Source organism: Actinia tenebrosa, unplaced genomic scaffold, assembly GCF_029948245.1.
Source record: "Actinia tenebrosa isolate PJP-AT-01 unplaced genomic scaffold, QUT_ActTen_1.0 PGA_scaffold15__27_contigs__length_11533743, whole genome shotgun sequence".
NCBI classification, from domain to species: domain Eukaryota; kingdom Metazoa; phylum Cnidaria; class Anthozoa; order Actiniaria; family Actiniidae; genus Actinia; species Actinia tenebrosa.
Genome location: NW_028292575.1, coordinates 9250785 through 9306910, shown reverse-complemented (window position 1 = coordinate 9306910; position 56126 = coordinate 9250785). Strand labels below are relative to the sequence as shown.

At 37.9% G+C, this 56126-nt stretch overlaps 8 protein-coding genes and 1 pseudogene across 13 annotated transcripts in view; 6 read left to right on the top strand and 3 right to left on the bottom strand.

The window, feature by feature from the left end:
* LOC148911045 (uncharacterized) overlaps window positions 1-1692 on the top strand; it is a 2303-nt gene extending 611 nt beyond the window's left edge. The window contains exon 2 of the mRNA XM_089030128.1: window positions 26-1692. Coding sequence (XP_088886254.1) covers window positions 26-443 — 418 coding nt within the window. The 3' untranslated portion in view covers window positions 444-1692. The remainder of the gene's footprint in view (window positions 1-25) is intronic.
* On the bottom strand, window positions 1470-4627 carry LOC148911044 (uncharacterized). Its single transcript, XM_089030167.1, has 2 exons — window positions 4017-4627; window positions 1470-3606 (listed from the first exon to the last, which is right to left on the bottom strand). The coding sequence occupies exons 1-2, from the start codon at window positions 4344-4346 to the stop codon at window positions 1675-1677; spliced, it is 2262 nt and encodes a 753-aa protein (XP_088886293.1). The 5' UTR covers window positions 4347-4627; the 3' UTR covers window positions 1470-1674.
* A 710-nt stretch (window positions 4628-5337) lies between these two features.
* On the bottom strand, window positions 5338-6241 carry LOC148911043 (uncharacterized). Its single transcript, XM_089030131.1, has 2 exons — window positions 5857-6241; window positions 5338-5716 (listed from the first exon to the last, which is right to left on the bottom strand). The coding sequence occupies exons 1-2, from the start codon at window positions 5910-5912 to the stop codon at window positions 5371-5373; spliced, it is 402 nt and encodes a 133-aa protein (XP_088886257.1). The 5' UTR covers window positions 5913-6241; the 3' UTR covers window positions 5338-5370.
* A 3944-nt stretch (window positions 6242-10185) lies between these two features.
* LOC116289332 (uncharacterized) lies at window positions 10186-24203 on the top strand. Of its 4 annotated transcripts, none has more exons than XM_089030121.1 (21): window positions 10186-10309; window positions 12721-12777; window positions 13965-14024; window positions 14126-14296; window positions 14497-15148; window positions 15306-15444; window positions 15980-16145; window positions 16410-16769; window positions 17010-17214; window positions 17438-17627; window positions 17765-17965; window positions 18041-18200; window positions 18296-18363; window positions 18819-18926; window positions 19033-19161; window positions 19929-20105; window positions 20403-20488; window positions 21044-21200; window positions 21356-21501; window positions 21798-22138; window positions 22531-24203. In XM_089030121.1, the coding sequence occupies exons 1-21, from the start codon at window positions 10288-10290 to the stop codon at window positions 23172-23174; spliced, it is 4239 nt and encodes a 1412-aa protein (XP_088886247.1). In that variant the 5' UTR covers window positions 10186-10287; the 3' UTR covers window positions 23175-24203. The 4 variants fall into 4 exon arrangements, with proteins under 4 accessions (XP_088886247.1, XP_088886249.1, XP_088886251.1 ...); XM_089030122.1 differs by lacking the exon at window positions 10186-10309 and adding an exon at window positions 11225-11639; XM_089030123.1 differs by lacking the exon at window positions 13965-14024.
* Window positions 24204-26544: 2341 nt separating this feature from the next.
* LOC148911042 (uncharacterized) lies at window positions 26545-33078 on the top strand. The gene is made up of 6 exons (XM_089030166.1): window positions 26545-26640; window positions 26893-27052; window positions 28714-29013; window positions 31508-31702; window positions 32142-32321; window positions 32753-33078. Exons 1-6 carry the CDS (start codon window positions 26545-26547, stop codon window positions 33076-33078), a joined length of 1257 nt encoding a protein of 418 aa, XP_088886292.1.
* A 1357-nt stretch (window positions 33079-34435) lies between these two features.
* LOC148911041 (uncharacterized) lies at window positions 34436-41450 on the top strand. 2 transcript variants are annotated; one of them, XM_089030709.1, is made up of 14 exons: window positions 34436-34588; window positions 34846-34871; window positions 34984-35031; window positions 35120-35167; window positions 35406-35433; window positions 35855-35889; window positions 35974-36042; window positions 36196-36261; window positions 36402-36501; window positions 36967-37026; window positions 37321-38308; window positions 38657-39006; window positions 39185-39349; window positions 39815-41450. In XM_089030709.1, exons 1-14 carry the CDS (start codon window positions 34566-34568, stop codon window positions 41094-41096), a joined length of 3288 nt encoding a protein of 1095 aa, XP_088886835.1. In that variant the 5' UTR covers window positions 34436-34565; the 3' UTR covers window positions 41097-41450. The 2 variants fall into 2 exon arrangements, with proteins under 2 accessions (XP_088886835.1, XP_088886834.1); XM_089030708.1 differs by having other exon boundaries at window positions 36193-36261.
* Window positions 41451-43220: 1770 nt separating this feature from the next.
* On the top strand, window positions 43221-44870 carry LOC116292505 (kappa-actitoxin-Avd4j-like). Its single transcript, XM_089030453.1, has 3 exons — window positions 43221-43316; window positions 43574-43669; window positions 44571-44870. The coding sequence occupies exons 2-3, from the start codon at window positions 43603-43605 to the stop codon at window positions 44735-44737; spliced, it is 234 nt and encodes a 77-aa protein (XP_088886579.1). The 5' UTR covers window positions 43221-43316; window positions 43574-43602; the 3' UTR covers window positions 44738-44870.
* A 312-nt stretch (window positions 44871-45182) lies between these two features.
* LOC116292504 (uncharacterized) lies at window positions 45183-52179 on the bottom strand. Of its 2 annotated transcripts, none has more exons than XR_016119862.1 (2): window positions 45324-52179; window positions 45183-45258 (listed from the first exon to the last, which is right to left on the bottom strand). XR_016119862.1 is itself a non-coding variant. In XM_089030452.1 (2 exons), exon 2 carries the CDS (start codon window positions 51784-51786, stop codon window positions 45685-45687), a length of 6102 nt encoding a protein of 2033 aa, XP_088886578.1. In that variant the 5' UTR covers window positions 51787-51938; window positions 52004-52179; the 3' UTR covers window positions 45183-45684. The 2 variants fall into 2 exon arrangements, 1 of the variants encoding a protein (XP_088886578.1); XM_089030452.1 differs by having other exon boundaries at window positions 45183-51938; window positions 52004-52179.
* Window positions 52010-54992, top strand: LOC148911040 (uncharacterized; annotated as a pseudogene).
* The last annotated feature ends 1134 nt before the right edge of the window (window positions 54993-56126 follow it).

Genomic DNA, 56126 nt, shown 5'->3' with positions numbered 1-56126 from the left:
GAATTGTTTTATTTCTATTAAATAGGTGTACCTGTGGTAGCTGCCAAATTATGGATTCAATATCTGAATGCATTTGTTGCCAAGAAATCGAAAAAGTGGTTGCAACATGCCAGTCTGTTGTTGAAGATGGAGATGCTGATGAACCACCACCATGCATTACTCAACATCCTGGATTCTTACCTGTCTGTGCCAATAAGTATGTTCTTCGAACCGCATGGGCTCAGTACAAACAGCAGTACAGTAATGCGTATGAAGGCCCAGAGCACAAGCAGTACAGACACATTGCATATAGGCAACTAGCAAGATGGTGCTGGGGAGTTCTTGGAAAGGAAGTTCGGGTTGTTCTGCCCTCTTGTGCTGTCATGTGCATCAGAGCACACTTCCCTCCCCCTGGACTAGAGGAGGACTTTGAATTTGAAGGTTTTCACTATGCAGATGATTAGCTTGGCCTAAAGTTACATGGAGTTATTATATACATTTTATTTATTCCTTACTTCATTTCATATACACAGAGTGGATTTTTTTCTATCAGGATTTCTGAATTGATAAATTGAAAAGGAAAACATGGAAAGGCTGAGACCAAAATGTATAAGAGTAGTCATGAATTTATTTTTAGATGAAGTACATATAGAAAGTTGTTTATATAAATGTTTTGTAGGTTTTGCATATTTTATTATTTAAAAACAACTACACCTAGACAAAATATCCAGCTGAATAGAGAACCTAGTGTACAAAGCACTAGTGGACAAAATCATGAGCTAACCAAGCAAATTTTGCAGTTATACTAGACATGGATAACCAATATTTCCTGGGCACCAATTTGTCTGAAAACAAGGCTAGTCAGTATTGTTTATAAAGAATTTGCCTTGAAGTAGCATGCTATAATGGATTCAAAAATTGTGCTAAATGAAAATAATATTCTCTTGGTGATAGAATCCCACCCCATCTTAGAATCTCAGTACTGACTAGTCTCATTGTCAGACAAATTGGCACTAGGAAATCTTGGCATCCAGGCTTGTCAGCCATTTATGGCTCATTTTTTCTTTTTTCCAGACAAATAGGCCCTTTGCAGCTCAGTAATCATGTGCTGATTAATTCACTGAGAGCAAATGAATGAACATCTTGATTCCCATGAGTGAAAGCGAAAGTCACTATTCAGCTGGAATTTTTTCTATACTACATTCATACTGGGAGAGACCCCATATATAATGGAGCGTAGATAGTTAAAGAAAAGACCTCTTTTAAGATTTCATTTAAAAGTCAATCGTTTCCTAAGTGGTAATGATATTTTAATAAAATTTCCATTTGAACATCTAAAAACTGCAAACTTATCTACCACTTTAATCAGGTCCCCTTCACATTAACTACATATTTTGTTTATAGCAGTTTTACTTGGGTCTGTCATGTGCCTTCCCATTTGTAGAAGCATTGTAATTATTACCAGTAATGAACACAACTGTTCAAAGATGAGGGGGATTGGGACGACAGGCTTACTTGACAGTTCTTTCAAAACAGCTATTCACTAGAGTACAATCACTAAAAGAGTGCCAATGATGCTTTGCATTATTTTCTACTAAATAGTGTTAATTAAAAATAGGAAATGGTTAGAATTAGCATCACTTAACACTACACATTTTAGTGTTTGTAGTCTCTACTACATTCCATTTAAATTAATTACCTAGAAAATCTTGACCGGTGTCGTTCAATCAATTCCTGTTTGTCTGGGGCAGGAACACTAGCAATGTTTCTTGGTAATTCAACCTCTTCAATTGGGTCAACCCCTGCAGCCTCCATGCCACCCTCACAAATTTCAAGTACTTTCAGTTGTAGCTCAGGGAGGAAAGCATAGCTTTTTCTTTGTAAGACTGGCTTAACAACCCAGCGCTTGTGCATCTTAGGGAAGCACTTGCGATAACGAGCTTCTCCACTCCTTGGGCCTTTTTGAACAATTGCTTGAATTCTAGCTGTATTGAAATTGTTGTCAATGGCATTAAGTTGAGTACGAGCAACCATTCCCTTGTAAGAGAAGTGCTCTCTTTTTGAGCAATACTTCAGCATCATCGAATGATAAACTTCAAGCCCTCCTGTGTGACAAAAGTCGGTCAATCTTGCCAAGTCATTAAGTAACTTTGGTTGAAGGACAACCTCTTCTAGGGCAACATGAGCTGGTGACCCCGGCTTGATCCAGTGTGTGGTGTGCACTTGTCTGCGGGTTAGGGGAGGATGGGCACACTTTTTGAATACCTCTGCATCCTTCCAGGAATGCTTGTTCACGCAATGGTGAACAACAGATTTCCACTTCTCTCTCAAAAGTTGTACATCTCCATTACATGTAGCAGCACACCACCAAAGATGGTTTGAAATGGATTGTATCCAGGGTGCCAGCTCTTGGTTTTTCTTCAATTTTGCTTTCTTGTTCAGCTTTTTAACAATTGACTTGGAAAGATGCCACACATCATACTGGTGTTTGATGTGGCTAAAATCTTTTGCCATAGTGCTGGTGATGGATGTGTGTCTGTCAGTTGTGATACATTTTATACTGACCGTGTCTTCTAAAGTGTTCAAAAACCTTAGAAACCCCTCTTTCTCCATAGCATTGGAGCTGGTTACTTCAGAGACTTGAACAATGCTGAAGGTGGCAATTTTCCCTGTGCTTGTCTCCATCATAGTATATGTGCCATATTTAGCACTATGGCCAGGACTGTCATTTCGGCCATCACCATTGAGATTTACTATGTCCTTATTTGACAGCTCTTCAATTACAGCAGCCTCCTCTCTCTTCCAAGCATCATTAACAACAGGAAATAGGTAACGTTCCTGATGTCTGTAAAAGACCCTCACACTCAGAAATTTTAGGCCAAGACAGGATGCAAAGTTTTGAAGTCTGGTAAAAGTATTACCAGTAAATAATATTGATGAGGAAATCAACAAGTTCCCAATATCTAAGCGATTTAACATTGCCTGTGAGTACCATGTCAAAGCATGATGTTTCATACATGTAGTTGTCACAATAAGTAGGCTGCCTTGACATACAAAGTTGACATCAGCGACAGGTGCTCCACAGCTTCTACAAAACGTGAATAACTGCTGCAAACAAGAGTTAAATACCAAATATTTAGGTTCTTTGATATGGTTTTCAAGAGTTTTATTGCAGTCTTTGTTTTCTGGCTCTAATTCACTGTCCGTTGTTGAAACTGTCTCTTGCGATGAAACAATGAAACCATCATCATCGTCACTTAGTGGGAGTCCCTCTTCCTCTGAAAACAAAGACTTTTCTGACTTTTGTGGAGACACTGTTGGCATTGACTTTACTGGTGAGGGGTGATAGCTAGTACTGTAGCTGTGGTCATGGAAGCTCACACTGAGTATTTCATCTCTACTGATGTTTGGTGAAGGGGAGGGATTGTAAACTGTTGTTGTGTCGGCATCTTTATAGTATCCAGGCTCTGTCTGAGTTGATGCAGTGAATGTTACAACATATCTACAACCAAGGCAACACTGAACACCAATCTCCTTACAAAGTGGTTCAGGAGAGAACTCTGGTGTTTCCATACTTGGTGGATCTTCACACGAGGGATTTATTGTGGCACATAGCTGCTCCACATTCTTTGAAAATACAAAAATAAACAATGTTTTCAACAATACTATAAACCATTCTTCGAGGCCTACTTTACCTTAAATAATACAAAATAAAGATATTAACCAACAATGCTATAAATTATTCTTCCGGGGTCATTTATCCAAGCAAATTTGGAATATTACGGCAACATTGTTATGGTTTACGAATAAATATCAAATGTAAACTAAACACGTGCAAATAACCATTTTGAAAATTTCAAGTATCGATCAAATATTACTAGCTATACTTATGATTTTAAGCAACATTTCATCTATGAAAGCATAAATAGCTAATGATTGATGACTCGCTTCGGTATGCATTAATAAGTCTTTTTCATGAGTGATTATTTCGAAAAACAATGTAAACTATGTTATGTATAAATGACATGTTATCTCACCTCTTCGTTTTGTTTGCGTTTGAGCCGGTTCTCTGATGTAGCTCTTCTTTTAGCTGGCTTGCAAAAATTGAATACTGACGGAACAGCATCGCTCTTTAATCTCCTCTTCCTTTTTATCCCGGTTAACTGCTCCATCAGATCCACTTCAAAGCATGAATCCTCGAAGTGATCGCTGCAAACGTAGCAGTTCTTCAAAGGCGGCAGGTTCTCTCTCTTTATCCGCGCTATCCATGCCTTCTGAAGAGCTATTTTGTTAGGAATTTTGTGGTAGCTAACAGACTCAGTTTTGGAAGAATGGTTGGTGCATTCTGGCACACAACAATGGACCATCTGGATTAAGAAACTTACTCTAACTTAGACTATTAAAAGTTCGACTAGCACTCGAAATATACAAACTCAACAAGTTTGGAATGCAAGCTTCACGTTGTGACGTCACGGCATTAATGCGGTAATTTATTGCGGGCTCAAATATGGCGCTCTTCTATTGCTATTTTTCGCGAATTGATTATTTCTTTTCGGCGACATAGAAGCTGTATCAGAGTTCAAAGTTGAATTTATGTGATCTATGTACGTTGTAGTTTTATATGAAAAACGGCAATTTTTGGGGTCAGTTGTCCTTTAAATAAAAGTGATTTATATATTTTATTATTCTTCATATAGAGCTTTCCTCCAAAGAGGATTGCAAATTTGAGTGCCTTTCTTGATAAGGTCATTCGCTTTGTCTGTAGTGTTCAAAGCGTTCGACGTCGGTTCAAGGAAATAACCCTCATTATTAAGGCGAGAGAATCACGCATTGTGACGTTCTGTTACTTCAAGTCTGCTGACATGTTTCAAAAATACGTACCTTGGCGATCAAGACATTAAGTTCGCCTACTCTGAAATAGACATTTCCGATTTAGCGGCATAGGGAAAGTATATTCCGCATTCTATAATCCGACCGGAAAAGCATAAATTAAAAAGAGCTATCATTATTTTATTCCAGATTTAACCAATAGAATTTTCAAAACTCCTTATCTTACTGTTTTCTCAGCTAGTACAATGTATTATTAGGTAAATAACAACTGAGAAAGAAAGTTTGTAACTATTGTTACTGACGTTACTCCTTCGTCTTACTACTATGGTCCTTAATAGTCAATCATCTTACTACGAAGAACTAATGTCCCAAACGTCATATACTTATGAACTTTATTATACACCTGTTGTATTCAACGCACCAAAACAGTCACAACTGACTAGTAAGCGCTAGTAGTATCAACATATCTTGAGATTTGTTTACAGTATTAAGCTAGGAATTTTTCTGCTCTCACTAATATAAACTTTTCCGAAAAGTATATCAAAAAGAACATATATAACATTACAGTGTTTTTAGAATTCTTTTCCTTCTATTAGCAAGAGCACCACAAGTTGCTATTACAAAGGGTTGAAATGGCCTCATGTGTCGAAAAATATCCGAGGTCGCTGAGTAAATTTTCAGGAATCCAATGGCGTGCTCTACGCGGATACGAAGCGACCTTAGCGCTCTGTTGGCATTCTGTTGTCGTCTGTTGTAAGCAATACGCCTTGGAGTGATAAGAGGTGGGACGTTAGCGTATCCCCCATCAGCTAGCAGCCTTGCTCGTCGTGGTAGATTCCTTCTTCTTCCATGGCCTATAGCAGGAAGTCGTCTGTATGACTCCGCATCGTTCATATGCCCCGGAAATCTGCAAGACGTTTGTTTACTATGAATACGTGTAGTACTAAATTTTGCTTATGTTTGTGTTTGTTTATATATGCAGTAAAATAGCAGCTAGATCGAAATGCTTAAGCACAACATGACAACGCTACTATATAGCAAACTTACCCAGCTACAAGGAGTACTACCAAACCATCTGCGTCAACAATTAGTTGTGTACTCATAAAATGGTACTTTTTGTCACCTCTATAAGTCAAGATTACAAGCTCTTCTTCTACCTGTAGTTGGCACCCGAGCGTGTGTGTCTTGGACTGGTAACTTCTATACCAATTCTTCGTACAACAGCATCAAAGGATTCTAGTGTTTCCCCGGTCATGTACCAAAAGATGTGTGGATGTCTTCGTGCTAAACAATAAAGAACTCTGCCACTGTTACGATGGTTAAGCAGCTGATTGCCAAAAAGTCGGGCTAGGAGATTAGCTCCCGTTGGTGCCGTAGAGACAAGCGCAACGAGTGTGATGAGCAGGTTCCCTATTACATGCATAGGAAATAAAGGGACCAAACCTTGTGGTCTTTGAAGACTCAATTTTATAGCTGCAAAGATAGACAGCAGGGTTACTACAATAAACATTGGGAAAGGTGGGACATCTATTGTTGACTGACGCAAACAGGTAGTGTATTAAACATATATGCAACTTTTTCGTTCGCAATCACGAAACCAAACAAAAATATTTAAAAAAAACATTACGACCAGTGCACGTGTGCACGTGCCTATGTATGCAAATTTTTAGGGCACTTTTCACTTTTCTTAATCCTGTGAGAAAGGCGCGATGGACAACAACAAGCAAAGAAAACCAAGGAAAAAATACACTTAAGTCGAAGATACTCTTCTTCTTCAAGCTGTGCAAGCATGCGGAAGAGAGTGGAAAAGTGTTTTGAGTTTTATGAGAAGGCATTTTGAGGTTTTGGGAGAAGTAGGTGATCAGTATTTGGCTGAAGGAAATTTCAACAAAGTGTTGCACGAGCGATTAAGGAAGAGAGCTACTAAACTGCTTAACAACGCTCTTCCTTCAAGGTAAGAATGCTGTTGACCAAAGAAGAAAGGACTCTCAATAACGGTATTATATGGAGTGGATTGATTCTTTTATTTCCTGGTAGGAATGCCAGTGAAGCAAACACGTCAAATAAATTAATTGATGAAGAATACTCGTCCGCATCCAGTGTGGAAGAAACTTGGAATAAAGATACTGAAGAAATTGAAGACATTTGCAGAGCTATCAATGACCGCGAAACAAAGTATGTGTTAGATGCAGAAAAGAACGAACCAAATGACGACCCTGTTGACATCCTTACAGGAATCAAGAAACAAGAGAAAGCGAGAGGATGGAAGACAGGTAATTTATAAGCAGACAGAATTACTTTGAACGTTGCTCATACCTATTTTATAATAAAACCTCGTTAATTTTGCTATTATCCTTTAAGGTAAAGACCTCTCAATGAAAGCTCAAAGTCAAGTAAAAAGCTAAAGTCATCTAGGAACTCCCAGGTCACCAGAGAGAAAAAACTGGACAGCTTACTCGAAACAATCCCCGCCGTTCTTGATGAGGCCCAAAGTGCTGCACGAGAGCACCAGAAAGCATTAAAAAGCTGGAGGGCAGTCCATGGTCTTGACGTGACAGATTCTTCGTCAGATGAAGACTAGCACCTTATAGGCTTTATGAGTTCACGTTATTAATAAATAGACATTAAGCATCACGTTTTTTCTGGCCGGCATAAGCACGTTTTTGTTCTTTTCCTGTAATTTAGCTAGTACCTTTTAGAAACCTTCTCAGCAAAGACAAAGGTTATTTCATTGTTTATCTATTGCTTCTTGAAAAGCTTTTCAACTTCTTTTTACTTTTTTTTCGTTTGCGTAGCACAAATGTTTGTCGAAAACACGAGATGTTTACTGAATCTCTCAAATATCTTGTTTTGTTCTGAATTTCAACGCATTGGTTATGTGCACAGCCTTTTCCACTGTAGAAGAACTAACAGAGAACTTGAATAAAATCCTGTTTTTCCCCGCAGAGGAGAGGGTACAGAGTTGGGAAGTACGTGTTTACAGGCAGTGAACAATCTCAGTAGGCATCCACTTTTCAACTATATGTTAGCGATACGTACGTGTCCATGCAGAAGGAAAACTTCTCGAAAATAATAACCGTCGTGGTATTCTACATTATATGCTAGCATTCTTAGTCCTTTTATAAATTTAAGGGCGAGCATTTACATTAGTATATTATAAACGCAACGTTTTTATATAAATGCGTTTCAACGGGACGAGATCTTATTCTCGAGCACACTGCTCGTCAGTTAAGCTAATAAAACAGGTAGTGTTAACGATATTAATTGTGCAATACCTTAAGTTAAAGTGCTACTATGACGAAAATCGCTCAAACTTGGATTCAGCTGAAACTTCCTAAGAATACTCTTTAAAGGTCCAATAATCACTGTATAAAGTGTTCTCTCGATATTCAGGACGAAAGTATGATATTTTTACGATTATTTTTTGGAGTCTGTGACGTCATACACTCAACATCGAACATCGCTCCATACATTTCTTTGTAGTTTATGATCAAAATATCAGTAGTAAAGGGAGAAAGAAATACCCAAACACCCCAAAATATAAATTATAGTCACAAGTAATGTGAAATAAGCACATTAGCCACCCTTTGGGCTTCATAGGAATAAAATAAATTAAGGATTTATATACAAAGAAATATATGTAGCAATGTTTGATGTTGAGTGTATGACGTCACAGACTCCAAAAAATAATCGTAAAGATATCATACTTTCGTCCTGAATATCGAGAAAACACTTCATACAGTGATTATTGGACCTTTAAAGAGTATTCTTAGGAAGTTTCAGCTGAATCCAAGTTTGAGCGATTTTCGTCATAGTAGCACTACTGAAAGCTGTTTCATTAGTTTATTGAATTTTCTGGTCATAACGATGATTCTAGCCTTATTCCGCTGGTTTATGCTTATTCCGCTAGTATATGCTTATTCCGCTCATGTGCCGCTAAATCGGAAATGTCTATTGTATTTTAGCGATATGAAAGGAATTGGTTTTGAGGTCAGAAAACTAAGTACCTATTTTTTAGTGCATGCTTGCAGTTACTCCCCTGCCCCAAAATAAAAATTAAAAAAAGATGTATCTTGAGAAGCTAGCCACTTTTTAAAGCAAAATTTTTATTCAAGATATATACTATTTAATATTTTGTTGTTTGAATAACTTTGTAAAGAAATATTGAAAAATAAACATTTGCCACTTAAAGTGTCCTAGAAGAGCTGACTTAGCAAATACACTTTCAAAATTAATTTATTTCCTTTGGTTCAAAAAAAACAACAACAAACAAATAAGGGTCTCTGTAACGTTCGGTGACATAGCGTTGCAGACATTACGTCATTCTACAGCTCTAAGATAGCAAAATTTAATGAAATGGATATCATGGAAGACTAAACTGTGGTAAGACAGGAAGTCTTTCCGATAAAAGGTTGGCTGTAATATGCACTCTTGTTCATATATCAGCTTAAAAATTATCAGTTTCATGGAATTATGACACTAGAGCAGATCACTAGAGCTAGGGAAAACCCCAGTAGTTATCTATGGCTGGCGTCAGTGTTGACTTCATTCTTGTCTGTATTTTTTTTCCGAGTCGATCAGATAACAAATCTGGGGAGGCTAGATTTTTTGCATGAATATAGCATTGTAGTTTAATTAAAAGTACAAGTCACAATAAGTAACTAAAGTGGGATGATATTTTACAGCTGCTGGTGTCAGTCCTTGGTATTGTTCCAATTCGACCTCTCTTGTCTCGCGGGGAGTATTTTATTCGAGCAAAGCGAGACAAATTAATTATCAATCTCAGTGAATTGCGTAATGGACGCTTTTTACTTCCTCCAGGGGAAGGTAGAGGTCTTAAGTTTTCTTCAGACGAATTAAATTTACGCTTGTAACCCTACAGTTACCCCGAGTTATATTCAAAGCTGTTACCCTAGAACAAAGTGATTGATAATTTCACTGATTTTTGACCGAATTAGTGTCATCCAATCCATCCATCAACCTATTTCCCCCACCTCCACCCCCTTCTCAAAAACCGGCTGTAGTTGGTTACGTTCTAATTTAGTATAAATGCTTACTTAGCACTATTTAGCAATTATTCAGCAAAGACAATGCGAATAGTTAAAGGTTTTTGAACTGTGACTTTGTTCAAGTGTAATTTTAGCCTCGAATATTAATAAGATTCAGGATTTAAAAACTTCCATTAATTCCGATTTTTTTTTTCAGGTCCACGTTCCTCGTCCTAAAACTAGTTGGTTTATTGGCCCAGTAGGATTCAATACTGATTTTACAAATTATTATAATCATTCAATCCGTAATCTTATTTATATATTATACATTTTTTTGCTGATTTAGGTGAGCTAGGGAAACCCCCTCTAGGGTATTTCATGGGGATTAACCCAATATATATACGTATATATATATGATATAAAATACCAGAACAAGGGCTTAATTTAGATTTCACTATTCTCCGACTGCTAGTAGCAACTCAGGAGCGAGATGTTTGCAAATACATCCCCAGGTTTGTACAAATATATTGAGCTTTTTTAGTTAATCTTCATTTACAAGGTGTATTGATCGATTCATATTAGCTTTTATTAAAATGTTGCGGCTTAGGTCACTTGTTTTAGCAGGCCCAGATTTGTTGCTGGTGAGGTTGATCGTAACATGTTTCCCCATCAACAGCTTTTATTATTTACCACACTTTTCATTGCTACGCGCTGATCGAGACAACAGTCACGACAGAGAAATTGGGCAATACACTTCCTTCAATCTAATAAATTGGTCGTCACCTTTATATTCTCTGATCGGCTGCAGTGTGTTGCCCTTATTCCCTGTTGCGACGGTTGTCTCGATCAGCGCATAGGAATGAAAAGAGTGGTAATTTATTTAGTTTAAAAAGTCAAACTGTTAGTCGGTATGATCTGTATGTAACGTTAGTTGGAACAATTAAGTCCTCAGAATCAAAACTAGCTAGTCTGCAGTTTCAATTTATTTTTTTTTTGGACCATGTCACAAAATGTTTAGCCTGTATATCGAAATACTTGATTAAGGTGGTTGGGTACAATTTATAGCCGACCGCATCAGGCTTGTTTATTCGCTTCGTTTATAATGTTGCTTTTATTTAATTACCATGAACTTTCATCAAATATTAGACAATAATTGAAGTTTATAATAGTTAATTTTTTTTTTGAAATAGCGTTAAATAAATAAAAGTTATAAGGAATATATAAAGTAAGGAAAAAACAAATTCTGTGTGTTTCCCTCGTTTTTTTCCAAATTGCTTCATTTACACAAACTACGATATATGAGAAACTATGAAAATAAAACGAGGGAAACACACAGAATTTGTTTTTTTTAGAAGAGCTGACTTAGCAAATTAACTTTCTACATTGACTTATTTCTTTTTGGTTCAAAAAAACAAAAAAACAAATAAAGGTCACGTCTGTAACGCTCGGTTACAAAGCGTTACAGACATTACGTCATTCTACAGCTCTCAAAAAGCAAAACTTAATGGAATGGATATCAGGGAAGACCAAATTGTGGTAAGACAGGAAGTCTTTTCGATGAAATGTTGGCTGTAATATGCACTCTTGTTCATATATCAGCCTAAAAAATTTCAGTTTCATGGAATTATGCCACTAGAGCAGATCACTAGAGCCAGGGAAAACCCCAGTAATTATCTATGGCTGGCGCCAGTGTTGACGTCATTCTTCTCTGCATGTTTATTTTTCCGGGTCGAGCAGAAACATATCTGGGGAGGCTAGATTTTCTGCATGAATATAGCATTGTAGTTTATTTAAAAGTATAAGTCACAAGTAACTAAAGTGGGATGATATTTTATCAAAACGGTAAGTCCTCAGAATCAAAACTAGCTAGTCTGCAGTTTGGATTTTTTTTTTTTTTGGACCATGTAACAGAATGTTTAGCCTGTATATCGAAATACTTGTTTAAGGACAATAATCTTTTTCTTTTTAATCTATCGTACGAAGTCGTTTATTGCATACAGTCAATTCAAAAAACGTTGTCGTCGACCGGCTCAAGCCTACGCGACTGGACTGAAAGCGAATATGGGTAAAAACCACTAAAGCGGTTAAATATTCGTTCTTAATATATTGTTCCCGCTAGTTATAAGATAATAATGGCGAGAAACAATCCATCAAATGCATGTCTTTGGGTTTAGGGAAAGGAAAACAAAGTAGTCATAATTCAGTTCACAATCCCGAAAATACGAAGGCATTAAAAAAAGTCTCCTTCAATATTTCCCGCTCGCCTACGAAGGTTCGTGCTGTAAACCAGGCATAACTAGTCAGATAAATATGAAGTCAACTCTTCAACTGCTTCAATGATTGCTACCCAGAGTTCCTTTCGGTCCAGTCGCGTAGGCTTGAGTTGGTCGACGACAACATTTTTTGAATTGACTGTATTTATTCGCTATGACAGTCATTCGCTATTGTATTCATCACTTTGATTTTGGCCTTTTGTAATCGACTTGAGCAGCCGAACGTCTTCCTGTTTGTTAAGGTTTATTTAGCAATGACAGTGCATAATGACAGTGACAAGCTGAGACGAGTTCATCATGCAGTCTTGAGAATATCTCACCGTGACGACTCATTATCAGGAGCGGAAAAAAATAGTTTCTTCCACAGGCAGCCCAAGCATTGTATTTGTGCTGTGTACGAAAGCATCATTCAAGTAAATGTATAGGACAAAAAAATATGCAATTTAAGAAAAAATGAACATAGGCCTTGCTCCTGTGTTGTTGTTAATGATATTTAACTTCATTCTGAGTTATTTTTAGCTGGTTTAGAACACTTTTTGAGATATTAGCCCACCTGAGTAAATCAACTTAAAATAACAGCTCTATTTAAGTATTGAGTGTGTTGATCTCTTTATGGTATTAAAAGTATTAACATTTTATTATTTTAAAAGACGATATTGCAAACGACGATTACGTGTACGAAGACATTTACTCTATTCAGCCACAAGGTAGGTTACAATACAATACAATTCGTTATTGTTTGTTATGCTTCTATATTAGCGGCTTCACGAGGGTCAACAGGAAGGATTATGGGATAGTCTAGTCTAGGATAGCTATTACGAATACCGTGAGTCTAATAATAATAATAATAATAATAATAATAATAATAATAATAATAATAACTACTACTACTACTACTACTACCACTACTACCACCGCCACCGCCACCGCCACCGCCACCGCCACCGCCACCGCCACCGCCACCGCCACCGCCACCGCCACCGCCACCGCCACCGCCACCGCCACCGCCACCGCCACCGCCACCGCCACCGCCACCGCCACCGCCACCGCCACCGCCACCGCCACCGCCACCGCCACTACTACTACAACAACAACAACAACAACAATAGCAACTACTACTACAATAATAATAACAATAATAACAATAACAATAATAATAATAATAATAATAACAATAATTTTCTGTTTTTACTCAACTTATTGATATATTTGTCAAATTAAGATATGCTTTTCAGCCAGTCTAGAAAAAAAGGTCTTTTGTTGTTATTAATTTTTAAAAAATGATTTGTTTTATTGGTGTTTTAGTTTTTGTTTGTTCGGCTTTTCACTAGAAATTTCCAAATTAAAAAGTTAAAAAATAAGAGTTTCCAACAACCATGTGCTTTTAAGAGGCCATTAATAGTTATTTTGGTTTTTTCTTTTGGCTTGTTTTTTGGTGATTTTTTCTCTCTCAGAAAATTGAGCAAATCGGTCTGCGGCCATTTTGAATTTTTTCTACTAATGGTATATGAGCTGATGCCTAGTAGTAGAGTAGCCAATGAAAGCGCTTTATTGCTCATATCTAGTGGTTGTCTATACAATAATACAAAATATGCACCAATTGTTTTAGTATTTTTAACACAAGTATATTTAATAAATGAAGGAGAGAAAATTAAGTTTTTTAAATTTTATTTATCTCTGCGAGCGACGCACATCACTGTTATGTTCAACTGTAAATGAAAGTAACAGCATAAAACGTAAATTCTGACAAAAATCATGATCACTTGTGTAAAAATATACTTATTAAAAAAAACTATGAGAGCATTCCTACGTGTATGCACTAAGATAACGATGATGATGATAAAACGTAATTGAATTAATAAATATTATAAACAAGTAAATTGGCCTGTTCCAGGAAATGCGCTATGCGGAGTGAATGAAGTCTATGTAACCATGGGAACGGTCCCCGAACAAGGTAACTGTACGATTCATAAAACACACACTCATTTATAAACTGAAATGACCAAAAAGCAATGTTATATATATATATATATGTTTTTTCTTTTCTTTCTGCAGAGTACGCCGACAATTTATACGAGAATGACCCTTCTATTTACCAGAATATCACCCAAAAAAGCAGGAAACGCAAGGCAGTTTTTGGAGAAGGCATTTATTCAGCGACAGGGCACCCTGCTGAAGGAAACTGGAATCCTTCATATCAGAAAGGAATTTCAGTTTATCCACCAGGTAAGTGACCTCCCTGACAATTAATGGATTTTAGTCAATATGAAAAAAGTATTATAAAGATCGATATTGTGATTTTTGTTTTCAGAATATCTATATAAGTCTGCTGATAGAGCCTTCTTATTTGAATCAGTTATTTCATTATCTTTGAATGCTTTTGCATAGATTATAACAACTAGCGCTGTTTTCCTGTGATTTTCTAGACACCAAGACCACACTAGAGGAATTTATCAAGAATCATGAGGAATATTTGTCACATATTGACAATACTCCGGCCGATGAAGATAATTCAGAACGCGTGCAGTTCTTGCTCCACAAGGTTTTTCCATATCTAGAGAGAAAGCTGGCCAAGACTGGAATAACTCTAGACATTCTAAATATTCTTGTGACACTCTCCTGTTGCAGGAAGTGTTCTTTGGTAACTCGACACGCTCTGTACATGATACTGGACATATTATCAACGACGAGCTACGACTCAAGTGGAATCTTTAACGATTTCATTATAAAATGTGAATCAAATCTCAGAGACTCTATTCTTGGTCAAGCGCAAGAAGAGACCGCTGTATTTGATCACGAAATCGCGGATGATCAGGGCCTGAGAATTTTGGCTTATAGTCGGGTTCTGATGATTTTCTATGTCAACATTGTACAAGGGTTGATTCCACCAGTAGAGTTGGGTAGGAAGGACATGTACGAAGATGTTGTTCAGAAACTAATTCAGGTGCAAGAGCAAAATGTGTTTAACGAAAAGGAGTGGCCACGTTATGCAATACGCTGCATCAAAGAAATACAGGCAAGGGTCAAGCAGACGCCGCAGAAAAAGAAGAATGATGCATGGAAAAACTTTCTGATCTGGTAAGTGGGATATTTGCTTATCATTGACCTAGCCCTTTTTTCTTTCGTTCTTTTATATTTGGTTTAATCTTATGCTTACATGCACTTACATTTAGCCACCCGCGCATTCATTACGCCGTTCAGTTTTCTTGACAACAAGTTTCTTTCCTTAAAAAAGGTTACAAGAACATAACAGAACAGGAGAGGTAAACAAAGGCAAAAGAAATAAGAGTGTCGGAGATTTCCTTTCTAAAATTAAAGCATCCAAGAAAGCCTGGTTTGATTTTCACGTGGTGGTGTTTAGTCTGGGTTCTCAGGTAATGTATGCCTCAAAACAAATACTTCTATGCAACCCTATTATTTAGCCGGCCATGCACGACTAATAGCCAACTTTTATAGCCTACTCCGCAGGGGTCTCTTTGCTCTTTGCCTTCTTTTTCTATATTGGGCTTCCTGTGTTGACTTAGAGTTGACCGAGCAGGTCGCTCCTTTCTTTTAGTCCCCTGCTCGCCTTAGTCTTCGTCGTTTTCACCACAGGATACCCAACCCTCTTGAACAGCAACAAAAACCAAATCAACAAAAACCTTAGCAAGTAGCCTGCGGAGGAGGCAACAACTTTTAATTGGTCGAGAACATTTTAATTGGTCGAGGGCAAAAATAATTTCGGCTCCGGGGAAGCAATTTATATTATACCATGCAATCTTTTTTTCTTTAACCCGAAACTTTGCTTGGATTTTATTTTTTGTACTTGATTACTCAACCAGATTATATTGGACTAGTCATATTATTGTTTATAGTAGACCAACACAATAAACCACAACTGATTCCAACTCATATTTTGAATTCCCTTAGATAAAGGAAAGGCCAGGAAATATAGAAATATTACGCACTCTTGTAGAGATGTACCTAAAGTCTCATTCCGATTTTGCCCGTAAATGGTCAAGTGAAGGGGAGTGGCAAACTGGTCTTGTTTTGGGCAGTGTGTTGGAAGGCATTGTCAATCATAACCAAGACAAAGGTACGTATAATAATTTGAGACCAACCAACCAACCAATTTTAGTAATCATAAAAAGATTCCTATTAACCATTGGGTAAGAAGAAAACTGGATCAAGTTGGTGTTGTAGCTGATATCGTGGGAGTTTTTTAGGGAACGGAATAAAAATGTCTTCTAAAACAGTCAAACAATGTCCACTGCAATGGCAACTCGACCTCGGAATGGCTAATACCTTTAGCATGCATTCACAACGTTAAACGTTCCTGCTTATGATTATATGATTCTAGACACGAGAACTGAGGCCTGCTTGTGTCTCGTTCATTACTTCGCAAACCTGACCAAAAGAAACTCAGGCGAAAAATTGTGGGCACATGAGAGCTTGCACCGCTGTCTTTATGGACAAGTTGGAAACTGTCGTCAAATTATGCTAAATAATTTGGAAATAAAAGGAGGAGATGGAAAACCAACAAAAGGAGAAAAAGAACTCCTTCCCATCACTCGTTCCATGGACCATTTGCTACAGATATACAAGAGACAACTTAGCAAAAGACCCCTTCATTTTATTGGGAAGTCCAATAAAAAAGGGTACTACTCAGCAACCTTTCGTGGGGAAAATGCGATGATTAAAATATTAGAATCGTCTACAGGTTAGTAGTACTGCAGCAATGTTTGATTTTTTATGTAGTGTTCCCTTGTACGTTTCCATAAATTCAAGATTTGCAATCGGATCTTCAGTGTAGACAGTATAGCCTACTTACACTTCCCATTCTTTTACTGAATTTTAACTCAACTCTTCCAGTTGTTTGACACAGTACGTATGTTCATTGATTTGATTTATCATAAAACGAACAAATCTCATACAAAGGACTGAACTGAATTTCCTTCAGATGACATCTTAGGAGAGGAGAAAATGGCCCCAACCAGAATCCACCATCAACTTGTCATTGAAGCTTACACCTTAAGACGTCTGAATTCGAAGCCACACCCTAACATACTCAGGGTTTTTGCTTACGATACCTCGGCTCAGCCATATCATCTCATCACAGAACAGGTTGCTAAAGGTTCTCTCTTGAAGTTCTTGCAAAATTCAAGGTTTGTAAAAGCAAAAAGCGGAACTCAAAAAGTCTTACTCATTTCCACAAAACAAAAACGTTTTCGAGGACACAGAACCCAAAACAAAAGCATATACTTTGAGGTTTAGCTTGGCATAGGGGATGAGCATTTCTTAGGGGCAATATCGTAGTTTCTCTGTATATTTCTTGGGATCTTTTATGGCATTCTTTGTCTAAGTCTCTCTGAACTTTTCCTATAACAGATCGCATTTGGGCCACATGCCAAGTCCATCAGAGTTAGTCAAGATGATCCTTGGTGTCATGGATGCTGTAATCTACCTGAATGACCACCATCTTGTACATCTTGCTATCATGGCTGACAATGTACTGGTTGCCCAGGACAACGTCTGTAAATTAACTGGCTTCCAGTTTACAAGAGAAATGACGAAACAGGTATTTGAAAGTCTGTTGATACCTTCAAGTTGTGAGGAAAACTAGGAGTCAGTGTCATCCGGTCACTGAGATGGAATAACAAACTAAGTTTTGAATTTTATAGTTTATTCAGTTTGTTATGATCTTATGTAATTCAGGGCAATGGCATATATGAGTACGTAAGTGTTCTTGATGAAATGGCAACGCGACATGCAGCCCCCGAGTGCTTCAAATTGGGACAGTTTTCAGAGAAGTCAGTGTCCTGGGCCATTGGAGTGATGCTGTTTGAAATGCACACCTACGGCGTGTCCCCCTACAATCAATACAGAAATCATGAAGCTGATCAAATCCGAAACCATGTAAGTTATTCTTATAGTTATTCTTCGTACATGCAAATAATTCACTGATCATTGATTGCAATTGCTTTTTAACAGGTGATAAGTGGAGGAAAACTAAAAATGGAGGACTGCATCCGTAAAGAAGTTTGTGACCTAATTGAAAAAAAGTGCATTCAGCACGAGAGAGAGAAAAGAATCGATCTGATGCAGCTAAAGATGGAATTGGAGATGATTTATGAGCAGTTTAAGAGAGAAGGTAATAAAGCAGTGTAATTGATTCAAAAGACGGTTTGATCTTTCTCCTCCATATTTTATGCTTATCATAAATATTGTTCTTTCTTTTACTGGTAGACAACGATTGCCCACCTGCAAGTTATCCTTCTCTTACAATTGTAGACCTGGCGCAGACTAAAGACACGGTAATTAGCTTATTTTTCTTTTCTTCAGTTTCTAACTTAAAAAGTTTTTTTCTGAGGCAAATAGGAAATATCCTGGTCTTGAAAAATTGTTATGTGTAAGGCGGGTGAATCTTAGAATGATGCCTGAAGGCACCAAAACGTTTAGAAATCTAGTTGTCGTCATTATCTTTATTGATTGAATGCTTTTCAATCAAAAAATTAATTCGCCGTACATTTTAGTACAAAGTTAGATTTTAACATGGAGGCGGAAAACTTAATAAGAGCAGAAAGGTAGCGAGTTTTCAGGTCTATCCTTTTAGATGAAATTCTAATATTTCAGTATTACTGTTGCTTAATTCATGCATACAGTAAAGCAATTGACTAAGTGCTAAAATATCCTGAAGTAAGAGATTCACGATAAACAAGTTGCAATTACATTTAATAATGGTATCTGGTGAATGTCTTTGAATACGCAGATGAACAGCAGTAGTGCACTTGAAGACCGCGACAAAGAAAAGAATATAGGATTCTTCGGATCTCCAACAAGATCGCATGATATACCAATCATTCGTCTTGCTAACGGGGTAAGCAAGCATGAATAAAGATATGCTAGTTCGATTTGGACCCTAAGATGTATTTGATTAATGTAATGTAATTGATTAGACCGAATGTATGATTTTATGGATTTAGGTACGAGTTATCAGAGAACTTGTTGAGAAGACAAAACAGGCAGACTTAGAGATATTGAAGAACCTCAAGCACAGAAACATTGTGGTTATTCATTCGCTCTCCAATCACGATGAACGTTACACGGCACTGGTGAGTCTTCTTGTTCTACTCCTGAGTTTAGAGTTAGTGAGTATGGAGTGCATCGTACACATAAATATTTCCCTCTGGCTGAAGGGAGACTCCCTATATCACTACGTAAAATAAATTGAGATTTATCTATTCAAATTGATTGATGGACGGACGGATGGATGGCAGATGGATGCATTAATTGCTTGATTGATATATTTTTCATTTTTACTGCTTATTGGATTGTAGAACATCATTAAACCGCCTTTTTATTTGGAAATTAATAGAAGAATAAGTTTGAAGAACTATGGTTATGATTAAGATGATGGTTATGATTTGCAACAGCGCCCTTTCTATAAACTCAATTGCAAAATTATTGTCGGGTTCAAAATATAAAACATAGAAAGTTATACCGGTAAGGTATTCTGGAAAATTTTCCTCTGATATATTCATTGTTAAATATTCGGTATAAACCATGTGTCAAAAAGCCTCCATGCGATCTGTTAGTACAATTTATGAACATTTAATCATACATCTAATTATCATACTTCTCAGTTACCATTTAGGAGTCAGCTTCTATTCTCTATTCTTTTGAACCCGACAACGATTTTGCAACTGCGAGTGTATAAGGTGCTTAAAATCATAACAGGTTGTTAATATTAGATTGAACTTCCAGCACAACTGTCAGAGATGCCCAACGTGTCCAACTGAGACAACCGTGTGTCAGTTTAATTGGGTCAAAAGGTGTTAAGGTATTATTGATGTGATATGGATTTATGATTCTCTTTAAGGTGACGGAGGATTCAGGACGTGGAAACTTGCTTAAGATAATACTTGACAAGCAATGTCGACGGGAAACCCTGGTGACCTTCATTGCCCAGATAGCCCAAGCAATGGAATATATGCATGACAATGACGTGATCCACAGTGACCTGAGAGCAGAACATATTATGATATTTACCAATAAGGTTTGTTGATTTTATTTCATATTTGATCTTTCAAAAGTCTTCTTCAGTTGGCTTGGCCATTTACCTGTTTAACTTGGAAGTGCAAAGATTTCTGACCATGATAACTAATGATTCAAATTAGCATAATAAAAATGACTTGGAATTGAACTGTTTCTAAATGAAATATCCATACAAATCTTGAATGCAGTTTAAATTAAGTCGCTAAAGCGTTGACATAATTGCATAACGTTGGGACTATATGGAAAGGGATGGGAGAGAAATGAACTAGTTTTAAAAATCTTATTCGTCTGCAAATAGGTAAAATTGGCGCGCCTTGGACGATCAAAGTCTGTCGGTAAAATGGTGGACACTAAATGCAAAATGCCGGAAGATGCTGTAAGATGGTAAGTTGAATAATTATCAGCATGCTTGTTACTTCAGATCAACGGCCACGTTGGATACGCAAGGGAAGCAGACATTATTTATCTCCCGGAGAGGTGAAGGAAGAGGGGAGGGGGGTGGGGGGTAGGAGAATATAGGAAGATCACATATGTTGTTTAAACTACTGGAGGGATGATCAGGTAAAATTGGCAGGTATCGAAGAGAGGAACCCTCAGTAGCAATAACTCGAAGACTTAAGAAAGTGTTTTTGCGGGTGGGGGGCGGTATCAGGTAGTATTTATGGTATTGCAACAAAAGACCTCCCCCGGGTAATAAATAATAAACACTATTTATACCTTTGTCATCATATTTTCTTTGAATTGTCACGATCCAACATGGCGGCTTCGATTTTTCATTCGCAATGTTGTTTAAAGAGACTACAAAAACAATATAAAGAATGAGTTACTTTTAAAAATGGTTTGTTTTGTTGCATTGATTTATTCAGTTTTGTATTACTTCATCGGCCAGTAACCATATTTCGTCCAAGCACCAATGCATGCCTTTCTTTCTTATCGCAGGAGCCCTCCAGAAGTAATCAAAGACGGCATTTATTCACACAGCAGTGATGTCTATTCATTTGCCATCATGTGTTTCGAGCTGTTTAGTGCTCTATCTGCTGCAGAAGGGAGTAAAGCAGAAGACGTAAAACCCTTTGCTACCATCAAGGACGATCAGGTTTGTTAACATAGCCACAATGCGACCCCGAATCCAAACCTACGATTATAAAAAGTTTTAGCCTTTATTCGCTCTTTAGTACGCGCCGGATTTTTTGTATTCAATCTACTATACTATCAGTTTTGAAAACATCTTTTCTACCTTCTCATTTTTAGGTTCTTGCTTACCTCGAAGGCAACAATCGTCCATGCAGGCCAGAACGTATGCCAACATGGGTTTACATAGCTGTGAAACAGTGCTTGCTTCATAAGGCAGCTGAACGGCCTCCATTTGTTCTGATTGTAGATGCTTTAACGTCCAGGTAAGACTGAACGAGTGCATAAACTTGATTCGGCAATAGCCAACTAAAATCATTAGTCTACTATTTGATATGATTCACTTATTTCCCTGAATAATCAAACTGAGACTGACCCAAGCAATATATAAGCCCTTTTACCCACCCACATTGGACGCAGAATAAGGATTTCGGTAAGATTAATATCGTACTATCAATGGTAGTTCTCAGGATATTCTAGCGGTGTTGGTGGACTCTGTTCCATGGGCCAAATATATGCGATTCATATGAAAAAAATATCATGTTTGTTCTCTTTTGGACAGAAAACCATTCGATTCTTGCTTGCTCTCTTTCTGGATCAAAAAACACCCAAACGAGGCTGAGCACATTAATACCAACAAGACACAACCACAAGGAGCTAGTCATGTGATTCCCATGGAAGAACACAAGACCTTTGAAGAACTTTGCAAGTCAGTACCAGTCGAAGTCTTTATGAAGCACACTTACGCATACAAACCTGGAAACAAAGACTCTGTTGAAGACCAAGATAATGAACCAGCTCTTCAAGACCAAGAAGAACTTTATTACGAGATTGATGACTCTAACAAGGCCTTCAAAAGCAAGGTTCCTGAACACAGTTTCTATGAACAAATTCCGAATTTAGGTAAATAAATTTCCTTACAACGTTGTCAGTAATATGTGATGTATTCTCAGTTTATTTTGCCAATTAAATTATGCGCTACCAATAATTGTTAATTGTATCGATTCAGCTTTGTACTGAGTCACATCTAGGGCTGTATAATATCTGGTTGCATAAGAATCTAGACAGTTACATTAACATTACAAATAATCCCACTTGAGTTGACTCATTTGCCTGTACTGACCTTGCATGATGGCGCCCTTTCACTGGTAAGCGACACAATAGCAGACCTTGCTTTAATGAATGGTTTGTTTAGTTAAATATTCCTTAGAAATCTGCTCTACTAAACAATCTGTATATCTTTGATTTAAATCTACGTATGATTACTTTTTTTGATTTGCTTGATTTTCAAACAGGAATCCCTTGCCAAAGGCGTCCGCTTCCGCTTCCCCTTCCCACTCAAGAAACAGGCAACCCGACATTAGTACGAGAAAACTCTGAATTCGCTCTTTATGCTTCCACGTCGATAATCAACTTAAAGTCTTCTTCTTCTCTTTCTCTTCACGATCACGAGACTTCAGATTCCTTTTACAATAATATAAATGACGGTAGTACTTTATCCCCTGATAACCGTGAGTGGCCATCGTTACCTGGTCCTCCGAAGGGAGATGGAAAAAACAATAACAAGGATTCTAGTCCAGCTTCATCTTCAAGTAACGGTGAATCTACCCACTTCACACAAACTTCTTCGTATCCAATGCCAGCCTCTCGGGCAAATGCTAATCTGCGAGTACAAAGACAAGAGGATGGAGGCGCTGTGGGAGGGGAGCCTGTACAAGGCTCGTTGTATACAAGGGAAGAATTTGGGAATAATGAACAGGAAAATATGTCAATGAATCCTGGTGCGACGGAATGTTCTTGGTACTCAATGACACCCTTGTATGAACAGGAACAAAATAATGGGTCTGGATCACGTGACTTGATCGAGGACAATAACCGCCCCGCGTGGCGTCGTCCAGTTCCTCTACCCAGAAGTAAAGGACCAAAGCATGGTTCGTAACGTTCTAATAACCGAAAGAATGATATCAGTAGGTGGCGTGCATCCCGTCCTATGATGATAATAGGATAAAAGACAGCAAAAATCCAAATATTTTGCCGATTTAACTGAACCAATATGACGGCTATGACGTCAAATACGCATCAATACAAGTCATGAAACACGACCTCTAAGAAGGGGGGTTGGCTAAGAGAGGAAGATAAGTAATATTTAGATCCTGGGCTTTAATCGGTCTTATCATCGATACACCGCTAGAAAATGGAATGCAATATATATATATATATGAGTTTTGTGAAAACCAATATATCTAATGAGACTTTTTAAATAGATACGAATTAAAGAATGTAACTATACGAGAAACATGTACCCTCTCAAGGAATTTTTTAGTACAGTGTACATAGTGAGTGTTTCTACTGCCCGCCCTTTATAATGCAATAGTAGCATGCTATCGCCATTCGTGCTGGCCACGCCCACGCCTAGCTGCTTTACTTAAATCATGATGATCTGTCTGCTATGTGCAATATCTCTGTAATTTTCTACGAATCAAATTTTACAATACTATCAGTACATGTATGATTGAATATGAATTAATATTCTTACAGAAGCAATATAATATTTTTATAGTTTTATTATAGAATATATATAAGCAATAAACTTTTTCAATACAGTTCAAGCATTATGGTTATATCATTCTGCTCATTGTCGCCCATACGCATGTAATGTTTTCCCATGATGTCGCCATTCGTGCCTAGCTGCTTTACTTAGCCACAGCCTAGCTGCTTTACTTAAATTATGATGATCTGCTATGTGTAATATGTCGCCATTCGTGCTGGCCACGCCCACGCCTAGCTGCTTTACTTAAATCATGATGATCTGTCTGCAATGTGCAATATCTCTGTAATTTTCTAAGAATCAAATTTTACAATATTATCAGTACATGTATGATTGAATATGAATTAATATTCTTACAGAAGCAATATTTTTATAGTTTTATTATAGAATATATATAAGCAATAAACTTTTTCAATACAATTCAAGCATTATTGTTATATCATTCAAACCGCGTGCCACTCCCTAAAGTATCATTTCCTTGTTTAACGGTTGCCTACCAGAAAAAACATGAATATGGCTTCATCTCAAACAAATTAATGTTATCAAGAGAATCTGCTCCGATATTCACTTAGGCTGAGGCAAATAATTGTTTTAGCATAAATACACAGGTGATTCTTTCAAAAAAAGAAGATAAAAGACACATTTAACTTTAGGAAAAATGTGAACAAATGGTTTCAAATAAAAATGCCTTTGTTACACCGACTTTGCGGATCAAAACAGTTTGTTTCAGCTTATTTGATTGTTTTAAGTCCTTTTTTACCTTTGAACAAAGTTAGTGCAAATTTGTAAGTCTCTTTAGTGCTTTTAGGGACAGCATTTTCTTTCATTACAGTCGACTCTCTTTGAACGACCACTCTCGTAAGCGACCATCTCCCATAAGCGACCACTTTTTAATTTCCCGTTTTGTTCCCCATATAAACTCTGTAAAAAAAACTCTCTCGTAAGCGACCACTCTCGTAAGCGACCGCGACCACCTTTGGGGTTAAAATTTTGGATTTTTTCATTGTTTTTCCTCTCCCGTAAGCGACCACCCAAGAGCCAGTAATGGTGACAGATCCTTTAACAATAAAAAATTTAAGAACATAGCGTTGGAAAAAATTGCCCATACATTTGGAATATTGCTCTTTTCGGTCTTTTTTCTCTCTTTCCAAAGCAAAAGGTTGTTCTTAAAAGTAAAGTTATATAGCACAAGTAAACTGCGTGACAAAACATCCTAAATGAACCGTAAATCTTCTGTTTTTTGCTAAATAGTAGTTAGCGTGTTTTCGAGGCTACGAAACGTAAGAAACCATAAGAGGCGAATGTATAGGCCAACAGATAGTATGAGCTTATAAAATCAGCAAAAATACAGTTCTAAATTTTAACAAATTCCTATGAATTATATACCAAAATGTTCAGGAAAGCCCGGGGTTTTCAAATCCACTTCTGTTTTTTGCCAGGTTCTGTTTTATTTCAATGAGAGACGATTTTCTAGCTTGACCCCGGTTATGTCATGCATTTTCTCTTGTAAAATACATCCAATAGCGTACATTCAACTCAAAAAGTACGGTGGTTTTTTTCAATAGAATTCAATCTAAACCATATAATACAATCCGTGAATAGTTGAATTAACTGAATCCACTTCTGTTTTTTGGTCCAAAAAACGTGTTTTTGAGACATAATTTGTATGGGCTCACATGAGGGGGCGTGAGATTGAAATCGGAGCTGAGCAAATGTTAACAGATTTTTTCTGATGACAACATCCAGTGAAATATTTGCATATCGGATGGTGTTTTTTTCCAAATTATTCGCTTTAGATGCTTATAGAATAGTTCGCCATTCAATAAAATGAACATTTCAATTCTGTTTCTTGTTACTTCTTCTTTTCCAATCGTTTTTGAAATTCATAGCATATTTCTGCAACTATTCCTTTTCTTGTCTTCTGTTTCTGCGTGACCACACTAATAACGGCGGCGTAGGAGACCAGCTATGATATCCCGTCTCTATTATTGCTAAAAAGTATAACATTGATTTGATAGCTTTAGTTATCACATCTAAAACAAGAAGAGATAACTAGCTAAAAACTAGTGTTAGCTGCGTCGATGTTTCTAATGAAACAGTAATGATGAAAAGGTAAATTATACACCGTGAAAAGATGAAAAAACTTACTGACGTTTCGGACGCTAGTCCTTCGAAAACATCTAAAACAATTGAACTAATCCTTATCACCTCGTCCTTTTGTTATCGGCAAGCCAAACACTTTTGACGTTTACTCAACGTAGCCGCCTCTTTTGTTCTTTTATCACACTTGTCGGAGACTCCTCGATAACTGTAGCCTGATGAGCCGCTCTATTCCGATGTTTTTGTTGTGGTTTCGCACATTGACTGTGGCCGCGGGCCTCCTAAAATATGCCGAACATAACAAAGCGCACTACAAGAATGAATATGGGAATAAAATCACAAACCTTTTTTGAAACATCAAATGCAATTGGATTTTTTTAATACTTACTGGAACAGCCAAGCTTTAATGCTCCTCTTTTATCACATTATTATTTTTAAATAATTAAAACCCTTACTCAGCTTCTAGTACCTTAACAATGGAATGTTATTGCCCAGTCACAACGCATATCGGCACTTTTCGACGATTTCCTTTTTGTTTATTGCTTACAATATGACCAATCAAATAATCCCAGGAATAACTTTATGAACCATATATACCAATTGACTTCATCCCTTCTGCGGCATTGCGCTTGTTATCATTACGCTTCAGTCGCGCGCTAAAATGGCCACGAACGATCTCAGCGAACTTGACAAACTCCTACACGAATGTTACCAAAAAGATATTGACTGGAATTTAGTGCCACCCAAACTAAAAGAGGTAAGTAATCGACTTATCAGTATATTTCAATTTCAATATAAAATCAGTCTAAACTGAACCTAACCATAACTGGTGCGTCAGCATGATAGTTTATAGCTAAAACTATTCACTTTTCATAACTCCTCTAAGACGAATATTTCATGTAACTAGTACATTTACATACAAAATGATGCCACATGATTTCTATTCGTTGAAAATAACGTAGTGCTTGTTCTTTCAAACCTTTATTTTTTCATCTGTGTTTTGTTATAGATGTCTCGCATTTTAGGCAAGGCAATGAAACAAAGGTCCACCACTGTTTTGATGGGAACCATAGTCGTCACTTCATTTTGCATGGGACACGCTTCCATTCAGGTCGCCGAGTTTTGGAACGAACCTATTATTATATGGTTTGCATCCGTTTTAAATACAGGTACCATTCATGCATTAATATATTACAGTAAACCCCGTGTGTTAGCGTTAATTTCAATTCAGAAAAATTCACTTGATTGCAAAAAGGATATCATATAAAATTTACAACATTACCAAAGTTTACATTTAAGATACTTGTGTGGTTCTGATTTCTTTTTATATTTCAAAGTAAAATGTACGCTGAATCTATAACTGAACGCACGAAATTCACGTCTGTCTTGAAGTCAAGGAAAACAATTTTTCGTATTCACCGAAAGCCGAATGCATTTTGTGGTTCTTTTTAAGATGTGTCTATTTTTCAAGGCAGGATACTAACCAGGATTTCTTCTTTTTTTATATATTCTTTTCTGTTACATCATTTAAATGATTCGACAGTATAAGTTTTATCGTTTTATAGCGTAAGTGAATTTCAAAAGCTCACTTCAGTTTATTTATTTTTTCTCTTAAGCCTGGTTCACATATGATCGCAGACGATCGCAGACGATCGCTCTCGATCGCTCGATCGCAGAGTCCACTCAACCGAGGATCTCAAATTTTTTTTCCTATTAATAATAAATTACCAATTCATTGTCGACTATACCATTATTTTTTGCGTCGTTATTTAGCTTTCTTCGATAAAGAAAAAAAATAAAGACTTGATGCTTACCAGTCGGTTAAAATAATGATAAAAAGGTAAATTATACACCGTGAAAAGATGAAAAATCTTACTGACGTTTCGGACGCTTGCCCTTTATCGGAGTAAAAGAGAAAGAGGTGGTAGAAAGGGGTGTTTATATGATAGAATAAGACATCTATCATATAAACACTCCTTTCTACCACCTCTTTCTCTTTTACTCCGACGAAGGACTAGCGTCCGAAACGTCAGTAAGATTTTTCATCTTTTCACGGTGTATAATTTACCTTTTTATTATTATTGTTTCATTAGAAACACCGACGCAGCTCACACTAGTTATTAGCTAGTTATCTCTTCTGTCGGTTAAAAACTCATTTACGATGAATAAATTATCCACTGTGAGTGAAAATGGCCATTCAAATGTTTCGAAAGCTCACTTAAGATAAATATATTTTTTACTCTTTCTAAGGAAACGTAAGTTATTCAGTTTATAGCCAATTAGTTAAAAAACTAAAGTCTTATTTTCTGAAGTGTTTTTGCCATGACTTCAGTGAGTAAGAAAACACTCGCGCGTTGTCGCACTTTTGACTGAGGTTATTTGACTGAGGCACCAAGTGTAGTGTCCTACGCAGCTGTTATTAGTGTCATCACGCTACGCTTACTCCCCTAACTACACTAAGACGAGATCAGCTATTAAATTACGATTACTTGAGAGAGAAAAAATTAAGGTGACAGGCAGTTGTGACTACTGTTGAACGTTCGATTTGAGCCCACGATGTGCTCGCGCTCCATCAAATGCAAAACTATTACCTCAAAACGATTATCCCAAAAACAAGCTCTTTTTCATATTTGAGATCAACATTAAATTTTACTTAAATTTTTAAAAGTTGCCAATCACCTTCAATGAAATGAGCTTTCGAAACATTTTACCTTAATTCCTCGTCACTCACTTGACTTTGCTATTGTCAACAAAAACCTTTTGTTCTCTACTCTCGGACTGCGTTGCTCATCTGTTTCTAATATTGATACCTATATCTTTCTTCTTACAGGGAGGTATAAAAGTGCTTTCCATGAATTTATTTCTGACATACTGGAAAAGGTTTCAGAAGGGGTCAAGGAAAGAGGCCATGAAGTTAAGCCTATGATACTGCCTCACTGTACAAATTGGGACAAATTTGGAGATTTTTTGGCTAACAGCGGTGGACGTCTTTTAGGAGTGTTCAATGAAGTAATGTCATTTTTTAGCAACATGAATATGTTTTCAAGTACAAGAATGCAAGTTTCTGATACAATGGAATATTATGATTTCCTACAAATGTACACTGGCAAAGCCAATGCAAGAGAAACTAGTAAGTTTTAATATTATTCATTTTACAATCGGAATACTCTTATATGTTTCAATTAAATGTAAAATTACGGATAAAACGCGTAAATGTTTGAAAAAAACATGACGTTTCTGCTATAGCTAATGATAGCCTTCATCACTAGTTGGCCGCGGCCGATACGTCTCGTAGTTTTTCAAAAATTCTACGCGTTTTATCCGTAATCCTACATTTAATCTAATTAATCATGTCTGAACGCGAAAACCTCAAAAATATCTTATAGGTGTTTTTGTCTTAATGATTCAAAGGATTATCTTTTCTTGGAAATGCCAAAAACCCAAGGGCGAATCCAGGGGGGGGGGAGGGGGGGGGGCAATGGGGGGCTGAAGCCCCCCCTTCAGCAAAAAAAAAACGATGCTTTTTTATATTGTTTTCCGTTGTGTTGACGGAAGAAACTCAATTAGCCCCCCCTAAACTCAATTAGCCTCCCCCTAGAATTTTTCTGGATCCGCCCTTGAAAACCTTAGTTGTTATTGTTGCAGACCAATTTGTGGCTGGTTGTTTAAAAATATTTCATTTTCCATAGTTTATAATTATAACTAAAGTTTGTAAATTTTAATGGAAGACAGAATTCAACAAGATAAATCTTCTATGAATTAATGTCTATTTACTTTAATTCTAATATGTCAAAGTCGATGGTGCATTTTTATTCAATATTAAATTAAGCTGTCAAATTATTTTTCAACCATTGAACTCAACAGTATTAAAGAAGTTGATTTAAATGATTTCTATTTTTCAAATGAAATAAATAATTACTAAAGTAATTGATTTCAATATTTTTTATTTTATTGTCACAGAAAATGCAAACTTCCACATGCAAAGAACAAGCTTTAGCATGATTGGCTTCATACAGCGAACCACCGCTCTACCTGTTATTAAAGATGTAACAAATAGTGTTAAAGGGTTCACGTCTCGTCTCCTGTGGCACTTTCCTAAACCTGTTTACTGTAGGAAAAGAGACCAAATATTGACATCGGATGAAATGCAAGCAGTTTCAGAATTCAAAGAACAACTGGGTAAGTTTTCATTGTAAATTATAACATGACTATTATCAATCTTGCGTTGCGATTGTATTAGTTGGGAGCGCATGCTTTATGAGAGCACAAAACCCGTACACGCGTTTTCAGTTGCATCATTATCCAATCCAACATAACGGTTATAGTTGTTTCTTATATTATAGTACACTCAACAAAATTACTCGACTCTGCTTGGTCGAGAGGAGTACAATTATAGCGTTAATTGTACTCCGTAGGAGTACCGAATTAAGTCGCTATGGAAACACGGCCAAAACAAACAAAAAAGCCGAAAAAAAAACTAATAAGAACTAATCTTTTTTATGCATTTCAGTTGCGCGATGGAATGAAAATCGGCCGCCAAATAGACAAAGACGAACGGCGTCGCTTCGCATTTCTTACTGAAATTTTGTTGAGTGAATTATAAACAAAAAATCGCACGATCTTCTCGTACAATTTGGAGTTAATAGACACTCGTAATGTTTTGAAAGTTCTTTAATTGCACTCGCCTAAACATTACTCTTGTCTATTAATTTTCAAATTGTACTCGAGATCGTGCGATTTCCTATAATAATAAGTACTGAAAACCTTGGGAATTAATTGGCATTAAACTCGAAAAGTGTTGAAATGCGTCTGCTAAAAATATATACAACTGATGGTAAAAAGGTTGTCTACAAAATGTTTTGAATTATAAATACTTGTACAATTTCAACTCAAAAAAAAACCATTACTCTTAAATATTATTTATTAGCATATACCAACTTGTGTACTTCCTAAGAACGCGCGCGCTCATAGGTTAATCGGAGGTGAATATCGTACGATATTCACAAAATGAAATGAAAAAAATGATTATGATTTATATAGCGCCCTTTTATATGTGGATATAATCACTTTTTACTAAGCGCTTTACATGGAGTTGTGAATGACAGATTGCTTTTTATGCAATTTACAAGCATGAGAGATGGTTGGTATGAAGTGCAGGCACTGAGGGTGGTCACTGCAGGGGCGGCGGAAGCTGAAAAATTTTGGGGGGGCACTCCAATATTTCACGGTACCTTTTAGTTTTGCTAAAAGTTGTGCTAAAAGTTGTGCGTGAATTTGTCACCCAAACTAAAAGTTTCTGTTTGTTTGTTTTTATTGAATTATTGTATATAAAAATAAGTTACTCTGTACACAAGTTGGCATATGCTAAAACAATTATTCGCCTCAGGCTCAGTGAATATGGAGAATATTTACCTCTTGGCTCGAAGACTCGCGTCTTGGTAAATATTCCTCGACATTCACTTCGCCTTCGGCGAATAATTGTTAAATACCTCATACGATATAAGCATCTGTTTTATTTTTGTATACATAGGTCAGTGATAGCGATATATACTTTTGTAAAATATCTTTGTACTTCTAGTTTTTTTACAAACCATTGATAAATATTTATAATTCCTTTTTTGCAGTGTCATTCTTAATTGATCTTTATATTGAGGGTCAGGAAACTTATGCCATCGTGGATGAGAACAAGATGACCAAAGTCACTGTAGAAAGTACACCTTACACTCTATCAGAAGAGGCTTGGTTCGATTATGAAAGAATCCATGATGAATGGGAAATGGATATTTGTAAAAAATATCAAAATGATGTATTTATTGCTGGTGAGTTATGCTAGCATGTATCCTCTAATAGGTTTATCATTATGGTGTATGTGTACCACAGATAACAGGAATTTCCTAGAAGTTTAATTTTCAAAACTAGTAATTTGGCTCGTGATTTTTCGACTCTTCTCGTGTTTCTCCCAACATCCCGCGTTCTCTTTTTCACTGGTAGACTCAAACTTAGCTTCTATTGGTTAATTACATTTTGTATATATTAAATTATACTATTATTAAATTATTATATTAATCATACTATTATTGAATTATTATATCAAGTTTTACTTTTTTATATACATTAAAACACACACACATATATATATATAGGTCTGCATCAGCTGTAAAGTTGCAGATATTTAACCTCCTTTACTGTATGTACGTATGTATGTAGCTTCATAAATAAGTTACTTTATTAATTAAAATATACCTATATTATTTGTAGGATTGTATTCAAGAGGGAAATCTCAAGTCTTGAGAATGGCCGTTCCCATTCATTTGCTACTCACGAGATTGGAGGAACCTGCAATGTCTCACTCTAAGTCCAGTCAAGATGATCACATCGTAGGGTCAAGAGCAATCAACATTGCACACTCCATTGTAAATACTTGCCTCTCTCAGCTGTGTAAGTCAATAAATGACATTTACCGGTACTAATACTGATAAAAGGGTTAATTTTACAACGTGAAAAGATGAAACAACTTACGCTAGTCCTTCGCTAATCCTTTTTAATACTCCGACGAAGGACTAGCGGCCGAAACGTCAGTAAGTTTTTAAATCTTTTCACGGTGTAAAATTTACCCTTTTATCATGACAGTTTCATTAGAAACACCGACGCAGCTCACACTAGTTTTTAGCTAGATATCTTTTCCGGTACTATACTGTGGTTTTCGATGTTCTGACAACTCAGACATTTCAGCCGCACGCAGTGAATATATTTAGAAATTTCTATTACCTTAGTGTTTGTACATTACAGCAATTTTGCATAAATTACAGCTAATTACACACATATATAAACTAAAATTGTATAACTAATTACTTCTGATCTTTTTATAGGTACTCTCACCAAGAGAGGGTTCGTACATAACAAAGAAACCGGTGATGCAAATGCCACTTTGCCATCAGTTCCGCTTTTACAACCAGATGGCATATTTAAGGCTGTAAAGCTTGTTGTTTTAGCACATGGCAAAATTGTGAGCTTTGCCATACTTAATACTAAAGGCTTGTTCAGGAGATATAAATCTGACACTCAATCCAGTGGGGAAATGATTGTCAGCATTTTGAATGAACTGGAGAAATTGGACATTGGCAGAACTGAATCATTCTCAGTTTTGTCTAATAAAAGCAAGGTAAGTCAAAAGTCCGTTTACAATATGCAGTAAACCAACTATTAGCAAACTCTTACACATAGCTTTTTTATCAGGTTTACTTTTTCCACAAACACGAGCCATCCAACAATGAACAACAGATGCTAGCCTTTGCTCAAAAGATTGCTACTCTGGGAATAAGCTTGAAAGCTTACTCAGATGCCTATTTTGCAGATGATGATGAAAGGTAATTTTCATTTCCTTTACCTAATTCATGACAATTTTGAAACCAATTACATTTCACTATTTGGTTGGAATTAGCAGCACTTTTTTGTTTCTATAAATGAAGATTATTTTCATTAAAGTTTTGTATTCTTTGATTGATGCAAGTCAAAAACCAACTTTTCAATAAGCCTGAAGCGAGATGACGTTTTACCCCCGACTCTATACCATAATAGTTTTTAAAATTCTTTCATATTAAAATTTTTGATTCCTTAGAGAATACAGGAACAATAGTCATAATTGAAGAACAAAAGCATCGTGAAAAGGATTATGGTCTAGAGACGGGGGTAAAACGTCATCTCGCTTCAGGCTTATTGACTATCAAATTTACCATTACATTGAAATTCGATGTAAACAAATAATTAAGAATTGAAATGTTTTTTATTTCACTCACTTTCTTTCTATTAACTAATTTATTTGTTTTACAGGTTTTCGCGAATGCCATGTTTATAGATATTTTTTATTTTTACAATGTTTTATTTTTTAACTCAACAGTAAAAAGCATGAAGAAGAATACCAGAGAAGGAAGGAAGGAGTTTCTCCTCCCATGAAAAGGCCAAGAATGGATAATGACTCCCTATAAGATCAATAATACTACATCTACATTTATATTTGATAATACTATTTGATGTCAGCAAACATACATGTCAAAGATTTGCAATTGCTAGTAATTGAATTTCATTGGATTTCCTTCATCATCACAATATTCGGAGAAATGGGTACGGGACCATGATTTTCAAATTTAAAAAAATCGATGTAAAAGTTTCATACCCTATAACACCTGTTGCACTTGCATACCAGACTATGCTAGTTTCAGAAGGTCTACATTAAGATTAACGTCTTTATTTGATATATAGATCAATTTTATCATGCAGATAATTCATTTACACATTTATTTGTTGCAGTTTCTTGAATCATTAACAATTGTTTTTCAAAAAAGTTTATTTTAAACAATTTTTGAAATAAACACATTATATATGAAAACAAAATTTTATGCATATATTAATAAAGAAACATAAAACGCACGCGCGTGTTGTGTGCAGTCATATAAGCGCTCATAAGCGTTATGAGACACTTCTGGACACTTCCCGAGTGTTCTGCGAATCCCCAAGTGCTTTATAACTGCACACAGCAGAGGTTCGCTATTCTTCGAGTCGGGAGCCGAGTCTGGAGCCGAGTTGGGAGCCGAGTTAGGAGTCGAGTTAGGAGTCGAGTTAGGAGTCGATAGGAGCCGAGTTATTTAACTGCTGATCAGTGTACCGCAGGCTCGAAGTTTCAAAATGGAGGACAGCGACTGTGTGAGGTAAGAAAATAAATTATTCAGGAATCTGCTTTTATCATGCAAAATACTTGCCATCGTGAATATATTAAGTTTACAAATAAGTCCCAAGACTGTATAGGTTGTAAGTGCTCATTTCTTTTTCGTGAAAAAGATGTTCGGGTGTAAGAGAATCGTAAGCGGAAAGCTTCGAAATCTCACGGCATGGACGGCACGTATGTTTCAACGATAAAACGTTTATAAAAAACAATATTGAAATGTATTATATTCTTTTTTTTTAGCAAAGAAGAATGCATAATTATCGAAGGTATTTTAAACCTATTTTATGTGGTGTATTTGCTGATTTTTTACCTTCTTTTTACTGATTATGTTTGTCATGTGCGTCCACGTTGTCATCTCGAAACTGTCATTCCATTTAGATTCTCCAGTGAAAACGCCTATAGCTGCACAGTGCATCACAATATCAGGCAAGAATAAATCATAACTTCTCTTGCTACTTCTGAAAACTTTCTTATTCGATTTTGCTATTTATAATTCTGTCATTCCATTTTATAGATTCTCCAGTGAAAACGCCTATATCTACACGGTACATCACAACATCAGGCAAGTATAAATAACTTCTCTTACTTTCTTATTTGATTTTGCTGTTGATTGTAGGTTCTTAATGTGTTATAATATGAGGTATAGTGTTTTGTTTATATCGTTTCGTGCATGTTTTTGCTTGTCCTTTGTTTTTTTCTTTTCCTTTTTTATATTCATGATAATAATAGTACTCCCAGCACAAATATTAATAGAGTCATATTAATATATTTAATAATTGGTTTGTGAATTTGTGCCCTAGACTCTCCAATCAAAGATTATCCACAAAGGTAAGAAAAACACACTTTATTGTTGTTGTTGGTTGTCTCAGTGCAAAATTTAAACCTCAAACAAAATCCTATTATACAAGGCAATACTACATATGACTAATGATTATAGAAAATGATGTACTTTATAGGTTGTTTATAGCATTATTATATAAACATTATTCGATTGATGCCTTTCATGACTCACTTCTTTCTGAACTTCTCTTTGTGGATTAAATGTTTCATTGAGATAGAGTGCTTGCAATAAACTTGTCAAGGCTACTTTAGTAGCAATTAGCACATAGTTAGCTGTGCTAAATGCTTTTGTTTTGACTATTGGTTTCAAAGATTTAGTTTGTGCACTCTATTTGATATAATTAATATTTAGATCTATTAACTATAACTTCCATTTGATGAAATGGTTCCATTGGCTTGATGATTGCAGATTTAAAGAGGATGAAAAGCCAAAGCAAGTTTTAGGTATGTAATATTTTAGATTGCATATAAGGTCTTCCAATAATTGATATTTATATATTATTGATATATTTATTTATATAATTATAGCAGTGTTAGAAGGATTAGCAGAATCAAAGTATATTGGCATGCCTCAATCTGATTCAGAGGACAATATAGGTAAGCTACTGATTGCTTTGTTTTTAAGTTGATGTTTAACAATACATATATTAAATCCACTGTATAATGGTACATAATTATATAGCATAATGCTTACAATGAAAGTGTTCTTGTTGTCAAAAACCAAAAATTGATATTTACATTATTTAGCAGATTTAGAAGAATTATCAGAATCAAAGTATATGGAGTTGTCTCAATCTGATTCAGAGGATGATATAAGTAAGCTTAGCTATTGAATGTTATCTTGACAGCTGTAAAGATGTTACATTAAAATCCATTACATGTATATAAATAGTTATAATGTCAATCCATGCAAATGTGATGAAAATTGTTAATGTGAAAATTACTATTTTCTCAAGGTGATCCCAAACAGTGTCCTGATTGTAAAACTGTCTTCTCAAAAATAAGCAACAGAAACAGGCATGTAAAAAGAAAACTGTGCAAATTTAAACAAAAAAGGTATGTATATGCTTATATTAAATACCAGGGATGCTCGTCGAAAATTTTCAAAAAGACCCCTAAAATATACCGAAAGTTTCGATCTACCAGATCAAATAATTTTACTTATAAAAGCCCCCAGGTTAAGAAATATGGATGCGCTCTTTCTCTTATTTTCTGGCACCCTATGAGATACCAGAAAATGCTGATCTTCAAAAATTCCCTAAAAGACCCTAAAAGATACCAAATCACAAATTTTTACCCCTAAGAGATATGACAAGCATCCCTCGTAGTTTTGTACAGGATTCCACCCCCGCCCCCCCCCCCCCCCCTCCCCTCTTCCCCCCATCCCCGGGCGTGCTGGTCACTGCCATTTACTTGCAGCTGTAACAAAACTTATAAACTTTGCTAATATTACTAATATTACATGGTAAACATAGTTTACAATATACTTGTATAATGAAGCTATTAATAATATGTATTTAGGATGTCAACAGTGAAATCAACTAAACGAAATACTGGCGAAAGCACTTCAACTAAGGATATGTAAGTATCAATTGCATCTTACATAAATATTACATTATGTACTCTATCATGTAGCTTTTTTTTTTAACTTTACAATCACTTTCACATGATACTTCAATGTGATTGGACCATTATCTATTTTGACTTGTACATTTCTGGAACTGATTCTTTGACAGACGTGCATACACAGTAGTGCCAATTGGAAAATTACTGTAGTAGGAGTGAAAGGACTGTTTTTAATTTAACCACAGGAAAGTCTATACAACTGGTATCAATAAAAAGCTAGTGTAATAATAATTTATATTTACATTACAGGACACGAAAAAAGTTGACCCCAGAAATTTGGGCAGGTTGTGATATGCAGGAAGTTACTACATTGCCACATGACATTGATGGGACTTGTTGCTATAAACTCCAGTACGACAAAAATGCCATGATGAAAAGCACAGTTGATGGCAGACCCTGGTGTTCTTGGATAACATCTAACAGATCCAACTTTCAAGGAGTACGTCGTATAGCATCATGCAGCGGAACATATGAATGTGTCAACGAGAAATGCCCATACAAGCACTCATTTACAAAGAACAACAAAGTTAACTTTGACAGACAAGGAGAAAATGTGAATTGTGCATGTTGTGGGTATGTAGCCAATAGAATTCCGTGTCTTGCCAAGAAGGTTTGGGAGTTTAATGATGCCTTTGTCAATGTATACCATTATGGAAACCATACATGTATCGCAAAGAAGATAACCCCATCAATCAGGAAAGAAGCTGCAGAGTTCTTCAAAGCAAATAATTCAGCTAAACCATGTCAGTTTCCTTATGAAAGTCTACGTAAAATGCTAAAAGAGGGCAAGTCTGTTACTGAAGTGTATGACAATGCATCAAAGATGGCAAAGCTCAAAGACATCCAAAATGTAAAGCAGCAAGTTATGAAGGAAATTAATCCAGCTGGTCATTCATTTGAGGCACTAGCAAAAATCAAATCAGAAAGTGACAAACATGATAAATATTTATTGTGGGCTGTCCAAGATGGCCGATTGAGCAAAAACAAATTGACGTATGTGTTTTGCACTAGCAAGGAGCGTATTGAAGTTGCTGCATTAATGCAACGAGATGGTATGCATCCCCTTGCTAAGGAGTTTTGCTATTTGGATGCAGAGCATGATAAAGTGTTAGGAATGAAAACCATCAATCTAAGTGTGCAACATCCTACACTTAAAGAGATGGTAACTCTTGCAAGTATGGATTGCGACACAGAAAGTAAAGAAACCCTTTGTGAATTTTGGAGTCACCTGAATAGTGTAAGTTTTTTAACACAAACTGCATATTGTTCAGCGCAATCTACCATTTTCTTCAAACTTATACAACCTGCCCAAACATTCCTGCATAATTTGAGTTTTTATAGTGACACTAATTTGGACCCCTTCACGAAAGGCCACACATTATCTTCTAACCCTTTAAAGTACTATGACCCTTAATCATTCTGTTTATATCTGGAATTAATTGTCGGGGTATAAAGGTCATGCATGTGACCAAATTGGGAAATCCTGCTTGGACTGGTAGCTTATGCATTGTTGATGAGTTTAATAATGTAGAATAATTTTTGTGAAATGATTGTTTATTAAGGGATTTTGTTTTCTTTGTTTTAGGCCTTAACAGAATTCACTGGCAATGCTCAGTATATTTTCGATCCGCATGGAATTGTCAGCGATGAGCATGGTGGAAATCGTGCAAGTATTCAGATAATGCTCAAGGAAGAATTGCTTGAGAGGTCAAAGTCTTGTGAGGTTCACTTTTATGATTGTGCTCACAAGGTTTCTAAGGGTACTTGGAGTCCACGATCAAAAGCGGAATTTCTGGAAATGGTTCATGCTATTTACTGTGCAGAAACACCAACTGCATATGAAGTGAAGCGCCGCACTCTGATGGACTGGGCCAAGGAAAAAGATAAGAGAAAGCATGTTAAGAATTGGTTTAACAACTTCTGGCATGCAAGAAGGTACATAGACTTTTATTGATGTCTCTGTAATGTGCTTTTTTTAATTGAGATGTCCACCTTGAGCATAGCTAAGCTTAGCGAGTAATGATCTGAAAAAGTCATGAAACTGCACACATTTTTTGTGGATATACACATGTTTTGATATATGTTAAATACTTTGGTAATATTTCTATTGCAGATTCCATGTGTTCAGAGCATTTAAAGGACCAGATGCACCAAATACCAACATGGCAGAAGTGGGCCATTCACGCAATGCAGTGCGTGGAGCCAAGAGGGATTCGCTGTCAAGAGTAGCAGAGGATCACATTGTTGAGAGTGCCCTTTTGAAGGCAAAGTTAAAAAGGTATGGACATAAATAAAGTGTGGTTGAGTGATATAAGCACTAGTGACTATAGTGTGCCAAACTCACTGATCATGAGTTTCCATGAGTTTTATTTACTTTTTTATAAGTGCATGAACCAGTGGACATATTAGTATCACTTGGGGGAATGGGGGACAAAAGCTATCATATATCAAATTAAAGCTTATCATAAAAAGATTCCAAAATGTATGATAGTATGGTGGGCGTGGCAGATGAGGGCTGTTGAGCTTATTATATGTGATATTATAACTGTCAAAACAAATCAATGATAAAATTTTGGTTCTTTGGTTTATACTGAAAAATACCAAAATCTAATTTTTATGAAATTGAGCTTCGTAACATTGAAGGTTTTGTAAAACATTGTACATTACTTGTTTTAAGATCCCAACTCACCTCAATGCAGTTGAAGTAAGTAAATAATGTTGTGCTTTTGTTTTTGTTTGAAAGGTTTGAGGAAGGGTCCTACTCTGGGGGTAATTGCCATAACCAAAGGCAAAAAGACATGGCCACATTGAGAAGGCAATTGGATAGAGCAAGCCAGTTCGCCAAGGATCTCGGCAGTAACAATTTGAATACAGAAGCATACAAAGCAGGGACACACATTGAAGAAAGGTCATCCCATAGAGTCAAACAAAGGGCTGTTAGTATGCAAAGCATTGTTGACGATCTGAGTGGCTCTGATGATGACAATGATGATGGGGGTGGACAGACACCCCATATTCGCAGCACCCACCGAAAAAGGAAGACGCGTAGTAAAGCATTTCATGAATCGCTTAAGAAGGCAAAATATGCCAATATCATGTTAAAGAATGTTCACCACATTAGTGATTACCATAAAGTGTTCGAGGTTGAGCAAAGTCACAAGACCAGACTTGTCCACATCGGAGAAACTGTTGAGTGTGATTGCTCTTTTGCCGCAGGAGGGGACATCTGCCACCATGTGGTGTGGGTGATGCTGAAAGTACTGAATGTACAAGAGCAGGACACGACTCTACATCAAAAGGTGCATACAAAGGCAAGTCTTAAACAATTGTTGCACCACATGTGCAGCAACCAAAATCCTACCACCACCCACAGTCCCAGTACCTCTGATGGACTCAGCTCCTCCAACCATGACGTCAACATGGTCACACAAACTCTTGGTCCCAGTACCTCTAATGGACTCAGCTCCTCCAACCATGGCATCAACATGGTCTCACGAACTCTTGGTCCCAGTACCTCTAATGGACTCAGTTCCTCCAACCATGGCATCAACATGGTCTCACAAACTCTTGGTCCCAGTACCTCTAATGGACTCAGTTCCTCCAACCATGGCATCAACATGGTCTCACGAACTCTTGGTCCCAGTACCTCTAACCAAGGACAGCCTGTTTCCAGCTTTCAAAGCACTGGTGGTTATCGTCAGCCATGGCATAATAGCCATCCTTTTATGATAACCAGCATCACAAACCGAGTTAAGAAGTGTGCAGGTTGCCCGTATTACTTCCGGGATCCAATGGGACCACCTTTTCTTGGATTAGTAATCCAACACTTGGAGAAGGATGTTTATATGAAGAATGGAGTGAAGCATATATCCACAGAAAGCAACCGCTACTACCACTGTCTGTGGGAGTGTGTAAGAGCACGTCATCCTTACATATCTCCATCTATGATACACTGTGCTCCTGGGTTAATGTTAGATGCATTTCAAGAGGAGTTCCTCATGGACATCAACATGTATACTCCTTAAGTGCGGAATTTATACATTATAAACTAGTAATAATGACAGCAAGTTCTCGAAATTCTGCACTTAAGGCGTATAAAGTCATATAATGTGATCTTTACTACTGTATAGAACTTTATCGCGTTTTTTATTGACATTATTGTTTTATAAGATATACACATCGAGTTAATGTTTGTGCATGCATCTAGCTGTACTGTATTTTTCTATGCATAATTACTGATCAGCAGTTGCAGCAGTTGCCGAACCATAGTGATAACGCAAACAAACATTTTTTTTCAAATAATTTGTTTATGTTCCTAAAAAGATTATAATTATAATTTTTCAAAAATTAATTTCAATAAAGATGATGATTATACTAAATAATTCCCAAAAAAATTAATTTAAATTTTTAAATAACTCGGCTCCTAACTCGGCTCCCAACTCGGCTCCCAACTCGGCTCCCAACTCGGCTCCCAACTCGGCTCTCAACTCGGCTCTCAACTCGGCTCTCAACTCGGTGTTTAGTTTGTCTCCACACAGCACAGCAAAAAATATTTTTATTCCTTTTATAAAATACATATTACAATAACCGTTATTTTAGATAGGAATGACACAACGGAAAGTGCGCGCGCGTGCAATGTGCTCTCATAAAGCACGCGCTCCAAAACGATCAGAACGCGACATTCATAACAGTTATTTTAGAACTGACATTACTAGGTCTTTATTGAAATATGTACATAATACTTAGTTTCTTATCTTTAACCATTTTTTTTTTACGATTATGCAATTATGCATGTGTCTACAAACGAATCTCAAAGTTTTAATTTTGTTGTGAAGTGTGATATTCCGGGTGAGTGTAGTATTGAGAAAGACTGTTGGTGGTGACTGACGTTCCGATAACCTGAGCGGTAGTCATCTTCAGAGTCCAGTGAGAAAACGAAAGACTCTGAAGAAGACTACGGGCATTAGTTGGCTGGAAAGTGATCATGTAGGTCATGAGGGAATTTTTTCCCGTACAGACAGGGTACTGGTTAGCGTATTATAATATATAACTTGTTTTCTATCATAAACAAGGGAGCACGGCATGCAGAAAAAAATTTGTCAATTGGTCTTCTTTGGTATTGACGTGTGCTGACGAATTCTCTGATGCTGATTGGCCGAGGCCCGTTCACATGATCATAGTTTCACTCTCAGTCATTTATTAAAATCTAAAATCTACTAACTTGTATCACAGCGTGGGACAATCACAACAGAGCTAGGCTCCAAACTAGGTGAAAGCCCAAAGATCGAATTCGAATTTAGTAGTTGATTTTTGAAAAGGGAGGAAAACCGGAGAACCCGGAAAAAAACCTTCGAAGCACAGGAGAGAACCAACAAACAACTCTGAATTCGGGTCGCATTGGTGAGAGGCAGCGCATTAGCAGCGCACGCCACCGGTGCTTCCCATTTATTTGTATCATCCGCCATATTTGTTTACTTATGAGCCATATCACAGGAAAACCAATCAAATAAGTTATGTATCACAGTAAGCCCAATCAACGAATTAATTTATTTCTGCCGCGCTCGAGCTCCCTTGTCATGAATGCTATTTCGCATGTCATAATGTGTACGTGCACTGTAAACCAGTCTCGTGTTTTCCCAAGATACGAAAACTGGAATAGAAAATTCTATTTTCTTCTTCTAAAAAAACTCAAATTAATGCATATTGTTTCGAAGATAATAAGCCATTTACTATTTACTCCACGGACGTGCAAGGTTAAATGTAGAATACACCCATGTGGAATAATTTCAGTGCTTGTTAATATTTTGTTGACTCGTTTCAATACCCTGAGCAGTAGAATTATTACATTATATTTCCCCAGCCATTTCACATGTCGACTGTGTACGTACTGTAAGTCAGTACCGCGTTTTCCCCAGTTACTTAAACCGGTCTAGAAAATTTATTGTTCTTACACTAACAAAAGCACAGATTATAACACATTGTTTTAAAGAAAATAAGTCATTCACTATCCTGAAATGAGTGTAGACATTATTTAAAGTATCTCAGTCAACAAAAGGGTTTTACACAACGATAAACACATGATCAAAACAGTACTGTCCCTCACCCCCACAGACAAAGCTAATTTATCAACAACAAAGACTCTGAATGGTGATCAATCAGAGAAGCCTATGCAAGTCATAAGTTTGATTCACATCTCATCTCAACGTGTGACAACAAAGTACTAAACTAAGATTCCAAGATACAAGGTATCTGATTATCATTTTACTGCAGAACACTTTGAAAACATATCTTGTGGTGAACTTCACAAGAAAATCCAAAATTAGAGAACTTTATTTCTCCAAGAAAAAGTCATTTTGATCTCTTTTCTCATATTCTACATATTATAATTTTTCAAGATCCACCCCCCTCCCCCCTCCCCCGAATCCATACTATTATGTGAAAATATAATTTCTTATTAACATCTTAAATTTTAAGTTTATATTTTTGGGTTTTTCTTCAACAGATAACAGTTAAGTCGGTGTAGCAAAGAAAATGGAGAAAACTGTCTTCCTGGCTGTGTTGGTGCTTTGTGTTACTCTTGTCTTAGCGGACAAAGAAGGTATGGAATAAAATAAGTTATAGAGGAGCACCATACTTAAGCTGAAAAAATGGTAAACCATCGAGTTGATTTTTCATGGCTTGGCTGACCGGAAGCCAGATTAATCTTGTGACCAGGTCACCAAAGCGCTTTTTATATCTCGGAAACAAACATTTTAAAGTAATATCTCTCAAGATATTGCTTTATGTTTGAGTATTATGATCATTAGGTCACCGTGTTTCCAGACTTAAATATTCTCAATTTAGTGATGCAGTATTTAATTCTAAATTCTCTTTCGTTTATCTAACTAAGCGTAAGACTTTTGATAATATTTTTAATAATATTTTTGTGAAAGAAATGTAGAAGGTTTTCTATATTTCTAGCCGCTACAGCTTTATTTTCCCAAAAACCAACCTAAAAATAGCACCTTCTTTGTGATTCCGGCAAGCCAATTGAATCACTTGAAATTATAGGGTTTCCCAGGGCTACGTATTGGCTAGTGAATAGGGTCTGGGAATGAGGCGATTTGCACTCGTGTTTCAAATAACACACAATACACGATAGAAAGTTCCAACATGTGTGCAATTAATTTTAAATCGTGCAGGTTAAGAAAAAAATAACGGTCATTCAACCAATCAGGAAGAAGTATTTTATCAAATGTGGTATTAGAAGTAACATCATGGATCAAATTATTTTCTTGACGCATTCAAAGAGTTTTATATCGGCTCATTTATCAGGTATTAAACAGAGAAATTTCGATTTCGAATTTCAACTCAAACTCAAACTCAACGAGATTATTATTTATAAAGTAATTGTTTCAAATTTGACGTCGGTTAACCGGTCATAAATAGTCCTCACTGTTTATAATATTCTAGTTCTTTTTTTTTGGTGATCACATGTTACATACTTTTTCTTTTTATAGAAATAGATTTGAAGCCCCGAGCCAAAAACTGTGAATGTCCAAATGGTGAAATGGCCGGTCAGCGTGGCGACCTTTGGATAAAAATGAAGTGCCCGGTTAATGGCTTTCATTACAACTTTGGTTGTTATACTTTTTTTGGCCTCTCTTGCTTTCCGGGAGGACAATGATCAACATAGTGCTAAAGGGGATCCTGAATTTAAAAAAGTGGAAATTAGAAAATGCAATCTAGTCTAAAAGCACCCGTTATCTAAAGTACACTTGGTAATACAGATTTTGGTTAAAAAAATCCTTTTCTTACTTGATTGTCTCATTGTTTGTACCAAGAAAGAGAGAGCTGAAAATACTGTACTTCGAGATACTGAAAAACCTGAAGTTGGCAGATACAGTACCCCTTTGGTACTCGCCTGCGATACAGAAACCATCTTACGTATCAACGGATGCGGAAGCCTACTGGGATGTTCCAATGTTCGCGGCCGAGCATAGCTTTGTGAAGGCGAATGGAGTAGACGCGCGCTTTGGGAACAAACGAGGGAAGAATTGTGAGTGAGAAGACACTGAGAAGTACAGTTTACTGCGATGGGAGCTGTAGGGGTTAAACACACACGTCTCAACTTCATATGCACTGATTCGATTTATTCATCAAATGGTTTCACATGTAAACTATCCGATACACACACACAGTAAAATCCTAAAACAAAGAGTATTACATTACGATGGTACAATACTGCAAGCAAGCAATGGCAAAGAACTTACCAATTGATGAACACACTGCACGAGAACATAACACATGAAGCTGATGATCACATTACACTAACACTACAAATGACAACGTGCACACGTGACGCGACAGCGACATTAACTGGTTAGCGGACTCACACAGCACAAAACGGCGGGAAAACAGGAATTCTATACTGTTGAGCTAGTGGCCTCAACATCCTCGGGGGCTAGGCTGAACAAGATACATATTTTCACATTGTTAATCAAGCTGTAACTAATCACTTAACAAGACTTCCTCATGGGTTGACTGTTCATCGTTCATAATAACTCAACAATAATGTTCCTTTAGGGAATCTAGTTCCAGCGTTGGCTGATCAATGTTCAAAGTCTCTTAACCTTACTGTGACTCCTCTAACAAGCATAGCTTTGTGATAGGTCGAACCAGCGTCGAGTTTCTGGTCTTCAGCTCGGCCGCTCGCACATGATTATCCGCACCAGGATATACCTTTGTCACACGCCCGAGTAACCATTTACATCTTGGCTCAGTGGAATCAGCGATTAGGACAAGATCGTTGATCTTCATGTCTCGTTTCACGGTTGTCCATTTCTGCCGCTGCTGAAGCATCGGAACGTATTCCTTCACCCACCTTGTCCAGAAATGATTTGCGAGGAATTGCGCGTGCCTCCAGTGTTTTCTCGAGTACAAATCATCGTTGCTGAATGTTCCGGGCGGGGGTGTTGCGTTCGGTCGCAGCAAAAGGAAGTGGTTAGGCGTGAGCGGTTCAAAGTCGTTGGGGTCGTCGCTGCTGGGACATAGAGGGCGACTGTTCAATATGGATACAGCCTCACAGAACACAGTACGTAGAGTTTCCCACGCGAGGGGGGCGTTAGGATTTCTCAGAAGCGCCTTCATGGTCTTGCGCACACTGCGTATTAACCTTTCCCATACACCTGACATATGGCTTGCGGCAGGTGGCTGGAATTTCCACTTGGGCATAGGACAGCAGTGCCACTCGGCTCCGTTTGTATGTAACTCATCTCTAATGATCTTCTCGTTGAACTGTCTGATAGAAACTCTGAGCTCCTTCTCGGCTCCGGTAAAATTTGTTCCGTTATCAGTCCACACTTCTTTAGGGCAGCCGCGTACGGCGATGAATCGTCTGAACGCTTGGATGAAGGTGTCTGTGGACAAGGAACTTGCGTCCTCGATATGAACTGCGCGGGTGTTGAAACAAACAAAGATACAACCATACACCTTCTCCGTTGCTCTGCCCCTCTTGACGTGGAAGGGTCCGAAGAAATCGATTCCTGTAAACGTGAATGGAGCTTGGAATGGGGTTAGTCGTTCTTTGGGAAGGTCTCCCATGACTTGTTGCATCATTGGTGCATTTCGTCTGCGGCAGTCAAAGCAGCTGTGTAAGACACGACGCACAAGGGATCTTCCATGCACTATCCAATAACGCTGGCGCAATGCTGAGAGCACGTGTTCGCGACCTGCGTGTCCAAGGAACTGGTGGTAGAATCTCACTATAAGCGCAGCTACAGGGTGATCTTTCGGTATAATCATTGGATGTACTGCATCTGGGGGTAATGGCGCGTTGCGAATTCTTCCACCCACTCGTATGATTCCGTCGACCAGGAAGGGATCGAGGCTCGATAGCTTACTGCCTTTCTTTACCCGCTCTTGCCTTTGTAGGGCCTGATACTCTTCTTTAAAGAACTTAACCTGTATCAGTCGGATAATTTCACGGCTAGCATCTTGGATCTCTACTAATTTGAGCGCACCTGATCGCCGTGGTTCTTGTCTTCTTGCGGCTTTAACGAATCTTAGAAGCCACGACGTGACCTTCAGTAGGTGTGGCCAGGACGAGTAACGTCGCAGCAAATGATCGATCTGCGACGGAGTAGTCTCTGCTGTCGTTAGTGTGGCGATTGTAGACTCGCACTCCATGATCTCTTCAGGCTTTGTTTCTTTACTAGGCCATTCATCCTCATGTTGCCACAGGAATTCCGGACCCGACAACCAGCGGCAGCCGGGTTCGAAGTAATCGATGGCTACTCCTCGCGACCCTTCGTCCGCAGGATTCAGGGTGCCAGGAACATGTCGCCACTGTTCGATAGTAGTTACCTCGTGTATCTCTGTAATGCGATTTGCGACAAACACTGGGAATCTTCTATTGATGTTTTGTAGATACTGGATAACTGTGGACGAATCTGTCCAGTAGGTTGTTGAGCCTATAGTTAGGTCTAGCTCTCTCCGTATTGTTGTAGCCAGACGGGTTGCCAACACAGCGGCTTGAAGCTCTAAGCGGGGTATAGTCCACTCTCTCAGCGGTGCAGTTTTGGCCTTTCCCATTACAAATGAGCAGTGTACGTATCCTAACTCATTTAGCATTCTCAGGTAGGCGACAGTTGCAAGGCCTCTTCTAGAAGCATCTGAGAATACATGTAGCTCGATGCGTGATGGCGTGTACAAGAAGGGTGACTTGAAGCACCTTGGAATGTGTATGTTGACAACTTTCGGCATGTTTCTCAGCCAGTCCTTCCACTGCGACAGGTACGGCTCGGGAATTTCTTCGTCCCAGGAAACCTCCGCTCTCCACAAATCTTGGAGAAGAGACTTGACGGTAAAGGTGAATGGGGCTAGGAACCCAAGGGGGTCAAACAGTGAACTTACTATGGATAGCACTCCTCTCTTTGTGTGCGGCTTGGTTGTGACTAGTGTCTTGAACTGGAATGTGTCGGATTCAGTGTCCCAGTAGACCCCTAGTGCTCTGCCAACGGGCAGTCTATCGAGGTCCATATCGAATGTGGGATCAGCTCTGTCGTCTTTCGGAATAGACGCCAGCACCTCTCTGCTGTTACTAGAGAACTTTGATAAACGGAAGCCGCCTTCCTTCAATAACTTGGTTAACTCCTTTGCTAAGTGGATGGCCTGGTTTGGGGTAGGAGCTGACTTTAATACGTCGTCGACGTAAAAGTTGCGTTCGACTGTACGGATGACGTCAGGGTCGTAGTTGTCTGCGTTGTCCGCTGCCGTCACTCTCAAAGCCTTGTTGGCACAACAGGGGGAAGACTTCGCTCCGAAGATATGCACCGTCATCTTGTATTCCTCGGGTCGATCGTCCAAGTTGGTTGACCACCATAAGAATCTGAGAGCTTCTGTATCACTCGGAACCACCTTGATTTGGTAAAACATTGCCTCGATATCCGCTGTGAAGGCGGAGTGTTCCTCACGGAATCGAAGCAGGACTCCGGACAAGTCATTGATAAGACTCGGACCTTGTAGAAGGTTATCATTTAGAGACGTACCGCTGAACTTCGCAGCCGCGTCGAATACAACGCGGATCTTTCCGGGTTTGTTTGGGTTGTAAACCGGATGATGAGGTAAGTACCATGTTTTAGATCCAGTGTTCTCTGCTTCCTCTCTCGATAACTTTGAAGCGTAACCCTTAGCTATGTAGTTCTCCATCACGTTTCTGTACTTTATCAGCAACTCGGGATCGCGTTGTAGCCGTGTCCTCAGATTGCTCAATCTTGCTTCAGCTAGTTTGCGGTTGTTAGGGAGATCAGGGTTTGGCGTCTTCCATAGCAGTCCCATCCTGTAGTTACTGCCCACCTTACATATAGTGTCATCTATAATCTTCATGGCCCTTTGATCCTCAACTGACAATGGTTTCGCTTCCGTTTTATGGGACCCGTATGACTCGACCTTCCAGAACTCTTCCAGTTGTTCATTCAGCGTAACGTCCTCCTTACGTATATAATTGAGATTCGCTGGTTCACTTATACCTCGTGTAAAGCTACCGCCAAGGACACTCCATCCAAGGCATGATCGTATGGCGACGGGCTCATCTCTGTTTCCTCTTCTCACTTCCACCGGTACGAACGCTTCTTGCACATTGGTTCCGATCAGGACTGATATCCTCTGTCTCTCTACGGTAGGAAATGGGACTTCACGTAAGTGCGGCCATTGATCAGTGGACTTCAGCACCTTGTTATGTTTAAGGGGGATTGTAAGTTCCTTGGTGGCCCAGGCTGATTTGACGTACACCTGAGTCTCATCATTGCCACTTACTGAGGCTAGCTTGAAATCAACCTTTACTCCACTTTGTTCGGCATTGCAATCGCTTGCGGTATTGAAACGAAGCTTACTGGGTCTTCCTCTTAACCCCAGAAGCATGGCAAGTGATGGGTCAATCATCGTGATATCTGACCCAGAGTCTAGTAGTGCGTATGTAGTTAGCGAGTGTCTTTCGTTGCTTATCACCTTCACTGGTACCACTTGTAGCAGGACTTCTCTCGTTTCACATGTTGAGATCGCGTTGACGTCACTCGAAATTGTGTGTGAATTACCAGGTGAGACGTTTACTTCTTGCACGGGTTCTAACGTAGTTCGTCCGCTCGCGTTCGTCGCCTGCGATGGCGGACGCTTGACTTGAATCGTTAAGCATTCATCGAAGTGTAGCATAGTGTGATGAGGCTTGCCACAACCAGAAGCTCGACATCTGGTCTGGGACTTGCAGGTTTTAGCGTTGTGGTTAGTTGAGCTCAGACAGTTGAAGCAGAGATGCTTACTCTTCACAAAGTCATTTCTTTCCTTAATAGACTTAGACTTGAATGCATCACAATGATACAGACGATGGGAATTTGAGCATAACTCACATGCCGGATCCTTACTTGTTGCAGCGATTGCATAAGTTGAAGGCTTTAGCGTAGTAGGCTTGAACCTCGTGTTCGACGATTTCCCTTGGGGCGACGTGCCTTCGACAGTTGGCCTTGCAAGAAATGGATGATTGACGATGTCAGCTCTATCTCGTAAGAACTCCACGACGTCCTTAAAGGATGGTAACGTTTGTCCCTTTCGTTCAAGCTTACTCAAGTGTTCGACGAACTTAGCTTGAATCCATTTTGGTAAGCGTGACATCATCTTCTCCAGGTTATTGGTATTCATTTCGGACAAATAACCGACCGCGTCGAGGGTGTCATAAGTTGCTTGAGCCATGTCTGCAAACTGCTGTAGCGCCTGTCTGTCGTTGGGCTGTATTGCCGGTCCCTTCGTCATTGTCTCTACGCAGGCCTTAACTACGTGATAGGGGCGGCCAAATCTATCTTCTAATACTCTCAGAGCCTTCTCTAGTCCTCTAGGTATAGTTTCGTAGTGTTGCACAGCAGCAAGGGCAGGTCCCTCTAGGAACTGTAGAAGGCGTGTCATCTTAACAGCATCGTCAAGTTGTCTTGACTCCACAAGTTGCTTAAACCTCTGACGAAATGTCAAATATTTCTCCGGCGAACCATCAAACTTCACCACTCGAACGGCTGGTAGATCGCGCGCGCTGGTCATCTTGTCCATAGACGCTACTATGGCCGTAAGTATCCCTTGGTCGCTGGATTTGGGCTCCGCACGGAGAGGTTGGGAATCCTGTGCTGCTGTCTCGCTGTTGGAGTTTTGCATGGATGTGTTTTCGACGTTTTGTGTCACAGATAGTCTCTTCTTAGTCTTGTTCGATTCTGCGTTGATTGTTGTCTGTATAACTTGCGGGTTTCCTGTGGTTTGAAGACTTCCTTCATGCCTCACTTGGGGTTGGGATTCCTGTGATGAATCCGTCACTATGGCAACAGAGGGATCGAAGTCGGCATTGCAGGAAGACGGGCCAAAAGGTATTGACTTTTCCACTTGAAACAACTCTTGTTTACCCCCCGGTAGTGGCGGCGACATAATGTCTGAATACACAGGGGGAGGGGGTAGTATAACTCCAGAGAGATCTTGTAAGCCCTCTGCACGTGGGCTATAATTATCTTGTAATACCGTGGATTGAGTACCGAATCCTTCACTGACTTTACTCTCATCATGAATTTGGTCCTTTGGTTCCGGTCGGATTGTTTGATGTGTTGGAATGACAGGTGTCGATGTTATCACTTGAATCGGCTCTCGTTTACGCTTCGATGGTTCTGGGGTAATGACATCTGAGAACATTGGCGGCGGTGGGATAATAACATTGGACTCAAAAATATCTTGAATATTCTCTTCACTGGGATTGTTGCTATCCTGTAACACAGTTTGTTGAACTCTGGACTCATTCAGGGAAGATTTGGTGGTAATTTGACCACCAGACACAGATTTGTCTCGCTCGAGGGCTTGTTTTAACTCGGTTTCTGTTTGCTTTATTTCTTCTTCGATTCTCGTCACTTCTCGGCTGACCATAGCACTAGCGATAAACATGTTAATTTTCTGGTTAACATACTCCCTTCTCCTCAGTTGTTGGCTTAGCAGTTCCTGAATATTTAGATATTTTTCACAAGCGTGATCCAACAAGTCGTCATACTTTCGGCAACATTGCTGATAACGATCAAAGGCGGTATTTAGGCGAGATTGCAATAGTTTCACGTCTTCAAGGTTGTCTTCGCTTATTAGCTTCTCTTCGATTTTCTTGCATACACGGGAAAGAACAGCTTGATATCCGCTTCTGGAGCGATCCAGTTCGTAGATCTTAGCCATAAGAGCTCCCTCTTTACTTTGTAGGATTACAATTGGATTTTACGCCGATGTAGGGGTTAAACACACACGTCTCAACTTCATATGCACTGATTCGATTTATTCATCAAATGGTTTCACATGTAAACTATCCGATACACACACACAGTAAAATCCTAAAACAAAGAGTATTACATTACGATGGTACAATACTGCAAGCAAGCAATGGCAAAGAACTTACCAATTGATGAACACACTGCACGAGAACATAACACATGAAGCTGATGATCACATTACACTAACACTACAAATGACAACGTGCACACGTGACGCGACAGCGACATTAACTGGTTAGCGGACTCACACAGCACAAAACGGCGGGAAAACAGGAATTCTATACTGTTGAGCTAGTGGCCTCAACAGGAGCTTCAACGACAACATCAGGGCTACGACGCTGAACAATATAACATCATAATTGACGTTTTAGCACGTTAATCAGATCATAAGAAAGCTTCTTGGTAACAGAGGAAACCTGGAAGTATTGAGACGTATGCAGAAGGCTGTAATATCTAGCTCACTGAACATTGCACACACCTTCAAAGTAGCCGGTTGCATGACTCTGTGGACATTAGTGGACATTATACACTTAATGTCTGGTTGCGAGGGAAATAGTTTTGTTTTCCCGAGAGTCTCAAACTAATTTCCCGAGGGACCAGACATTAAGTATTTTGTTATATAGCAATTGAGAAATATTGAGAAGTCAGTTTACGAAATAGGAACTTTATTTAGCAAGCTAAAATGCATGAAAACTGACCATGATTTTACGAATACAACTCACATATGGTCTTGTATTTCTCTACCAAAAAGCGAGAAGAATAGCAACAGCATTTTAAGTCGCTGTTTTCGTATTTTCCGAATCCTTATTCTCAATGAAAGTCTGTAATTTCTCTGTACAAACACTTCTCATACTCATTAATAATTCATGAGTAAACCATCCAATCAATGGGCTATTTTTGAGTCACATGATGTTACTTGAAACCTGGTAAAGTGCTGTGAAAGGAATGCATTCAGTCTGGAGTAACTAGAACAAAATTAATTCAGTCCTAGGACTGAATTATAATTTTGTTCCAGTTACTCTAAGTCGAATAGTTAATGAGATGAGACTCATTTCAAAGCCTCCAATATCGGACTGGACGGGATTTCAAGTCCGCGCAGTTAGTTCCAGTCCTCCGCTGCGCCTCGGACTGGAACTAATTGCTTAGACTTGCAAACCCGTCCAGTCCTCATTGTCGGCTTTGAAATATTACTTGAAAATCTCTGAAAATTTGTACTGTAAATTCAAGCAAAATATCTGCTCCCGCTTTGTTGTTTGTGATTGGTGCAAAATATTATTCCATCAGCGATTTTCCCGCTCTGATCAAGTGCACTTGTTTATTTTCACGATTATTGTCACGTGCAACTTATATCCATAAAGTAACTTATTTCCCGGTGGGGATACATTTAGATTTATCTTGTGTCACGTGGTCATATTTCAACCAATGAGAGTGTTCGTTATATCGGAAAATTTCGTAGCTATATTATAATTTTAGTTATTTACCAAGTTATTTATATAATTACGTATTTTTATATATGTACGTTTTACAGTTCCCATGAAGCGACTTAGGCCCTTTCTGAGCATCCACGCGTTTCAAACTGCACGATAATAATAATAATAATAATAATAATAATAATAATAATAATAATAATGATGATGATAATGATGATAATGATAATAAATATCTCTCGACAAAGAAGATAAATATAAGTTTCTTGGGAAATATGAGAACAGTGTACAACTTGATGAGCTTGTTTGTAGAGATGCTGGCGACGAATTTCTGAAATGAATATAAGCCATCTGGTCCAGCAACATATCAATACCAAGAAATGTAAAAGCATCAAATACTTTTGCCCTCCCAGTACTACAGTATCATATGTGGTCAACTAATTGGCCCATAAATGTGCTGAAAGAACTAGATCGTGAATGCAGATAGATCATATAAGAACACGGGGGACTCCATGTTAGCAAATCAACCAAAGCAATGTACTTACCCACTACAGACGGAGGAAGAGGACTGAAAGAAGTCAAGATGACATACAATGCAAAGCCACAAAGAAAAAGACAGCAAACTAGTTAAGACCCACGAATCCAATGTGTTTAACGATTTGAGGAAAGAAAGACAGACAAAGGACTAAAATGGGTGTTTATAGACGCTAAGAAATACGCAGAAGAGTTAGACGTACGATGAGATGAAAACAACACTGGAAGACGACCAAAAAAGACGATTAAATTAGAGAAGGCAAGCCCTAAAGTGATCGAAGAATTCCTGACAAAAATAATAACCAATCAATACAAATCAGAATACAGAGCCCAAAAGGGGCTAGGCGCTCTTACTACACTGCAGTATTATGATGTTGAAATTGAAGCGGACAGTCTTGCACTCCTGCAAACATGGAAGAACATTCCAGATATAGTGCTTAGTGTGAACACAAGCATAAGACAGCAATTGCTACCAACTGCAAATTACAAGAAATACAAGCTACAACAACATGTTGAGGAAAGTAAATGTTCAAAAATAAGAATCAGTATCTCACATAATGTGTGATTGCTTGATGAGTGCACAAAGTTTACACGCATCACGGTATGACAAGATGCTAAGACCATTCTATCACTACCTACCCCATTTATATGACTTTGAAAACGATCACTCTAAACCATGGTACGAACAGAGATCTCCATCAGCAGTGATAGAAAATGATAAAGCTAAAATCATGTGGAACATTGCGTTCCATATCCCAGCCCCACCGGCGCAAATAATATTGACTTGTTCATCCATGACATGAGAAAAAGAAAAGGATGGCTCCTGCTTGAAGGCACCGTGTGCGTTATAGGAAAGATAGCAGACAGAACGAACAAGAAACAAAGGAAATACAGAGATTTACGAATCGGAATAAAAGAAATGCACCCACAGCACAAAGTCACACAAGTCAAAATAGTATTTGACTTTTTAGTGAACTATCATAAAGACCAAAAAACCCAAGTGCAAAACCACATCAACTCAAGAAATACAGAGATACAACAAGCACGCTCAAAGATGATGAGTGAGAAAGAAACCAGATATTTGCTGCTGAAAAGCCCAACATGGATTCTATCACAGAATGCGGAAATCGTAAAGCAATTTTATTGCTATTAACCACATTCTTGCAAGAATTCGGGCCTTGAATTGAGTTTGCTTGATGTGCTGTTCTCTCCTATGCTACGAGGGTTTGCTCCGGGTTCTCCGGTTTCCTCCCTCCGTAAAAATCAACATGTGAGTTGAGCGTTGATGCATAGAACATTTAATTTAATGTAGTGGTAGTGCGTGTAAGCGAAAAGTGTCCCCAATTCGTGCGAAAGCGCTAGAACGACTAGACACTTAAATAAAAGTGATTTATTTATTTATTTAAAGAGAACTTGTGTAATTGTTAGAATGATAAGGAATGACGATAAGCATTGGAAAAAAAAGTTAAGTAAAGTTATATAGCACAAGTAAACTGCGTGACACAACATTCTAAAATACCCTGTAAATCTTCTGTTCTTCGCGAACTACTGTAGTTAGTGTGTTTTCTAGGCTACGAAACCTAAGAAACCATAAGAGGCGAATGTATAGGCCAACAGATAGTATGAGCTTATAAAATCAGCAAAAATAAGGTTCTAAATTTTAACAAATTCCTATGAATTCTATACCAAAATGTTCAGGAAAGCCCGGGGTTTTCAAATCCACTTCTGTTTTTTGACAGGTTCTGTTTTAGTTCAAGGAGAGACGATTTTCTAGCTTGATCCCGGTTATGTCATGCATTTTCTCTGTAAAATACATCCAATAGCGTACATTCAATTCAAAAAGTACGGTGTTTTTTTTCAATAGAATTCAATCTAAACCATATAATACAGTCCGTGAATAGTTGAATTAACTGAATCCACTTCTGGTTTTTGCCTAGATAGTCATTATTTTGAGAAAAGATTCAAAGGCCGTGTTTTTGAGGCATAATTTGTATGGGCTCACATGAGGGGGCGTGAGCTTGAAATCGTAGCTGACCAAATGTTAACAGATTTTTTCTGATGTATTACAAAAGGCACTGATAGGTTATCTCGCTAAAGTTTTAATGTGTAACTTATCCCACAGATTAAATAAAAATGTCCATAGTAATAACAATTAATTGACTTATATAGCGCATTTTAAATGAAAATAAACAAATGCGTGTTACAAAATTGAGACTATATAAAGATATATACCTCCCCCCTCATCAAAATACATACTTCAGTCTTAATTCCTATTAATTGAAAAAAT

Coding starts and splice junctions, on each gene's coding strand:
- LOC148911043 (XM_089030131.1), bottom strand. CDS start 5,912: ATGAGTACACAACTAATTGTTGACGCAGATGGTTTGGTAGTACTCCTT. Junction 5,717..5,856: donor GTAGTACTCCTTGTAGCTGG/GTAAGTTTGCTA, acceptor AACGTCTTGCAG/ATTTCCGGGGCATATGAACG.
- LOC148911041 (XM_089030708.1), top strand. CDS start 34,566: ATGGAGGACAGCGACTGTGTGAG. Junction 38,309..38,656: donor TTTGGAGTCACCTGAATAGT/GTAAGTTTTTTA, acceptor TCTTTGTTTTAG/GCCTTAACAGAATTCACTGG. Junction 39,007..39,184: donor AACTTCTGGCATGCAAGAAG/GTACATAGACTT, acceptor TTTCTATTGCAG/ATTCCATGTGTTCAGAGCAT.
- LOC116289332 (XM_089030121.1), top strand. CDS start 10,288: ATGTTTGCAAATACATCCCCAG. Junction 14,025..14,125: donor GGGAACGGTCCCCGAACAAG/GTAACTGTACGA, acceptor TTCTTTCTGCAG/AGTACGCCGACAATTTATAC. Junction 18,927..19,032: donor TCATTCGTCTTGCTAACGGG/GTAAGCAAGCAT, acceptor TTATGGATTTAG/GTACGAGTTATCAGAGAACT.
- LOC148911042 (XM_089030166.1), top strand. CDS start 26,545: ATGGCCACGAACGATCTCAGCGAACTTGACAAACTCCTACACGAATGT. Junction 29,014..31,507: donor AGCCAATGCAAGAGAAACTA/GTAAGTTTTAAT, acceptor CCTTTTTTGCAG/TGTCATTCTTAATTGATCTT. Junction 32,322..32,752: donor TACTTGCCTCTCTCAGCTGT/GTAAGTCAATAA, acceptor ATCTTTTTATAG/GTACTCTCACCAAGAGAGGG.
- LOC148911044 (XM_089030167.1), bottom strand. CDS start 4,346: ATGGTCCATTGTTGTGTGCCAGAATGCACCAACCATTCTTCCAAAACT. Junction 3,607..4,016: donor AACGCAAACAAAACGAAGAG/GTGAGATAACAT, acceptor GTATTTTCAAAG/AATGTGGAGCAGCTATGTGC.
- LOC116292505 (XM_089030453.1), top strand. CDS start 43,603: ATGGAGAAAACTGTCTTCCTGGCTGTGTTGGTGCTTTGTGTTACTCTT. Junction 43,670..44,570: donor TGTCTTAGCGGACAAAGAAG/GTATGGAATAAA, acceptor TTCTTTTTATAG/AAATAGATTTGAAGCCCCGA.
- LOC116292504 (XM_089030452.1), bottom strand. CDS start 51,786: ATGGCTAAGATCTACGAACTGGATCGCTCCAGAAGCGGATATCAAGCT.